The 71861-nt window shown below is 43.0% G+C and overlaps 3 protein-coding genes and 1 long non-coding RNA gene across 7 annotated transcripts in view; 2 read left to right on the top strand and 2 right to left on the bottom strand.

The window, feature by feature from the left end:
- The window catches only part of LOC126988748 (proline-rich protein PRCC-like), a 6434-nt gene extending 3774 nt beyond the window's left edge, over positions 1-2660 (bottom strand). The window contains exon 1 of the mRNA XM_050847120.1: positions 1967-2660. Within this exon, the coding sequence (XP_050703077.1) occupies positions 1967-2407 (441 nt within the window). The 5' untranslated portion in view covers positions 2408-2660. The remainder of the gene's footprint in view (positions 1-1966) is intronic.
- Positions 2661-6108: 3448 nt separating this feature from the next.
- LOC126988747 (phenoloxidase-activating factor 2-like) lies at positions 6109-15781 on the top strand. 2 transcript variants are annotated; one of them, XM_050847118.1, is made up of 9 exons: positions 6109-6247; positions 9002-9925; positions 10133-10302; positions 11057-11216; positions 11757-11865; positions 12409-12569; positions 13359-13622; positions 15087-15177; positions 15338-15781. In XM_050847118.1, the coding sequence occupies exons 1-8, from the start codon at positions 6245-6247 to the stop codon at positions 15174-15176; spliced, it is 1881 nt and encodes a 626-aa protein (XP_050703075.1). In that variant the 5' UTR covers positions 6109-6244; the 3' UTR covers position 15177; positions 15338-15781. The 2 variants fall into 2 exon arrangements, with proteins under 2 accessions (XP_050703075.1, XP_050703076.1); XM_050847119.1 differs by having other exon boundaries at positions 15283-15781.
- A 5896-nt stretch (positions 15782-21677) lies between these two features.
- Positions 21678-62544, bottom strand: LOC126988745 (SIN3-HDAC complex-associated factor-like). Of its 2 annotated transcripts, none has more exons than XM_050847116.1 (6): positions 62468-62544; positions 39570-39666; positions 28238-28391; positions 27395-27516; positions 26768-27028; positions 21678-25589 (listed from the first exon to the last, which is right to left on the bottom strand). In XM_050847116.1, the coding sequence occupies exons 2-6, from the start codon at positions 39641-39643 to the stop codon at positions 25256-25258; spliced, it is 945 nt and encodes a 314-aa protein (XP_050703073.1). In that variant the 5' UTR covers positions 39644-39666; positions 62468-62544; the 3' UTR covers positions 21678-25255. The 2 variants fall into 2 exon arrangements, with proteins under 2 accessions (XP_050703073.1, XP_050703072.1); XM_050847115.1 differs by lacking the exon at positions 62468-62544 and adding an exon at positions 42227-42391.
- On the top strand, positions 39673-42219 carry LOC126988746 (uncharacterized). Of its 2 annotated transcripts, none has more exons than XR_007742512.1 (3): positions 39673-40932; positions 41333-41434; positions 41576-42219. It is a non-coding gene; the product is annotated as an uncharacterized LOC126988746 (long non-coding RNA). The 2 variants fall into 2 exon arrangements; XR_007742511.1 differs by having other exon boundaries at positions 41200-41434.
- Positions 62545-71861: the final 9317 nt, after the last annotated feature.

Here is a 71861-nt window from a genome sequence, read left to right as displayed (position 1 = left end):
TCACCAAGTATTCCTACAAGCATGACTAAGTGTAAAAAAAAATATATATTATGGAAGGTGTCAGTAAAAGCTCATTCATTGTAAAAAGTGACAGTAATGATAAAATACCAAGTGAAAAAAAGTGCGCATGGAGAAGCCAGCAAGCTGAGAGGAGAAAGAAAGGGATGAAGCTTTCTCACACTGCCTCCCCGAGTCTGTGACCCACCACAGCATCACCGCCACCAGTAAGGCAAGTTTTTACCAAAGATATTTACTGGCCATTGTCTCATGATGGTGACTGGGAGCCTGAACAATTGGATGAACACAAAGGGGAGAGGAGGCAGTAGCCCAGCTGGTAAAACATCCAGCCAGTCTGATCGACCAGTTGGTGGCCATACTTAAGTCTGCCGTACAATTTGGAAATAAAAATGCAAAGAGGGCAGATTGCATGAAGAAACAATGAAAAGGGGAAGGAAATATAAATGTCAAAGAACAAAATGTTGAATATTAAATGGTCATTAACAGACTTGGTAGGTAGTTAGTGGAGATCATTCTGGAGAAATACCTTAATTACTCCCCGCACCTGTTTTGAGACTGTTCAATGACATACACGTTCAGTTTTCCTGCCCTCAAAATATCTGATCACACAATTACTGGTTGCAATTCATCTTTTAAAAACACAAGAAAAGTTAACCCTATTTATGTATCTGAATGACTTTTAACGTCAAACATTAACTTTCAGAAAATTACCTATTAATGGCGTTATGTAAAAAATTTAACACCAAAAAGGAAACTGACAATTCAATGTTGCTTGTGCCCAACAATGTATATTAAAAACAGCAGCTAGCAAAGAGTATCTCACATATTTATCATAAACCATTAACGTTAACAAATATAACCAAACCCAACACCACCTAAGGGCAGAGCTTCCCCCAACTTAGACTCCCACAGTGAACCATCTCCACAGGAAAAAATCAGAGACGAATATTACAAGATGTGTCAGAAAAAAAACTCCACAGTGACGGGTGAAAAACTAGATGAATAGGTAAATATGGGCCCCGACTTCCCAAGGGTCCTCCAAGATCATAAGGGGAAGGGGATTAGGCCTTTTTCGTTACTTTTAAATTTTTGCACTTTCATATTATGGTTGAGGGACATGTATATTGCCCCTTATCTATAATATGGAGGCTTAACCTGGTAGCAGCGGGGATCATGTTTCTTAATGGTCCCTCCAAGCGAGAAAAATGAGAAAAAATCACCCCTCACACAAACCATTTCATAATATATATCAAAGCATTTGTGATCAGATTATGCATCATCTACTTTGGGGGGTAAATATCATGGCACAAATTTGGCGCGTCGCTGCTACACGGTAAAGCCACAAATTTGGCTCGTCGCTGCTACACGGTAAAGCCACAAATTTGGCCCATTGCTGCTACACGGTGAAGCCACAAATTTGGCCCGTCGCTGCTACACGGTGAAGCCACAAATTTGGCCCGTCGCTGCTACACGGTGAAGCCACAAATTTGGCCCGTCGCTGCTACACGGTGAAGACACAAATTTGGCCCGTCGCTGCTACACGGTGAAGCCACAAATTTGGCCCGTCGCTGCTACACGGTGAAGCCACAAATTTGGCCCGTCGCTGCTACACGGTGAAGCCACAAATTTGGCCCATCGCTGCTACACGGTAAAGCCACAAATTTGGCCCGTCGCTGCTACACGGTAAAGCCACAAATTTGGCCCGTCGCTGCTACACGGTAAAGCCACAAATTTGGCTCGTCGCTGCTACACGGGTTAAGTTTAATGGTTTACGATAAATATGTGAGATACGCTTTGCTACCCCTAGCCTCTGTTTTTAATATACCTTGATGGGCAGAAGCGACATTAACTATAATATTGAGGCGTAACATCGTATTCTGAAGGCGCGGAGTCAATCTTAACAATTACCAATGAATACCCTTACCAAACCTTAACCAAGACGACTCACCTCCGACAACGACGGAATCAAGATCTTCACTTTCTTCGCCTTCTTCTGCGTCGGCGGCGGCTGGGCGTCAATCTTCGGCGGCCCACCCTCGTTATTATTCTGCTGTTTCTTCAGGTCCTGCGTCACCTTCCACGTCTCCACCGTCGGCACATCCACCACCTCATCCTCCACCTCCTCCCCGGCCGGCAGTAAACTCATAACAGGCACGGGGGCGGGAACGGAGGAAAAGAGGCCACTGGACGGCTTACTCTCCACGGCATAATCATCGTCCTCATCCACAATTGTCTCTACTCCACTGGGCTTAGGGATCACATTTTTCGGAGTGTCTGCCGAGGGCTTTTTTGCGTCTATTTTCTGGGGGGGTTTGTCATTCAGGGTCTCCTCTTCGTCCTCTGAGTCCGTGCCCATATCGCTGTTGTCACTGTACGCCACAAGAGCCATGGTGTTAAGTTAGTCTGTCTGTCTGGGTGAAAACTGGCTTATATATACGATGTTTGGCTTTTCGTTCTTTAATTTCTCAGTGTTTTCTTCTTGGTATCCTTAGTGGTTCTTTAATATCCTTAGGTCTGTGGTATCCTTAAGTTCTGAGTCCGTCGCTCCTTTTAGTGGTTCCTTAATATCCTTAGGTCTGTGGTATCCTTAAGTTCTGAGTCCGTCGCTCCTTTTAGTGGTTCCTTAATATCCTTAGGTCTGTGGTATCCTTAAGTTCTGAGTCCGTCGCTCCTTATAGTGGTTCCTTAATATCCTTAGGTCTGTGGTATCCTTAAGTTCTGAGTCCGTCGCTCCTTATAGTGGTTCCTTAATATCCTTAGGTCTGTGGTATCCTTAAGTTCTGAGTCCGTCGCTCCTTTTAGTGGTTTCGTGGTTCCTTTATATCATTGGTATCCTTAGTGGTTCCTTAATATCCTTAGGTCCATGGTATCCTTAAGTTCTGAGTCCGTCGCTCCTTATAGTGGTTCCTTAATATCCTTAGGTCTGTGGTATCCTTAAGTTCTGAGTCCAATGGTCCTTATAGTGGTTCCTTTGTGTTCTTAGTTCTTTAGTTCCTTGGTATCCTTAGGTCCGTGGAATCCTAGCTCCTTGGTATCCTTAGTGGTTCCTAAATATCCTTCATCCTTCGGTACCCTTGATTTCTTTGGGTCCTTCGTTCCTCAGTGTTCTTATGGTTCCTTAATATTCTTAGTTCCGTGTTCTTTGTTCTTCTGGTTGCTTGAGGTCGTTAATGGCGTGGGCGTGTGGCTCTGGGGTGGTGCTGGGGTGCTGCAGGAGTCCTCACAGCTGACCCGCGCCGTGGTGTTGACGTCCTTGCTCTTGCTCTTGCTGTACAGGTGACCAACGTTGCCAGATTGTCGTACTCAGCCTCTTATTTTTACCAACTTCCACCCCAAAACTGTCTCCTAGGCCCCAATAACTAGATTCATTTATATTTATCTTTAAAATAGTTTATGCCTGATGTTCCTTGGCAATAGGTAGCCGTCAAAAATCCTTAAATACAATGCCCTGAGTACGATAACTGGTGACTCGCTCCGCCCAGTGTTGCCAATACCAAATATGGCGGATGTAATAGCGCTAGACTGAGGTGTGAAATGCGCTAGAAATGCAAATGCGGCTATATAATGGTTATTTTTTGATCACTTGTCCCCTACCATTGTATCTTTTTAGTTTCCTGGTGCTATTTCCACATGTATCCATAGTTGTATAATCTGTACTGCCTGGAGGTTGGGATGGCATGCGCTCCTCCTTTAATTGAATTGTTTTACTTGCAACAATAAACTATCAATCAATCAATCAATCAGATATAAAGGGATCATACACTGCTGAGTCACAACAACATCTCCTCTCATCAACAATTAAGTCTCCTGGGTAGTCTGAGGATCATTAACGCCTCCGTGGTACAGTGGTCAGCGTGGGCAAAATAGAGGTCAAGTTCGTGGATTGGATCGATATATATCAACAAATGACTGCAATCTGAGTTTATGCGAAATTTCATAACTGGTGTTCCCTTATGTAACGGAAACACCCATGCACACACCAGTGACTAACCGGGAAGTCTACCACTAGGACACTTAAACAGTAGGATTGCGTACGACATTATCAGACGCCTTCTCTTCTGACATCAATATATATTCAAAGGTCGAAAAGGAGATCAGTCGGGTTATAATGGGTCGTATTTTAAGACATTTCATCCCCCAAGAACACTAATTTAACAAGGCTTTCGTAGGAGTTGTGGGCATTTCCAGGAGTAGTTCTATGACCCTGGTGGTAGTGTGACCCTTCCTCTGTACCATGAACCTGTAGAAACACTCATTAGAACCCGAATGACCCCCTCTTTGACCTTTACTAATAGCTGGTGTGAGAAGTGAAAGTGTTAATGAGTCTTTTTTTTCACGTTCAAGGCACAGAGGAAGGGTTGAACTATACCCCCAGAGTTACAAAATTACCCATAAGTCAATCAAGAATATCTTCACCCGACCCAAAATTGACCTCGATCTTCTGGGCTCTCGTTCTCTTTTCTTTCATCCTCGTTCTCTTCTCTTTCATTCTCTCTTTCAATCTCGTTCTCTTTTCGTTCATTCCTTCTTTCATTCTCTCTTTCGTTCTCTCTTCTGGGCTCTCGTTCTCTTTTCTTTCATTCTCTCTTTCAATCTCGTTCTTTTTTCTTTCATTTCTTCTTTCATTCTCTGTTTCGTTCTCTCTTCTGGCCTCTCGTTTTCTTTTCTTTCATTCTCTCTTTCATTCTCGTTCTCTTTTCTTTCATTCTCTCTTTCATTCTCGTTCTCTTCTCTTTCATTCTCTCTTTCACTCTCGTTCTCTTTTCTTTCATTCCTTCTTTCATTCTCTCTTTAATCGTTCTCTCTTCTGGGCTCTCGTTCTCTTTTCTTTCATTCTCTCTTTCAATCTCGTTCTCTTTTCTTTCATTTCTTCTTTCATTCTCTCTTTCGTTCTCTCTTCTGGGCTCTCGTTCTCTCTTCTTTCATCCTCGTTCTCTTCTCTTTCATTCTCTCTTTCACTCTCGTTCTCTTTTCTTTCATTTCTTCTTTCATTCTCTCTTTCGTTCTCTCTTCTGGGCTCTCGTTCTCTCTTCTTTCATCCTCGTTCTCTTCTCTTTCATTCTCTCTTTCACTCTCGTTCTCTTTTCGTTCATTTCTTCTTTCATTCTCTCTTCTGGCCTCTCGTTTTCTTTTCTTTCATTCTCTCTTTCATTCTCGTTCTCTTTTCTTTCATTCCTTCTTTCATTCTCTCTTTCGTTCTCTCTTCTGGCCTCGCATTCTCTCCTTTCTCCTTTCTTTCATTCTCTCTTTCATTCTCGTTCTCTTTTCTTTCATTCTCTCTTTCAATCTCGTTCTCTTTTCTTTCATTCCTTCTTTCATTCTCTCTTCTGGGCTCTCGTTCTCTTTTTCTTTCGTTCGGAGCAGAATCTAGAGACTTTTATTTGTCGTTGTTTTCTGTTGTTTACCCTTATAGCTGCTTCCCTTACTGTAAAAAAATAATTACAAGAGCTATAAAACTATCCATGGAAAGGCCCACAGCTCTTACGAAAGCCGTGTTAAATGTGTGTGCTTGGGTGCCGAGGTCCAGTTTGGGGAATTTTCAAAACACTCACGGACGTAGATTTTGACGCCTATGAATTCCCGACATATGTCTGGGAAAATCCAGGAGAATGGCAACTCTAAATAAACTAGGTAAGCACACAAGGAAATGGAGAAGGAGAAGAATTAAGGAGAAGAAGAAGAAGAAGAAAGAAAGAAAAAAAAGGAGAGAAAGAAAAAGGAAAGAAAAAAAGAAAGAAAGAAAGAGAAAAAGAAGAAGAAGAAGAAGAAGAAGAAGAAAAGAGGGAGAAGAAGAAAAAGAGAAGAAGAAAAAGAAAAGAAGGAAAGAAAGAAAAAAGAAAGAAAAATAAACAAATAAAGAGAAAAAGATGAGAAAAAAGAAGAGGAAAAAGAAGGAGAAAAAGAAGAAAACAAGAACAAGATGAACAAATGAAGAAGGAAAAAAGAACAAGTAGAAGAAGAAGAACAACAACAACAACAACAACAACAACCAACCAACCAAGCAGGCAAACAAACAAACAAACAAACAAACAGCATATATTACATTCGTGGAACCAGCATTGCACTGAACACATGATAAATCCCACCCCCCATGACACCGCCCGCTCATTGCTAAACAGTAACCCACGAGAACGAGGCCTCGAGTAAGAACAGAGGACAGTCTCTACGCAGCCTTCACCAACGCCACCAGCACCAGACATTCCCCTCGACGCACTGAGACGCATATATGGTGTGTAATACGCCTCCGTTTGTTATGTTAGTTCATTGACTAGACCTCACTTCGAATATGCAGTGCAGTTTTTGTGCCCGTATTACAGAAAGGATATAGATTCCCTCGAGGCAATACTGAGGGCTAAAATGTGTGTATGTCGGGCTACACTGTGGGTCGTATTATAAGACATTTCGGTGGCCAAGTTCACATATTTGACAAGGCTTTCGTAGGAGTTGTGGGTATTTCCAAGAGTAGTTTTATGACCCTGGTGGTAGTTTGCCTCTTCCTCTGTACCGTGAACCTAAAGAAACACTCATTAGAACCCGACTGACCCACTCTTTAACCTTTAGAAATTGTTAATGTGAGAAGCGATAGTCTTATGATACCGTCCTAATATCTTTCTCTATCCTTGTGAGAGAACCGTCAGTCTTACCACGAGCGTGTTTTGAGAGGCAGCGACTATATTGCGAAGGTTGGTTGAATATATAAGCGTTCAGTCGACATAACTGTTACAATTAAAGAAGGGGAAGGAACACGCTTGCAATACTATAGTTTAATTTACGCATTCAAACGGCCATACTTGTCTTGCCATTAATATGATTGATTGATTGATTGATAGTTTATTGTTGCAGGTAAACAACAAGGGAGAAGGGAGGAACATGCCATCCCAACCCCCAGGCAGGACAGAGTGTGATTATACAACTATTAATACATGTGTAGGGAGCACCCATGTTAACAGCAGCGATTAGCAAAGGTTAACTATTGTATATGCATTGTGAGCGTTTACTCGACATGACACCAATACGCACATACGTCGGAGAAGAGCTTTGCAATATATTAGTTAACAACGTTTTCTAATTGCTTTACCGCCAGCGTGTTTAAAGGTTGAAAGTGACAAAAGTTCAATGCGCTGTATAGGCCTACGTTCAGTCGACACCAGTAGGCACATCAGAGTTGAAAATACGCTTGCAATATTATTCAAATTTACGCATTCAGACATTCTTACTTGTCTTAACATCGGAGTGTTTTTAGAGGCGTCGGCTAGTAAAGGTTGAATAGATTGTTCCCCTCCACTCAGTACGACACCAGCAGGGATAGGCCTATACGGTTGATAATACGCTGATAATATTAGATTACACATTCAAACAGTCCACTCCTAATTTGACACTTCTCCAACCGTATTTAAAATTATCATGGATTTTCTTTCACTTTTCCTTATAGAGTTTTTCTGTGGGGTCTTATTTTCCCGTTTTCTCTTCCTTGTCTGCCAAATTGATGTAAAATAAAATAAAACAGGTACCAGAAAATTATATTACAAATGATTTCCTTGGATTTTCTTTCACTTTTCCTTATAGAGTTTTTCTGCGGGGTCTTATTTTCCCGTATTATTTTCCTTGTCTGCAAATTATTTCCTTGGATTTTCTTTCAATTTTCCTTAATAAGATATATTACAAATGATTTCCTTGGATTTTCTTTCATTTTTCCTTATAAAGTTTTTCTGCGGGGTCTTATTTTCCCGTTTTCTCTCCCTTCTCCTTTGTTATTTTACTAGCAACAATAAACTATCAATCAATCAATCAATCTCTTCCTTGTCTGCCAAATTGATGTAAAAGGAAAAAGAAACAGGTCCCAGAAAGATATATTACAAATGATTTCCTTGGATTTTCTTTCAATTTTCCTTATAGAGTTTTTCTGCGGGGTCTTATTTTCCCGTTTTCTCTCCCTTCTCCTTTGTTGTTTTACTTGCAACAATAAACTATCAATCAATCAATCAGTCTCTTCCTTGTCTGCCAAATTGATGTAAAAAGAAAAAAAAAGGCTCCAGAATGATATATTACAAATGATTTCCTTGGATTTTCTTTCAATTTTCCTTATAGAGTTTTTCTGCGGGGTCTTATTTTCCCGTTTTCTCTCCCTTGTCTGCCTCATCGGGTGTCGAAGATGATGAAAAGAAAGAAACAAAAAAGCATCAGGAAGGACATACGATAAGGGGGTGTACGCGCACTGGTTCCACGCGTTGCCAGATTGTCGTACTCAGAGCCGCGTATTAACCGGTTTCCTGCACCATAAGCACCAATAATCAACCATTTAAATGATAACCATATATGAAGGCAGTTATTTGGGTGATGATAGCGGTTTTTGGGTCGGAAATCGGCAGACATCAGAGGTGGAGTACGACAATCTGGCAACGTTGGAACGCGCTTTCTTTTCCTTCCTCCTTCCTCATGATCCCCCTACCAGGCCACCGTTGCCAGATTATCGTACTCAGAGCATAGTATTTATCGGTTTCTGACGCCTAACTATTGCCAAGAAACATCAGAATCTAAATCTTTTAACGATAAATATAACTCTTTCTATCTCAATCTATATATCTTTCTATCTCAATCTATCTATCTTTCTATATCTGTTTCTATCTCTATCTATCTTTCTATATATCTCTTTCTATCTCAATCTATCTATCTTTCTATCTCAATCTATATATCTTTCTATCTCAATCTATCTATCTTTCTATATCTCTTTCTATCTCAATCTATCTTTCTTTCTGTATCTCTTTCTATCTCAATCTATCTATCTTTCTATCTCAATCTATCTATCTTTCTATATCTCTTTCTATCTCAATCTATCTATCTTTCTATATCTCTTTCTATCTCAATCTATCTATCTTTCTATCTCAATCTATCTATCTTTCTATCTCAATCTATCTTTCTATATCTCTTTCTATCTCAATCTATCTATCTTTCTATCTCAATCTATCTATCTTTCTATCTGCAGACGATGCGTGGAGTGGCGTTCCTTGCCCTGCTATGGATGGCGTGGGCAGGAACAGTCTTGGGGTACTCCTGGGAGACTACGCAGGAGGCGTTTATATATTGCCAATGCGTCCCTTACTATCTCTGCATGGACGGCGTTATCTCCACCGACGGGAGCAACCTCTTCGACGCCCGATCAGCAGAACCATCAGAACCCGTGACTAACGTTGAGCGGTGTCCTGGTTTGATTGACGTTTGTTGCGGAATCCCTCCACCTCCAACGCCTTCCACCACTTCGATACCCACTACTACCACCCCTTACAGTACTCTCCCACCGGTAACACCCCCTCCTACGCTACCCCCTGATACCCCATGTAGTTGTGTGTCCTTCTTCGACTGCCCTCCTGAGCGCCTTGTGAGTGATGGCCTCGGGAACACCTCACTTGAGTTTCTTGGCTTCAGTTACTCACATTCACAGTGTCGTGATTCGTTCTCTCTTTGCTGTGCTGTGGAGCCTACAACCACGCCTACGCCTACACCCACGCCTGCTCCTACACCCACGCCTTATGTTCCGAAGTGTGAGTGTGTCCCGCCATATCTCTGCGACGTGAACGGAGAGCTTATAGTTGACGGTCATGGTTTGCTGGATGTCCGAAAGAGAGTTGGCCACCACGAGACGCCTTCAGGGGAGTGCGCCGTTTCTTATTTCGTCTGTTGTAGCCCACCTGGTACTCCACCTCCTCCTCCAACTCCTCCTCCACCTCCTCCTCCTCCTACGACCACCTCCTCCACCACCACCGCCACCACAATTGACGTTCTCTCAAACTCCACCTACACGAACTACACGATTGAATCTTCTTCCACGGAGCAGCCCACCACCTCCACCACCACCACCACAGAGCCTCCACCAGTTAGCTGTGGTATCAGAAACTCCGACGGGATAGGGGTATGTTACGTGTGTGTGTGTGTGTGTGTGTGTGTGTGTGTGTGTGTGTGTGTGTGTTGCTATTGTTTTGGAGCTACTACTACTACTACTACTACTACTACTACTACTACTACTCCTACTTCACTACAATCACACTAAAAAAAAATAAAAAGCAATGTTACCTTTCTCAAGATTGCCAACCCGTCATTTCCTTCTTCCCTTTTCCAGGCGCGCATCTCGGGGTTCAAGACTGGGGAGAGCCAGTTTGGAGAGTTCCCGTGGGTGGCTGCCGTCGTCACCGAAGACCTCGCCATGGATATGCTCATCTACCGCTTCGTCGGGGGCGGCACCCTTGTCCACCCGCGCGTCGTAGTCACCGCCGCCCACAAGGTGTTGAGGTGAGCTATGGGTCGTATTTTAAAACATTTCGTCGCCCAAGTTCACATATTTGACATGGCTTTCGTAGGAGCTGTAGGCCTTTCCAGGGGTAGTTTTATGACCCTGGTGGTAGTTTGACCCTTCTTCTGTGCCATGAACCTTAAAAACACTCATGAAAAGCAGATTGATCCCCTCTTTGACCTTTAGAAATAGTTGATGTGAGAAGCGATGGTGTCTCAAAATACAGCCCTATGTCTATATACACCAAGTCAAGTCATACGCAGGTTTGTGGGAGGAGACACGGCCGAGGCGTGGTTTATTCGTGACGTTGCTTGGAGCCAAACTAGAGAATGTGGAAACAGGGATTTAGAGAAAACGAGGAAAGGCGGACTAATTTAAATCAATCACTTCAACATGCCCTCCCTCACACCCCACACCGCCGTTTGTAGTCATTGGAATTACAGTCACGCAATAGCACAATAAAAAGACATTATTCCGTCAGTGGCTTGCCTGAACGCGCTGTGAAAGAAGGCGAGAATGCACATCCAGAGTGCACATACGGCCCCAACTTTAGTCACCCCTGAACTGGCGGGTATTTTTTTTTTTGGCTCCAAGTGACGTCATCCCGCTGCTCCGCCCCCAAAACCGCCTCCTGCGCGTACCGGTCGCAGTTTTGAAGCAGACTTGACTTGGTATATATAGACTTAGCTGGGAGCGTTGATAATAGCCCCTGAAGCCATGACAGCACGCATTGCCTATCTATAACCCTTCCAGTGAGAATGAGCGTTCCCTGTTCGTGCGCGTGGGTGAGTGGGACACGCAGAAGCACCAGGAGCCGTACCCACACCAGGACATCGAGGTGGCTAGCATAGTGGTGAACCCGTATTTCCACGGATCGACCCTCGTCAACGATGTGGCTCTTCTTTTCCTGAAGGTGGGTCTATCTATCTTTCCTTTCCCTCCATTTTTTCTTTCATTTCCTCCCTCTCCTTCCCTTTCCTTTTTCCCTTATTTCTCTCCTCTCCTTCTGTTTCCTGCCTCTTCTCTCTCCTTCCCTTTCCTCCCTCTCCTTCCCTTTCCTTTTTCTCTTATTTCTCTCCTTTCCTTCTATTTCCTGCCTCTTCTCTCTCCTTCCCTTTCCTCCCTCTCCTTCCCTTTCCTTTTTCTCTTATTTCTCTCCTCTCCTTCTGTTTCCTGCCTCTTCTCTCTCCTTCCCTTTCCTTTCCCTCCATTTTTTCTTTCCTTTCCTCCTTCTCCTTCCCTTTCCTTTTCTCTTATTTCTCTCCTTTCCTTCTATTTCCTGCCTCTTCTCTCTATTCCTTTTCCTCCCTCCACTTTTTCTTTCCTCCTTCTCCTTCCCTCTCCTCCTCTCTTTCCTTCCCTTTCCTCCTTCTCTCTTCTCTTTCCTCCCTCTTTCTCTCCTCCCTTCCCATTTCCTCTCCTTTACTACTAATACTAATAATATGGTCGTCAGGAGGAGGCGGTACTCGGCCCACATGTCAACACACTCTGCCTGGCGAAGAGTCTGGACGAGGTGGACTCCAGCGCTTGCGTCATTAATGGCTGGGGCGTGTCCTCCTTCGGTACGTGGAGTAGGGTTTTGTTCTCTCTCTCTCTCTCTCTCTCTCTCTCTCTCTCTCTCTCTCTCTCTCTCTCTCTCTCTCTCTCTCTCTCTCTCTCTCTCTCTCTCTCTCTCTCTCTCTCTCTTTCCCTTTTCTTTCTCTCCTGTTTTTTTCCCTTTCCTTTCTCTCCTTTCCTTCTGTTTCCTGCCTCTCCTCTCTCCTTCGATATCCTACTTTTCCTCTTTATCCTTCCCTTTCCTCCTCATTCCCTCTGTTCTCTCCTCCCTCTTTCTCTCTTTCCTTCCCTTCCCTTCCTCTTATCTCCCTCTCCCTCATCTCCTCTTTCCTTCCCTTTCCTCTTTCTGCTCTGTCTCCTTCCTTCCCTTTCCTTCCTATCGTATCCCCACATCGCTACCAACACCCTAAGACCACCAACCCTTCACGCCTTACGCTAAAATCTAAATAAGGTGATCACACTACCCCACATCACCCCACATCACTCCACACCAATCCCCCACACCTCCCTATACCCCTTAGCTTAACAAATTCCGCGTGTCCTTCAAGATACGGGCGAATATCAGACGGTCATGAAAAGCCTTACCCTGCCTTTGGTGCCTCGCCCGAAGTGTGTTAACAGGCTGAGGAGGACTCGACTCGGGGCCTTCTTCCGCCTGCATCCCAGCTTCATCTGCGCCGGCGGGGAGAAGGGAAAGGACGCGTGTAAGGTGAGATAGATAATTGAAAAGATAGATAGACAGACTGACAGAGAGATAGAGAGAGGGATAAACCCCATGTAAGATAAGATAGATAGATAGTTAATAGATATAGATAGATAGATAGACAAATAGAGAAAGAGAAAGAGGATAAACCACATGTAAGGTAAGATAGATAGATAGTTAATAGATATAGATAGATAGACGAATAGAGAAAGAGGATAAACCGCATGTAAGTATAAGAGATAGATAGATAGAGATAGATATAGATGGATAGACGAATAGAGAAAGAGAAAGAGAATAAACTCCATGCAAGTAAGATAGATAGATGGTTAGAGATAGATAGATAAACGAATAGAGAAAGAGAGAAAAGATAACCAAATGCTTAAGGTAAGATAGATAGAGAGATAGATAGGTTAACAGAGAGAGATAGAGAGGGAGATTCCACTCTTTTCCTCCCCTTCACTTTCTTTCCCTGACCTCTGTTTATCATCTCTCTCAGCTCCTCACTCTCCCCCTCTCTTCCTCTTCCATGCATACCCCCTCTCACCCTTTTCCTTCCCCTCCTCTCACTCTTTTCCATTCTCTCTCCCTTCCACCTCCTCTCAATCCTTTCATTCAACTACTCCTATCATATTTACCCTCACTCTTCCTCACTCCCCCTCACACTTCCTTCCCTCCCCTCCAGTACCTACGTCCTCTCCCCTCACCCTTTTCCCTTTCCGTTAACTTTTAAGCTCCCTTCCCTCAATCCCTTTCATCATCTCTCCCTTCCCTTCCTCACACTTCTGATCTCTATAGGGTGACGGAGGCGGGCCACTCTCCTGTCCCAAGAAAGGCGGGGAGGCTGGGCAGCATCTCCTGGTGGGGGTGACCGCGTGGGGGATTGGCTGTGGCGATGACGGATTGCCCGGCGTGTATGTGAATGTGCCTTTCCTTCACGCCTGGATCACCGAGACAATTGAACGCTTCCTCCCCACTACTACCACTACTACCACCACGCCCACTACTACTACTACTACTACTACTACCACTACTGCTTCCACCACCACTGCAATGCCAAAGGTAGATATGTAAGATCTGAATGTGCTGTGAATGACTGTGGATCTAGATATTTGATAATTTACGACACTATATAATATCCACCACTACTACTACTACTACTACTACTACTACTACTACTACTACTTCTACTGCTTCCACCACCACTGCAAGGCCAAAGGTAGATATATAAGACCTGAATGTAGTGTGAATGAGTGTGGATCTAGATATTTGATAAGTCTACGATACTATATAATATCCACCACTACTACTACTACTACTACTACTACTACTACTACTACTACTACTACTGCTTCCACCACCACTGCCATGCCAAAGGTAGCTATATAGGACCTGAATGTGGTGTGAATTAGTGTTGATCCAGATATTTGATACGTCTGCAATGCTAATAATTGGCTATACAACACTACCCTTTCACTATCATCCCCCCCCCACCACCACCACCACTATCACCCCACAACACTACAGACAAGGTACAATTAGTCTCAGAGCGGAGAGATCACCTTGCTAGTGGGAAATGGGGGAAATAAGTGAAATTGTGCACAGGCCGGAGCAATAGGAAAGGACACGGAAATAAGGTTGTAAGCGGAGGAGCCCAACTGGGAGCCTAGGATAAGCGGAGATATCAGCTTTAGAGATAGTGGGAAATGGGGGAAAGAAGAAGTGAAATTGTGTACAGGAGCGATAGACAGGAAACGGAATAGGTTGTAAGCGGAGGAGCCCGACCGGGAGCCTGGGATAAGCGGAGATATCAGCTTTAGAGATAGTGGGAAATAGGGGAAAGATGAAGAAGTGAAATTGTGTACAGGAGCAATAGACAGGAAACGGAATAGGTTGTAAGCGGAGGAGCCCGACCGGGAGCCTAGGATAAGCGGAGATATCAGCTTTAGAGATAGTGGGAAATAGGGGAAAAAAGTGAAATTGTGTACAGGAGCGATTGACAGGAAACGGAAATAGGTTGTAAGCGGAGGAGCCCGACCGGGAGCCTAGGATAAGCGGAGATATCAGCTTTAGAGATAGTGGGAAATAGGGGAAAGATGAAGAAGTGAAATTGTGTACAGGAGCAATAGACAGGAAACGGAATAGATTGTAAGCGGAGGAGCCCGATCAGGAGCCTAGGATAAGCGGAGATATCAGCTTTAGAGATAGTGGGAAATAGGGGAAAGATGAAGTGAAATTGTGTACAGGAGCAACAGACAGGAAACGGAAATAAGGTTGTAAGCATTACGACTATTTTAAAGGGCTCAGCAGCGTTGCCAAATTGTCGTACTCTGAACATTGCATTTATCATATTTAGGCTCCAAGACTGTCGTAACTACACAATTGAATAATGATAGAAGATTAAAGTTAGCGTTAAAACTGTTATTTATTGATGTTTTTAGTGTTTTCTGCTATAGTTATCGGTCAGAAACTCAAGCTCAAGAAATCGACAATTACTGGGATTCTACTGTTTTTTTTTCTTTTCAGGACAAGAAGCACTACCACTGGCCAGGGGCTCGTCATCGTCATGGTTATCGTCGTAAACAAGAAATTCATCGTGCGCAAGATTCGTCGTAAATAAGAAAAACGTCGTAAACAAGAACTTCAACGTGCGCAAGATTCGTCGCAAACAAGAAAAAACGTCGTAAACAAAAAATTCTTCGTGCGCAAGATTCGTCGTAAACAAGAAAAAAAACGTCGTAAACAAGAAATTCATCGTGCGCAAGATTCGTCGTAAACAAGAAAAAAAAACTCGTAAACAAGAAATTCATCGTGCGCAAGATTCGTCGTAAACAAGAAAAAGAACGTCGCAAACAAGAAATTCGTCTTAACAAAGAGATTCGTCGTAAACAAGAAAAACCGTCGTAAACAAGAAATTCGTCTTAACAAAGAGATTCGTCGTAAACAAGAAAAACCGTCGTAAACAAGAGATTCGTCGTAGACAAAAAAAAACGTCGTAAACAAGAAATTCGTCCTAACAAAGAGATTGGTCGTAAACAAGAAAAACCGTCGTAAACAAGAGATTCGTCTGTGAACAAGAAAAATCGTCGTAAACAAGAAATTCGTCCTAACAAAGAGATTCGTCGTAAACAAGAAAAACCGTCGTAAAAAAGAGATTCGTCTGTGAACAAGAAAAACCGTCGTAAACAGGAAATTCGTCGTAAACAAGAAATTCGTCGTAACACAGAGATTCGTCGTATGGTGAGTAATCCGAACAGTTAGTTAAAAAACATTCACCAAAAATCAGATAAACAACTATGATGGAAACTAATACTTGTACAATATACTATAGGTAAAGCCCTGTACTCTTGATACCCTCCTCTTGAAAGTACACATGCCACGCCCTTGTTATGGTGCTGTATTTGACGTGGTGGTGAGAATATTGGTGCTGTATTTGATGTGGTGGTGAGAATATTGGTGCTGTATTTGATGTGGTGGTGAGAATATTGGTGCTGTATTTGATGTGGTGGTGAGAATATTGGTGCTGTATTTGATGTGGTGGTGAGAATATTGGTGCTGTATTTGATGTGGTGGTGAGAATATTGGTGCTGTATTTGATGTGGTGGTGAGAATATTGGTGCTGTATTTGATGTGGTGGTGAGAATATTGGTGCTGTATTTGACGTGGTGGTGAGAATATTGGTGCTGTATTTGATGTGGTGGTGAGAATATTGGTGCTGTATTTGATGTGGTGGTGAGAATATTGGTGCTGTATTTGATGTGGTGGTGACAATATTGGTGCTGTATTTGATGTGGTGGTGACAATATTGGTGCTGTATTTGATGTGGTGGTGAGAATATTGGTGCTGTATTTGATGTGGTGGTGACAATATTGGTGCTGTATTTGATGTGGTGGTGACAATATTGGTGCTGTATTTGATGTGGTGGTGACAATATTGGTGCTGTATTTGATGTGGTGGTGACAATATTGGTGCTGTATTTGATGTGGTGGTGACAATATTGGTGCTGTATTTGATGTGGTGGTGACAATATTGGTGCTGTATTTGATGTGGTGGTGAGAATATTGGCGCTGTATTTGATGTGGTGGTGACAATATTGGTGCTGTATTTGATGTGGTGGTGACAATATTGGTGCTGTATTTGATGTGGTGGTGACAATATTAAAGTGATTTAGTGCGGCAGCTTAAAAACATTTTCTTATTTATCTTGCCAGTAAATAAAACCTTCAGAATTTGACGTCGAGTTCCAGCTCTCTTCTTGGAAACTTCTTTAATGTTGAGTTTTGAACAATGTTTCCTCAAGTCCTGGATTTTGAATGAGGTCACAATCAAAATCATAAATAACTGTACATCAAGCCTACTTTTTTTTTTTTTGAGCACTTGTCTCCTACCATTGTGCCTTTTTCGTTTCATGGCGTTACCTCCACATGTATTATAAGTATAGTTGTACAGTCACATTATATCCTGCCTGGCACAACCGAGAGAGGCCGGATTCGATTCCCAGGCGGAGTGGAAAAATTTGGGCGGCTTTTCCGATACCCTACGCCCCTGTCCACCCAGCAGTGAATGGGTACCAGGTATTAATCGGGGGTTGTGTCCCGTCTCCTGAGATCTGTTCCCTTCTCCTATAATTCCTTCCCCTTCTGTCTATCTCCGGCATTCGGGCCCTGATTCTGATTCTGTTTGATAACGCGCAGGGAGCAGGGAGGGTGCATGACGCGCATATATATTAATGTCCCATGGTGAAGGGTTATCTCCACCACAAGGTTTATTAGGGCATATGCGACGGAGATGCGCACCGAGTCTACGCGCAGCTATAACGTACGCCTCAAACCTTACTTTTACTTTACTTGTGAGAACGGTTAAGTATCTCATTTTTTCCCTATTCCTTGTTGGCTGTTCAGATGGTTGTTACAGCGCAGTACTACTTAAATCATCGAGCCTTCCTACTTCTGCAACTACTACTACTACTACTACTAGCTACGACTACTACTACTACTACAACAACAGCGTTATCTTTTATGTCTTACCTAAAAAAGAGGTGCCGGCGGGTCGTATCACAAGACATTTCGCCGCCCAAGAACACATATTTGACAAGGCTTTCGTAGGAGTTGTGGGCATTTTCAGTAGTAGTTTTATAACCCTGGTGGTAGTTTGACCCTTCCTCTGTACCATGAACCTCAAGAAACACTCATTAGAACCCGACTGACCCCCTCCTTGGCCTTTAGAAATAGATGATATGAGAAGCGAAATTGTCTTATAGTACCAACCCAAGAGAGGAAGGGAAGGAGACTGTATATACTATGACTTAACAAGGGAGATTACTGCCCATACATCATCAGGACAGTGGGATTTGATTGTAGTAGTAGTAGTAGTAGTAGTAGTTATAGGCGCCTTACAGGAGACCTACATACAAGTGGAGCAATCAAACACCATCACAACACACAGCATAGAACACCCTTAACGTTTGGCAGCATAAAAGGAACGAAATCGATTTACAAAGAGAAATTAACACCTTCGACGATTATTGTTCCTGCAAGCACTACATACATACCAAGATACAAAGAGGAAAATCAGGTAACTTCAGCATCTCAAGCCAACGCAAACTGAATGACGGCAGCGAAATATCGAAGGGAAGAGAGAAAAAAAGCATATTACTACATAACGAGAAGTGGAACGAGTAGAGAGAGAAGTTTGGGGCACATATCAGTAGGCAGAGAGGATGATTGTGACGTCAGCAAATATCGGAGGGGAAGAGAAGGGATAGAAAACGTACAACACTACATAACAAGGAGTGTAGAGAATAAGGCATGAGAGTAAGGCGTAGAGAGAGCAGTTTGGGGCGCGTTTAAGTAGGTAGAGAGGTAGATTAAGTGACGTCTGCAAATAACGGAGAGGAGGGAGGGGGTAGAAAACGAGTACCACTACATGAAAGGAAGTGCAGAGAGTAGAGAGTAGAGGGTAGAGACCAGTTTGGGGCACATCTAGCGAGACAACTCTTAAGACACTGACCTCACTTTCTTAATCAGCCCCTCCGTCCGTCAACATATTTTGACCCCAAATCTTGCCGGCGTGAAGATACCTGGTCCCTTCTCTATATCTTGCACTGTACATTCTCAACAAAAAGTTCTCGAACACCTGGGCACAATGGACGTGAAAATGAATCGATCGCGGCTAGTCGTCTCGAAAAGGTTGGTACCCTTGATTGTGATGACGCATCTGAATCCATTACTGTATATGATACGTTTCGATCCTGTGTTGATTTGATAGTCGCAGTAAGTCATGCTCACGTTAGTCTCAGTGGAGACCTCACAAGACCGGGGCAGTCATTATTATCCTCACATTGAAGGCCTCAGTTACCTGCAAACAGCACGGCGGATTGGTGTGTCGATCACTATCAGTCACTGTGGGCCAGCAGATATGTAGAAACAGATACCACTAGTGACACGCCTCGAAGCTCCGAAGCAGACTTAACAGCAGAATCGGCGCAGGCGGTTCATACACTCATTATTAAATCAGTACCTCCCATCCTCATATATCTTACACTTAACTAAGCTGTAGCAGTATGTTGTTTACGTATTAATTTTGGCAGATAATTTAATTTTGCACACTTCTACTGGCAATTATACTCAAACTATCACCTGTTCTACACAGGCGGGAGAGGAGTCTCAAAACTCTTCGTCCGTGTATCTGGGTCTGGATCTTAATGCGCAGGGCACCTGTATAGGTGCATAACACGCATATTTGAGTTGCGTTCTCAGAATGCATGGTATTATGTATCATCTGTTTTTGAGGGGTTATATCATGGCACAAATTTGGCCCGTCGCTGCTACACGATAAAGACACAAACTTGGAAAGGTGTATGTATGGAAGTCTTGAATGAAGGAACGAAAATAACAAATAGGAATGTTGAAGACCGAACTGGGAGAGTTTTAGGAAAGGAAGAGGAAGTGTGGATCAGCAGGAGCCATATTCTCAAACCTGTCGGCGCCCCAGAACACATTTTGACATGCTTTTCGTAGGAGTTTTGGGCATTTCCCGGGGTAGTTTGATGGCCCTGGTGGAAGTTTGACTCTTCTGCCATGCTATGATTGTGAAAAGGCACTCATGCAAACCCGACTGATCTCCTTTTTGACCTTTGGAAATAGTCGATGTGAGAGGTGGAAGCGTCTGAGGATCTTAACACTGAAAACCAAACTTGTAATGTACCAAGAGAAAAAAAAATGATAGGCTTAACATGAAGACAGCCTAAACGCACAAATAAAAAAATGTTGAACAAAGGTCTTACAAGATGTGAGAAAGACATGAGAAAAGAATAAAGAAAGAAGAAAAGATATAAAATGGAAAGAACAAAGAATAAAAAAATGGTTTGCTCAAGATAGGGTTGACATGAAAGAATGTTCTGAAATCACAGAAAAACAAATCTATCGAACACTCGTCACCAAAGATGAAATAACGTAATAACTACAAATATTATGTCATCATGAGTGAGCGATTCCTGTTTGCGAACATTCCCTAATTGTTTCACTGAGCATAAGAACAAAGGAGATAAATTCTGGTATGGCCAGTTCTAAGACGCTTTCGGATAACACAACAAATAGTTTCAAAGACCACAAAGGAGATTGGCCGTATTCTCATGAGTGTGTCATGTTCATGGTGCAGAAGCCTTGTCAAACTATCACTAGGCTCATGAACCTAAACATGGAAATACCAATAACCTCCATGAAATGAATATTGGCCCCAAGTGTCAAACTTTATTGAAGCGCAAGGAAACGATGTAATACGATGACAAGAAACAATGTGATGTGACGGGGTAATTACCAAATCGCAAAAGTTTTATGATCAGATTAGTGAACGTTCTTGAAAAAAAAGGAAACGAAAACTTTACTCACATGTTTTACCTCATGAAGATGAAGAAACTGATTGATTAAAATTGTGTGTGTGTGTGTGTATGTGTGTGTGTCACTTGTCTGTCCACAAAGTGAAATGAGCAGCAGTGTCACCTAAGAGTTATCCAAAATAATTAAAAAAGATAAGGTAAAGTTGGGTGCATTCCCTATAGCTGTGCACCACAGCACCACAGAAACGTCACTTTATTAATGACAGAGATGAACCTCAAGAAAGTGGGGGTAGTGAGCTGTGATTTCAAGATGACCATGAGGAGTAGAGAAAAAGAAAGGAAGGGTTCACTGTGCCCGTGGTTACCATCGATTCCTTTAAACACGACTCTTACGCCCTCACGCCCTAGGAAATACTGAAACTGGAAGGCAAGGGAAAGAGAACGAGATGAAGAAAAAGAAGAAAAAAGTATGGAGGGTCAGTTCAAGAAAACTGTTGGACTAGACAGGGCTCGAGGTTGATGTGATCATAAAGCTGAATTTCCTTAACATCACACATCAATCCCTGGTCCAGAAGCTCCCATAGTGGTGTTCAGGGAATTTGTGGGGTGGGGGGATACTTTAAATATTCTTGATTAACATGCAGCTCTGTAGTTTGTTCTTCCCCATTTTCACTTTGCCTCCTACTCAAGTCTTACATTCACAATCACATTCCATTTTTCATACCCAACACTACATGGTTGCCATCTCAATCCCATTAAAGCACGACTAAGATGTACAATGGTCACAACATTTAGTTCACAGTATTTTTGTGTCCAGAGAATCCCACTTTCAACATTATCTCATCAGTGTTCCTGTAGTTCTGGCTATGGGATATAATGGCAGCCATGTTCATGACACTACCTATTTTGGTCAAAGAATCCTAGTATCCTGACATGATGATTCAGGCAGGAGGAATACTAGTGTTGGTCAGTCAGTCAATCAATTGGGGGCATATGCCAGAGGGGCGCGCCACCTTGTCCACCCTACGACGCCAGGCCTGGGAGTCCCTCCAGGCAGTTTGATATTTACCTTGGCCTCCCGGCACTGGTGCAATTTATGTTCATATATTCTAAAACTTCTCAAGATTGTTTTGAGTAGGAATGCAAATGTCTGACTGCTTGAGTGCTACAAGAAATGGTATACTCCTGGTAACATGGAAAACTATGCACAAGATTAGCCAAAACAAAGCTAAAGGCTAACTAGCTCACTAAATCTATGTATTTGGGTAGAGAAATTAATCATAATAGACAATACTTTATTGTACTGAACTTTCAAAGGATAACTACGTTCACAACTACAGAACATTAAATAAGTGAACAGAGAAATGGACACACGTTTAAGCTTATAAACAAACAAGCTTATATGTGAATCTTTTGTCATTATACAAAACAACTGTTAACAAAGGAGAGAACCTGTTCTCTGACTGTCCTCTGACCACCCATATACACCCACGAGGATCCGGGCGACAATAAAAGCGAAAAACTCACAGCTCTGAGTTCTGGATATCACATGAGCTACAACAGTGACACCTGATTGAATGAGCAAACAGGTTACCCTGGATACACTCATACCACTCCCGACTGCAGCCATTCATTTTACAAATATCAACTACAGTGATCGCCCCGACTCCTCCCAGGTACTTATGAGATGTAGTAGGAAACTTGCTGCAGCTGTTACCCCTAGAAAGTGCTCTAGTCCAAGTACAGGTCTTTTAATATATTACTTTTAAAATACAACCTAATATAGCAATTTGATATACATGTATAAATATCAGCGTGTAAATTAAAGTAGTGTATGTGTGAGCTAAATTGTTTTCATGTATGACAATTGTTGGAAATTTAGCTAAATATATAAATCCATGTTACACATAACCAGATGTACATATATCACAATTTGAAGACCATTTATTCACACACATTTTAAAACAAATGTATTGTGAAGGGAGTATTGGTAACAAAGAGCACTGTCACATGAATTACAGCACTTTGTACAGTTGCAGACTCATTTGTGCCAACGCCACAACGGGGCCGACGCCCGCCCCTCACGCTGACCACATCGCAGCCTCCGAGCCTGGCCCATTTCACCTGCCGGAACTTGACTGGGGCACGTAACGTGAGCCACACCCATTAAAATTACTAGTAAAATACAAAAGCAATAAGTCACTAACAGCTGCAGAAAATAACAAGGGCACCATAACAAGTGTTTTGATGTAGGTCATGTGGTCAGTTTGAGCGGTGGGGGCAATGTCTGCCCTTTGTTAGTGGCATCTGCTATGTGACTTAAGCCTGTCACATTGCAATTTACCCACTTAAGTAGTATACCTGAATTAAATTAGAATAAATAATAATTATCATAAATCAGAAATGCAATGGTCAGTGACACCACTTAAAATAAGTGTCAGGTCCATACCTAATGGAAATATTCTGAGGGATAGTAATAGTATTTATACACATAACAATCTTTGGAATGCAATGCATGTACAATTTTTTTTTTCCAGATTGCATTTTTATAGAAAACATGCTTCTAATGTCACATTATTTTAAAACATTCTTCATATTGAAAATAATCACAGTCTTTGGGAGAGTTTAGGCTCGTAGAGCTAAAAATGTTTTCCAGACTCAGTGCAGTACACTGGAAACTTTACAATAGCTCGCTACTCTTTTAAAAACAATTTCAAAACAACATGCATGAGAAATTTTAGGTCAGTACAACAATAAAATAATGTCATCATTTTATATGTACATAATTTAATTTACAAAAATTTAGTATATACAAAATTAATAAAAAAAAAAAGAAAAAAAAGAGGCTTTCCCTTCAGCAGAAATTCAACAGCATACAACCTGAATTACCAAGAACTCCGATAAATGAGAGCTGTAAGTCTATTCCAATCCTGCACTGAGCGATGTTTCACCTTTGCATTGATTCCTAGAAAGTTTCTCCAAGCAAACACAAGCGCCTGCACCAGCTCGGTGCAAGGCAATATTACCTTCCCGGTAAACTTGTGTCGCCCGGGGATACCTTGCCCATTTACCTCCTAATCACTGCCCAAGATGCCAGAGATTCATATTGCAGCGAGCATCAGGACAGCACCGCTCATGTGTGCTAACAAGCGCATACTGTGGCAATAGAAAAGAAACTAACTTGTACCTTGTAATACTGAGGGCCGTCTGTTCGATTTTTTTTTATTTTTCTTGTTTTTTTATCAAGTCCTTAACATTAAAAATGTTTGAAGACTAGACTCAGGTTTGGGATTAATTCATCTGAATTTGCAATATGGCAGGCAAGTCGGTTACACAGTCATCTGGCTCCACATTAGAAAAAAATATTGTGGAAAAAATGTTGAGCACAACACATTATGCATATGAAAAATTATTAAAAATATTAATATGTAATTACCTAAAAATATTTCACTTTATGCATTATATTAAAAATGGAACCTCTACTTAGTAGAAATTCAACAAAACTTTTCCTAGTTATTGAGTAACAAAAAGATAGATTTTGTACTGCCCTGGCCTTGAAGGGTTTGGGAAGAGACACGGCTCAGCACGTGGCCAAGGGTGAGGGAGGCATCACATGGGCTTTGTGTGTATCAGAGGTAAACAATTCAAAAGTTGCTAATACACAGCATTACACTACAGCTTCTTCATGTCAAAAATGTACAAATTCCACACCTTGATAAATGTCTATTATCTGTATGTGAAAAAGGCCTCAAGCAGACCGGCACAGAAGCAGCCTGTGCCACGCGGACCAACAGGAGATGACCTTCCTGAGTGCGTCCAGCCCAGCCATCACCACCACAGCTGCTAAGGTACTTGTGCTGGAAACATTCATATCACAAGATTTTAACACGCAGGAGAGCAACTACCACTCCCACTAGCTCTCAGTGATGGCAGTACTCAAGGTGGTAAGAAAAGTAAAGGATGCCAAATCCTCTATCATGAGGGGGAAAGTTATGTTGACAAGACAAGAGAGGAGCCAGTGACTGGTGGACTGAGCACATGAGCCCTGTGACCTGAGGACAAGAGGCAGCCGAGCCCACTCCCTGATATGGAGATCCTAGAACCGTCCTGCCGCACCCGCCGTTGCCAGCAGCAGCAGCAGAGCAGCAGCAGCAGCAGCACCACTACCCACAGCACCGGTAACAACACCTCTCACAACCCATACACTGTTCAGTTTATTTTAAAGCTTGCATGGGGTTTGCTTCAAGGCTTCATTTTCCATAGACTGAGCTGGGATTTGACATCCACTGAATGTGTTGCACTGAGTGTTCACGTGATGAAAACTGAATGCAGTACATGATTAAATCTTCTAAATCTGATATATATAAAATCTTTGACGGGTAAAAATAGTAATATAAAATAGTTTTGTATGAATGTACTAACTGATTCAGTCTTCAACGTGGACAACTGGTAAACTGCTTGCAGAGGTGGACGGCTTGATTGGTGCAGCAAGACGAGTATTGCCATGAAACAGATTGTCACAACAAGACTTAAAAAAGATGAGAGGGGCTGCAGCCTAGCTCTGTGCCAAATATACATTTTTTTTTTTAGTTATTTTAAAAATTTACATATCAACCCTGAAAAATACAAGTCTTGGACCCATGGGTAATAAATAAAATTTCGGAACACACTAATATTGATCATTGGAAAATTTACTCTTTTAATTGTTGCATCTAAATAATAATAATAATAATAATAATAATAATAATAATAATAATAATAATAATAATAATAATAGTAATAGTAATAAAAAAGGTACATATCTACCAATAATTAAATAGGTAGTTAGTCATAATTTTGCCAGCTAATAAACACTATAGTTAACTTGCAAGTCCCGTAGTAAGGTGGGGCATGAGGGGGCCTGAGGGGGATCCACCCACGGAAGAATAATAGTCCAACCGATCGTCCAAGGAATCAGAGTCCTGGTAGTCCTCGTCCTCGTTCATGTTGGTCTCAGACATCATTTCCAAGATCTCATCATCATAATAATTGCTGCCGCCATCTGAAGACGAGGCCCGGGGGGTGGAGGCAGGGGTGGGGGCGGGGGACAGCTCCAGTGACTTCATGCGGCAGGAGCAGGGGTGGAAGAACCGAGGGTCAATGAGCACCTCGCCACAGTCCCCTCGGAAGATGATGCCACAGCACACCTTCTCCCTGTAACAGAAAAGCGAGTGTAAGCAGGGTTGGGGACTTAACTATAAAAAGAGTAATTTAGATACTGTAAGATGTCAATTCAACATGACAGGTCCCAAAGACTCGTATCAGGTTTGTGCTAAATTGAAGTGTTATTTCAATTAAATTTACTGACTTAGTATTTTATACTTATTACATATTTGCAAAAAATGTATAAAGAACTGAGCATGTGTCTCTCCTGAACAAAGTGGGGGTGACAAAGCAGAGATTCTCTGAGGACTAGATGCTACCACAAGGAACAGACAGACTACAATGGCCTTGCACTTCTACTGGGGCAGGATCCCAGTCAGGCTGGTGTATCTACTTACATCCAGCTTACTCTACTTTATGCCGGATAATACAACACAGCGCTACAATTGGTGTAAACTGAATGTATGTCTGAGTGCTGGTGAAATATATGCCATCAACAGTGCCAACCAATCAAAATCCTGTCTGAGCCTGCACAAGCCAATCACGTATGAATTTTACAAAAACATTCATCACCATCAACAAGCCACTGGTCTAAGTAAGGACAAAGACTGAACTTTGTCACTATTTCGGGCCTGATATTATGCCACAGCAGGGTTGAATGTATCTCATAAATGGTGAGGTCTGGTAGTATAATAGAGTTGTTGTAAACATTTGCTGGCTGCTGCGTCCACACAATAACAAACTTGCAGTGCAGTTCTCTGACAGCAAACCCGGACTCTTTGACAAAAACTCCACTTGATAGTATTGATGTCAGCAGCACTCTGCACCCTCAACCCATCACTTCAATCAAATGGACTCAAGAAATAAGGTAACACAGGAATCAAACTGCTGAATTACTCCTTCAGCCAAAATTGATGTAGCTGAGCTTAGATCCTCCCTTTAACATTACTCCTTCAGCCGAAATTGATCTGGCTGAGCTAAGGTCCTCCCTTTAATGATTGATTTCTAGTTCTGGTGACTTTATCACTCACATTTTCTGCTTCATGCACCAATCCACCATCCTCATGATATTACCTTCATAACCCTTCACTCCAATGTTTGAATTTCTGCCTGACATCTTCCTTGATGCAGCAGGATATCAATTGGATAGTTTTTGAATATACAAAAATAAATTTTAAAACACCCATTCTTATGTGCACGAAAAAAAAAACCACACAGAGCACACTTACTGTTTCCAGTATGACAGATCCACGAAGCTGCTGAGCTGGAACTGTGAAGGGGCGGAATTCTTCCTCTTTGCAGCCCCTGATAGTATCGTCCGATCCTGTGAGTCTGCATCATCCTCCGAAGGATAGGGGGAGGGGTAGGGGGATGGGGCCAGGGAGCCAGGCACAGACGGGCCAGATCCATCACTTAACCTCTCGTCACCCACAGCAATGTCATCACTCAGGGCTCCGGGGGACCTCTCCCGCCCAACCTTCCTGATGTACCTGGGAACATTATGATCTGTGAGTCAACGGTTTGGGTCATGTCAACCAAACATGCCTCCTGCTCACCAGTCATACTTGCTGGATTTAAGCACAGGCTGACTTTTAACTACATAAATTTACATAAAATAACCTGTCTTAATATTTATCAATTCTTTGTTCATGTATTAGCTGCTATCACTACTAATTAATGTGAAGGACACATAAAAAACTTTGCAAAGGGACTCTCTTAAATATGACAAGTTTATCATATATAAACAACAAGACTAAATAAGTAGGGAACATTAAAACTAAAGGCACAAATCCTTCCCATGTAATATGCGAATAACAATAATGAAATATAAACACAGCAAAGAAACATGTACTGACCTGTGCTTCTTCTTGATCTTTTCCTTCAGTGGCTTATCTGGGTTGTCAATGTTCTTCTTTATTTTCTTACTTTTGAATTTAGTTAATGATTTTGTACCAGGTCCAGCCCGGGCATCCACCACCTGAGGAAACAAGAAAAAAGTTTTGTTTAGTCGGCGCAACATCTGTGGTCATATGCCGGAGAGAGACAGAAGGGGAAGGAATTATAGGAGAAGGGAACAGATCTCAGGAGACGGGACACAACCTCTGATTAATACCTGGTACCCATTCACTGCTGGGTGGAGAGGGGCCTACTGGAAAAGCCACCCAAATTTTTCCACTCCACCCGGGAATTGAACCCGGGCTCTCTCGGTTGTGAGCTGAGTGTGCTAACCACTGCACCACGAAGCCCCACATTTTAACTTTTACTTACATCAACACAACTAAGGTGACTAGCTGTACTGCCAATTTCTAAATAACATAGCCTGTCTAATTATTGCTTTTATGCCTTTTCAAATACCATAACCTTACTCTTGCCAAATTTCAACCTTCTCCTCTTCCATACCCTGTGAAATTCATCCACAATCATCTGCAGCATCCTTTCACTTTCAGCTAACAGCACTAATGCATATATGAAAATACTAATTCCCATAACTGATAAATATTAAAGTATTCCATTACTTTTCTCCACATACAGGACAGTTCTCATCGACTTAAAATTATACCTAGTAAGAAAAGACACAATAATCTACATAGAAAATATCGTAATCCCATTCAGAAGTTCATCAGAAGCTAGCCAATCTAATTCAGGTGAAACTAAGCAAAGGTGTGGCTGGTGTAGTAGACCAAACCATTTACACTTACATGGTGCCAGTTACGATCAGTCCCCTTGGGCAGCTTCTTCCAGCGCTTCACTAAGAGGACACAGGCATTGCAAATTTCCCCAGATCTCCGTTCCTTCAGGTTAAAGCAGTCCATAAAGTCATCTTCATACTTCTTTGAGTCTGTGAAGCGTGAGCTGGGGAGGAAAAAGACAAGAATTAGCCTGATGTCATCCTGGGTTTTAAGTGATAAAAATCCTTAATGCATAAACCAGGGAAACCTAACCTCTTTGGCTGGGCACGCACCATGTTTCTATTTAAAAAATCTGAAAAATATGTACATTTAACCCAGTAGCAGCAATGGGCCAAATTTGTGGCTTTACGGTGTAGCAGCAATGGGCCAAATTTGTGGCTTTACGGTGTAGCAGCAATGGGCCAAATTTGTGGCTTTACCGTGTAGCAGCGACGGGACAAATTTGTGGCTTTACAGTGTAGCAGCGACGGGACAAATTTGTGGCTTTACCGTGTAGCAGTGACGGGCCAAATTTGTGGCTTTACCATGTAGCAGCGACGGGCCAAATTTGTGGCTTTACCGTGTAGCAGTGACGGGCCAAATTTGTGGCTTTACCGTGTAGCAGCAACGGGCCAAATTTGTGGCTTTACAATGTAGTAGCGATGGGCCAAATTTGTGCCATGATTTTAACCCCCCAAAATAGATGATACATAAACTGATCACAAATGCTTTGATGTATATTATGAAATGGTTTGTGTGGGGGGTGATTTTTTCTCATTTTTTCTCCCTTAGAGGGACCATTAAGAATCATGATCCCCGGGTTAATGCATAAGCCAGGGATACCTAACCTCTTTGGCTGGGCACACACCATATTTATATTTAAAAAATCAGATAAATATGTACATTTAAAACGGTATACGGCGTTTTATAACCAATTATTTTATGAACCTTATCAGCGTTGCCAGATTATCACACTCCAAGCATCGGATTTTTCAGTTTCCGGCATCACAACTAATGCGAAAAAATAGAAACACATTAGTAGTCAACCTTTTCGACGGTAACTATTAATCTAGCTATTGGGGTGGAGGAGACAGTTTTGGGGTCAGAAATGTAATAGGCTGAGGACAACAATCTGGCACCGCTGAAGCTTATTGCAGTGCTCCAGTCTGATCATATGCACAGCAGGAGCATCATTAGCTGCCTGCAAGCATAAGTTTGGCAGGATTCCCTTCCACTGCCATCCTCACTGAGTCATGTTGTGAACCCTAAAACTTCTTAACACAATGTATTGCTTGTGCTCCATTCCTGCTCTGTCCAAATATTATCAAATCTATTTCAATGGAGGCCTTCACATCAGCAGCATGAAGTATTCAGTTAAACATATAGAGACGCATGTGTGACCAATGATGTCTTTCAGGATTTGTACAAGTGACTTCAACCACAATGCCCCCCATTAATGCTCCAAGTGGTACCGTTGTTGCTAAGTGGTTGCATGTGCTTGTAAATCTGAACCTAAAATCATAAATCATTAGAAAGGCTGATTGTGGAGAGGGTCTCATGCCCCCACCTTTCTCAACCAACTCAGCTAGGGTTGACTTTCCAAGTGTGAAGTAAACATGCCCACACCCATCCATTTCCCAGCCCTGCCCACGAATATGGAACAGAAACTACGGGATTGTTAATGAGAAGAGTATATACTTAATCCCACAATATTTATCAGTGAAAAGCATATTTTAGGGGTGGGCTTCAATTATATTGCAACATATCATGTTATTCCTATTAAGGAACCACATTAGTATGACAAGGATTACCTAGTGGGTAACAATAATAATAGATGGGGATGAAATTTTTTTCTTTTGTGCTGCAGGTGATTTATCAACTCTGCTGAAGAGTTGACTGGCAAGTGTAAACACAACCATAACCAATATAAAAAAGTAAAGTTAAAGGTTTTCACCAGCCATAAACCAGCCGCTTGTCCTGCATAATATTACAGTGCAAGCCCTCTATAGAATATGTGCAGGCAAAACATTACTCGCACTGCTTCTAATAGAAGTTGAGTGAGTAGGTTGTCAAGGCTTTCTGTCTCCGATACTATACACTTTACACCTTAGATAAACTTCATATTCATGGCGTGAGCTCTTTCAATTTTTTAAACTTAAGTTCCTCCACCCACCAGCTCAGCTCAGCCTTATTTAGGAGGAACAATGCCTTAAAAATGGGGGAATGGAGCAGAATACCTACTATGTAAAATCACTATTTCATGGCACCCCCCCTTGAAGGTTTATTTTCTATATGCCCATTACTAAAGTATGCGATATTATTCACCGATTTCTGTCACTTTTTGAAACCTTAGCAAACATTTGTGAAATTTTCAATAAAATCCTGAGTGGCAACTGTACCCTTGGTTCAGCAACAGGTAGCTCCTCAGCGCTCTCCACGCAGCACCAGTGTCGCAGACACAAACATGCGGAGACTCAGGAAGTTGTTGATTTTTATGGGTGATTTCCCTTGGCATCTGGGAGGTAGCCATGTCCAATGTAGCAAGGTAGACGCTGAATACGACACGAAAGCACAAAAATGCTGGCCGAGCCTTCCTCCTGACACACTTAGGATTTGTGATGGCAAAGGTAAAGGAACAAACACTAGCGTCCCAAGAAGCCAGGAAAATGCCAAAAGCAAAACAGTGCATTCCAGACACTATATACTTTCCTGGCAGCTTTGAGTGTAAAAACTATAAAAGACTCAGAACAATGTCATGGTGGTGCCTCATAACACCCTCCTCAAGAGAAGGGAACAGATGCCATAGTAAATTATGTATATAATAAAAAATAAATAAAATGTTTATGATACTCTGCCCTAAAAGTTTTCTTAATGATTCTGTACCCTAACCTGACCTATTTCACTCATCACAAAAAGTCAAAGCAATGTCTAAAACTCACGAGGCTTATTACTCAACCTTCCTCAGTGGTTCATTCTCAGTAGGTGAAAACCTTGCCCAGACTTTTTTTTGCCTTTGTTCCAAGATATCTTTTTTCCTCAATATTTAATCAGACTTGCATTCATCTTAGCCACATGTGAGACAATCATGTTGAAATGTTTGACAGGCAGTACAATAAATTCTAATAAGTGGATTTCAATTTGATGCATAATTCAGCACAAGGTATTCTCCTCCACCCTCTTCCTCTTTCCTTGACAGAGTGGATTTAGTGAAAACACACACTCCTTCAGATGTTTATCCCCTTAAAACTTGCCGACCTAAAATTTGTACTTGGCTATTACAGCGGACACAGGTATCCCTTTCCACGTTTTATCACTTCTTTGTACAACTGCAAGCCTCTCTAATCATTCACATGGTACCACTTGTCATGCCCCGAGAGCTTATTTTCTATTTCCTCTATTTTCCTACATGACCTCTGCGTGTATCAAACAACACACGAGAAATTAATCAAGACCAGGAGAGGGTATTCGCCGGCTGCCTGGGATGGGATTGAACCCGCGACCAGCGTGACGAGAGAGCCACTCCTTACCAAGTCGGCCAAACAGGTACCCCCTGGCTAAGTGGGTTATGGGAGGCTTGTTCAACAGGCATAGTCGCCGCACTACACTTCCTTCTTCAGATTTCTAAAAACATTTGACATGACGGTGAAACAAACTGCATGGCTAATTGACACAAAGTACGATTGAATAATGCAACAGCAGCGGTAGGATGCAGACTAAGCAAATGTAAACAAACCCGATGCCTGAGGTCCAATATGCGGACCCAAATTTTAACATTCACTCAATTTTGTGAAATATTGTGAAATATTCTATAAAGATTAAAAACTTGGCTTTAAAAGATGTTATGTATGTCTGTTAAGTTGGGTTTTTCAATACTTGACAAACATAAAGATTCGTGATTTTCGGATCATTGGCCAGAAAAAATATGAAATCATTGGGCCTTGGTTATATTGCATACAATATCCATGGAAGTGCAACATATAGAAACATATTGGAAAGTTGGAAAGTTTCGTTTAGTCAGCGCAACATCTGTGGTCAGATGCCAGAGACAGGAGGAGAAGGAATAATAGGAGAAGGGAACAGATCCCAGGAGATGGGACACAACCCCCTATTACTACCTGGTACCCATTCACTGCTGGGTAGACAGGGGCGTAGGGTATCGGAAAAGCCGCCCAAATTTTTCCACTCTGCCCGGGAATCGAACCCAGGCTCTCTCGGTTGTGTGCCGAGTCTGCTAACCACTACACCACGAAGCCCCCACAAACATATTGGATCTGATGGTTTTCTATACACAGTTAAAGTCAAATAATCCGGCATCCAATACACCGGAAATTCTGATGGTTCAGCCGAGGATCAATTTTAGCTTTTTTGTGCAACATTGAAAACAATCTGGAGAAAAATCCAAAACTACCAAAAATATAGGAAAGCAGTGCACCACATCACATTCTGCACCAATGCTGACACTCACAAATTACCGGAAACTGAGAGAACATACTTATGAAGAAAGACTGGAGAAATTGGAACTAACAACACTGGAGAGCAGAAGAGAGAGAGGGGACCTAATAGCATTGTACAGGATACAAAAGGGATTGGAGAAATTGGACAGGGAAGACCCAGTGGTACATGACAGAAGTGACAAGAGGCAATGGTAAGAAATTGAAGAAGAGCGACTGTAGGAGAGACATCAAGAAATAGTTTTCCATACAGAAGCATAACAACATGGAACAGACTTGACGAGGAGACTGTGTGTGCAAAAACGATTCATGAATTTAAAGCCAAACTGGATAATAAGCGTTATGGAGACGGGACAGCACGAGCCTAGTATAGCTCTTTTCCTGTATGTCACAACTAGGTAAATACAAGCCACCCAGTTCATGGCGTGTTGATCCAGTTGGCTGTTCGTCACACTGTCATCTCCCTAATTTGCTTCTTTTTATCTATATTTTTCCACTATAATGGCTCCTGCTACACCACCTTCTACAGGGAAGAGGAGGCATATTACAATCACCACTCCCAGTGCTTGTAAACAAAGGAAACACTTGTGTTTTTGGTATGAGTGGCCAGGGTCACCTCTGCTGCATCTTCTTACATTGTCAATGTCTCATTCAACTATGATTGTTGTTCCCAGGAAACGGTCACCTATAAAAGGTACTGCAGGAATATTGGGAGGCAGTTGTTGATGTGGGATGCCATTTATAGCTATAGCAGCGCGTGGCCTCGGTGGTCATCTCCGTAACATTGGCCCTTGAGCCTGTGGTGGGAGGAAGCCCATTACCCCAGGACACAGGACCAGCATGACATCCAGGTTACCACAGTTTACCTTCCCCAGGTTTCCCCATTTGTCAACCAGCCCAAAAAGGAGGAACAGCTGGGTGAGCTGCACGCCGACTGCCCAGGCCGGGATTCGAACCCGGGCCTGCGGAGTAGAAGCCAGTTACGCTGACCACTAGACCAGAGGCTGTTAGATATAGTGTAAAAGCACGCACAGGTAGTCTGAGTTATGATGTACAGTATACAACTTATGACTAGGCCAATAAAATTAGCAATACTTGGTTAAGTATAGAGTTGACATCAAATATCCTGCCATGGGTAGAGCAGTGGTTTGTTTACTTAGTTCCCGTGCTTGATAAATTTGATGGATCCTGATTTGAGACGTGGAGCAATCCCGGGGCTGGCATCATAGGGTGGCAGAGGCAATGCGTCCCTTCAGCATATGACCCCATCCATTGAATAATGAATTAACTTGACTATTTGACTGTTAAAACTTCAGCAGTCAAGAGGAAGGGCACAGATGTATCATATATATGTTATAACAGTCAGCCTTTCACCATTGCAATTTTCAACAACGTGGATTTCATCAGTGAGATCCAAAAATATATTTAGAGATTTATCTGCTACTTTTAAACATAAATGGGTGGTATTGTCATGGAATGATTATGATTCAATACCAGGGATTTAGATGTACCTTGTTGTGTAACGTACCCGCCGGCATACCAACACCGCGGAAGCCAGTTAAAAGCCAACACTCTCCCTTCCAGTCACTTACAGTGCTTATTTGGCTCACCTTGTTATTGTTCAAATGAGCTGACCAATAAAACATGTGTTGTTCACTCTAAATGAGGCAGACATTTTTTTGTTTGTTTGTTTTCTTGATTTACTGATGCTGTGCACATTACTTCATGAATACAATGTCCTGAACATTAGTTGTAGCATTGCACAGCCTTTTGGGGGCCGCTTGATTACCATCTCATGTGATTACTAACATTATAGTTATGAAAAGAAAATTGTTATTTAATGAAATTTCTTTTTCTGTGTTAACACAGAGGTAATAAAGTGATACTAAAGTAGAAGAGTTATGAATGTATGAACTAATAGTACTTTATTGAGGCTCAAGTATCTGGTTCTCAAAATTTAAATATAATACTGAGAGTCATGAAGTGCACTCACTGCCAAGGCCATTCTCAGACAATGCTTGTGACAGAATGAAGACAGTTGGCAGTGCTGCAGGTCTGGGATGTTTGACCTTTGCACGGCCTGATTAACAGTCACTTGAAGGTCAATATTCAACACATGTTACTGGCTGAGCTGCATAGAGCAATCCCTGGGTCAAGCATGGCTATAATACAACAGGGGGCACCACTGCTACAGCAGTGTAGCATCAAGCATGAAGCTTCCGCCTAATGACGGCACAAGAAACATTCAAGGCAAGTAAAGGCTTGTTTGACTGTTTCAGGAGAGGCCCAGCTGTACAATACTGATCTACAAGGTGTAGTGGCTAGCTGTGACGAAGCAGCAGCCAGGAGCCTCCCAGAAGCATTAGAAAAAAATGTAATTTTCCTTTTTTATGGATTTTTTTCTTGGATCAAGAAGGTAGTCAGGAACCTAACTCCCCCTTGCTATTCATGCCATTCAGTGGAAAAGAAAGGTTACTTATTCAACTCCTTTCTATGGTTTCCTTTACATGCATATGAAAATACTGCTTTGTCTTTCTATCTAACCACAGCTACGGAGAATCAGGCTGTCTTGTATCTGTGTATGACTTTAAGGTATTGGTTCTCAACCCCTTTTCTTGCTCATAACTTAACCTCATCCGAAATAGCCAAAAATACAAATTTAAAAAACTCATACATAGCCAAGCAAGGCTGTTTCAGAGTTAACCAGTGTTTCTTATCAATTCTTGCATAAAAGACTAAGACACCACAAGGGAACTGGAGCAGACCAGGTACATACAAATTTATAAAGATCTGGAATACTGTCTTGTGCAATGGGGCCATGGGGGCAGTGGTTGTAAACAAGGCATGGAACAGAAGAGAATGAGGCGCACTATGCCTGTAAGGAAAGCTGGTTTGGGGCGTATACTTTATGAGTTGTATCTGGTGCACACAAACCTGAACTATTCTTGAATTTGAAAATCTGACTCATCCCTGTGTGTCTATATGATCAAAAAGTAAAGTCGCCCAATGAGCAGCCATGTTTCTCTTGCCCTGTGCCAGTGAGGAGGGTTCAGGATGGATGCGAGACAGGCAACATTTGTTATGAAATGACATAGTCCAGACTCTTGCCATATTCCTTGCTATAAACCAGATCTCCAACCAATTTACATGCTACTGTCAGACTGGTTGATAAATGGCTACCTGGGGAAGGTAACTGTGGCAGGCCATATGTCACACTGGCCCCATGTACCACAGCAATGGGTTGATTTCCACCATAAGCTCACAGGCCAATATGACGGAGATGAGCACTGAGGCCACGCGAAGCTATTGCGTATACTCTGAATTTTACTTTATGTAAAGTTTGGCACCTTCAAAAACAAGCCTGTTTGTCTCAACAATAAGACTTGTTCTGGAACATACACCCCTTCATCAATGATCATCTTCAGCTGATCTGGGAATGTTGATTTTGTTTCAAAGTCAGCTGATGCTGATTCCCAGGTAACCCAAGATTTATTTGAGTTTTTAAGTTGTAAACACTATCATTTTAAATTAATACGTTTCACAAAACTGTGAAACCAACCTTGGCTAACCTGAAATGATTTTCCCTCGGCCTCTCCATGATTTAAGTCCTCATAAAGGATATATGCTTTCTTGCAGATCACATTACTATCTACAAGAATGTCAATTATTTATCACATACCATGTTGCCCAATCACACATTCAAAGCTTTTCTGGGTTAAAAAGTGTTTTCATGAACTAAGTCACTGATTTCACTGGTTTTGGCAACAATAAAACTAGCCCTTATTAGACTTATCACAAATTTAAAGTGATGCAAAATCATTCTTTCCACAGGTGACGTACTACTTTTGAGAGTTTTGACCGAGGCTACTTGCAGATTATGTCTATCCTGAGAAGGCCTTTGACTTGGTGCAGCACGGGGTATTCTGGGGATCCGTGGAATTCCTGCACGGAATCCCAGGATAATTAACCTGTTGACTGGCCTTCACTCTGCAACTGAGAGTGCTGCGAAGTGTGGGGGAGGCATTTTTGGCTTCTTCCCTGTTGATTCAGGAGTGAGACAGGGATGAGTCCTTGCTTCATCACTTTTCAACACTTGCATGGACTGGGTATTGGGCAAAGTTGTTGCAGAGCATCTGATAGCAACACCAAAGTCACTGACTTTGTGTTTGATGAAGATGCTGTACTTTTTGCAAAATTGCTGGAGGTCCTGGTGCTGCATGAGGAGGTGAAGCCTCTGAAACTGAAGGTCTCCTGGGCCAAAACCAAGGTCCAGTCATTTGGGGGGCTTGCTGGATGACACAGTTCAGTCTGTTCATACGTGTGGTGAGGATGTCAAGGTCACAAAAAGTTTCACATAGTACCTTGGTAGTGTAGTGCATAACAATGGTGAGGTCACTCAATGGATTGGCCTGGCCCATGGTGTTATGGACTTGCTCTACACAACTATATGGTGTTGTCAATATCTATGCAGATGGATATAGATTCACGTCTTCAAGTCACTTGTGTTCCCTGTCTTACTGTGTGGCTGTGAGACATGGACACTGAATAGTGACTTGGAGAGGCATGTCAATGCCCTTGGTACCAAGTGCCTTCGCAGAATCAACTGAATTGAGGCTTGTTACCAGCTTAGTTCATGAACGTCAACTCCAGATATACGGGCACGTGGCATGCCTCCCAGACTTTGATCCTGTTCGTTTGTTTCTGTACGAGACAACCCTGGGTGGAGCAGACCAAAGGGACGACCACGTAACTCTTGGCTGGGGCAAGTCACTTGATCCTACCAGTTGGAAAGTTTTGTTTAGTCAGCGCAACATCTGTGGTCATATGCCGGAGATAGACGGAAGGGGAAGGAATTACAGGAGAAGGGAAGAGATTCCAGGAGACGGGACATAACCGCCGATTAATACCAGGTACCCCTTCACTGCTGGGTGGACAGGGGCGTAGGGTATCAGAAAAGCAGCCCAAATTTTTCCACTCCGCCAGGGTATCGAACCCGGGCTCTCTCGGTTGTGAGCCGAGTGTGCTAACCACTGCACCACGAAGCCCCCGATGATCCTACCAGGAGGGACCTGAGATGGAGAGGGTAGATGTATGGGAGCTTGCTCTGGGGTACCATCAGGAGTGGAGGTGACAAGTGAGTGAAGCAACGCACCCCCAGGCGTATGCTCCCCATTAGTTAGTCAGCTTGTTAGTAGCCTATATGCATTTAGGCAAGGTGACACGCCCTCCAAACCTATTACCTGTTTGCTTAGAAGACATTGAAGAAATTAGTGATAGCATAAGAAATGAAGACTGTGATTAACGAAACAAACAACCCTAGATTTTCAGATGACAGTCTTACGAGGTGAGTCACAGGAATAAAGTACAATGTAGGTCTGAAGATGAATGTGAAGAAAACAAAGATAATGTTTAATAATCCCTTGGCAGGACAACAAACAATGAACGAGAACAAAACACGGCAATAGAGGAATAGCCTTCACATAGCTTGGCCATCAGTGGCAACCCAGAAATTCTAGAAGTCAGGTCAGACAGAGGACCTGGTGACTAGATGAGAGCATTTGCCAGAATAGGATGGATTACACTAATGACAGGCACAGGTGAACACTGGGAAAGTTTCTACTGCAGTGCACAAATAATAGCCGAAGATGAAGAAGTAATGCAAATAGTTTGATATTTGCTAATTTATACATATGGTTTAACCCGGTAGCAGCGGGGATCATGTTTCTTAATGGTCCCTCCAAGCGAGAAAAATGAGAAAAAATCACCCCTCACACAAACCATTTCATAATATATATCAAAGCATTTGTGATCAGATTATGCATCATCTATTTTGGGGGGTTTATATCATGGCACAAATTTGGCCCATCGCTGCTACACGGTAAAGCCACAAATTTGGCCCATCGCTGCTACATGGTAAAGCCACAAATTTGGCCCATCGCTGCTACACGGTAAAGCCACAAATTTGGCCCATCGCTGCTACACGGTAAAGCCACAAATTTGGCCCATCGCTGCTACCAGGTTAAATGTCCTTCAGAGATTGATGATAATATATGCCATGGGTGATTGTGTCAATTCATCCTACATCAGTGTCCAAAGTAAGCAATGTATGGCTTTAATAATACAAAACTTTCCTTTGTCCTCTCGGTAAGTTGATGAGGATAATTACCGGTACTTTTCTAAATATACTGCGGCTTGGCCAACAAACATTAATATTACCTTATATACCTGACAACATGCAGTCAGCCAACAAAGCAAGCCAATGCTAAATCTGGTCTAAATCTGCCTGTATTTAGTTTGTTTCTAATAATGTAATGACTAAATGCAAAGTGCAAAGAATCAGTGATCACATATTCAACGTAATATATTTCCACAATACCACATACTCCATATACAAGGCCTTATAACAACAAATAACGGTACGGATTTCTTTTGTATATTCCCTCTTCCCTTGTTTGCTTGTAAAATATATTATATAAATAACTATACTTTCTATTTTGCAATGCCCTCTCTCCCCAATGAAAATTTGGCCAAGTGGATGTATTTACCATTGATAAACTGTCAATTATTATTACAGTGTGTGTGTGTGTGTGTGTGTGTGTGTGTGTGCAACAGAACTAAACATTCATATTAAACACACACACACACACACACACACTATGGCTGGTATAATAAGACACTTTGGCTTCTCATATCAGCCATTTCTAAAGGTCAAAGAGAGGGTTAGTTGTGTTCTAATGAGTGTTTCTTCAGGTTCAAGGTACAGAAGAACTCACACTACCACCAGGGTCATAAAACTACCCCTGGAAATGCCCACAACTCCTACGAAAGCCTTGTCAAATATGTGTTCTTGGGCTGTGATATATCTGGTAATACGACCCTACATGTCTACAAAAACAGATATATCAACTCACCTGCTGGACTTTGCTTTGCAGATGCAGCAGCCTGTGGTTGACCTATATACCTTCGGCTTGTGGAAGGAAAACATCTTGTGTGTGTCTTGAACAGAACCTGGAAAGAAAACTCTCCTTAACACTCCTGCACACCACCAGGTACTCACACACGGGCTATAATAGTAACACAAAGCACAGCACACCTTTAACGTCACTCGAGTTGCCTTTAACCACCAGTACACACTAATATCGCATGACACACTTATATCGGATGAATTTCACCCAGTTGAGCACTGCAGCCACACCCGTCCTGATAACTTATCGCCCAATATCCACAGGCAATTCCACAAACTGTAAGATTCACGTGTTATCACTTAGCACAATCTGGTAATGCCGCAAGGGAACACCACCTGCCACTTTTTTTCTTCACCAGACGCTTCAATGAACACTTTCGAATGCACACACACACTTTAACTTCGGTTTTATGAAGCATTAGTGTAGTTTTCCAATGCCCAGGTGCACTGTCACGCCGATTAGTATGTGGGAACTGACACTTTGTAAAACGTGGCTTAACCCTTCAGCATGAATTCCAGTGCTGGGAAACAAAGACCACTAACGTATGCACAGCACTTTCCTCCTCTTTGTCAAGTTGCATAAACCTTGGACACGCGTGGATCAATATTCAACACATGCTTTTTCACACACGAAGTTGCTGGCAAGGGTAATGTTGCAGGCCTCGACACAAAGAAGTTCCCATGATATAGAATTCGATTTCCAAAGGTCAATAGAGAACATAATGGCTTGGACACACGTGGATTAATATTCAACACATGCTTTTTCACACACGAAGTTGCTGGCAAGGGTAATGTTCCAGGCCTCGACACAAAGAAGTTCCCTTGATATAGAATTCGATTTCCAAAAGGTATATTATCTAAGTACTCTTGCAAACGTAATGGCTTGGACACACGTGGATCAATATTCAACACATGGTTTTTCACACACGAAGTTGCTGGCAGGAGTGATGTGGGAAGTTCAGACACAAAAGAAGTTCCCTCAATATAGAATTAAATTTCCAAAGGTTAATACCCTCTGTACACTCTTGCAAACGTGGATCAATATTCGATGCTTCGCTTTTTTCCACAGTGCTGACAAGCGTTTAATGTTGGAGCTTAGACACAAAGAAGTTCCCTTGATAAAAAGCATTTCCAAAGGTCAGTACCATCTATGTATCCTTGCAAACACAGGTACAGGTGAACGCGAGACCGTGATGGCAGTAATACATCGTTTGACAAGGGTTTTATGTTGAAGCTTAGACACAAAGAAGTTCCCTTAATAAAAAGCATTTCCAAAGGTCAGTATCATGTATGTATCCTTGCAAACACAGGTGAGGGTGTGACCGTGATGGCAGTAATACATCGTTTGACAAGCGTTTACTGTTGGAGCTTAGACACAAAGAAGTTCCCTTGATAAAAAGCATTTCCAAAGGTCAGTATCATCTATGTATCCTTGCAAACACAGGTGAGGGTGTGACCGTGATGGCAGTGATACATCGTTTGACAAGGGGTTTATGTTGGAAGCTGACACAAAGACTTTCCCTTAATAAAAAGCATTTCCAAAGGTCAGTATCATCTATGTATCCTTGCAAACACAGGTGAGGGTGTGACCGTGATGCCAGTAATACATCGTTTGACAAGGGTTTTATGTTGGAAGCTTCGACACAGACTTTCCCTTGATAAAAAGCATTTCCAAAGGTCAGTATCATGTATGTATCCTTGCAAACACAGGTGAGGGTGTGACCGTGATGCCAGTAATACATCGTTTGACAAGGGGTTTATGTTGGAAGCTTAGACACAAAGACTTTCCCTTGATAAAAAGCATTTCCAAAGGTCAGTCTCGTGTATGTATCCTTGCAAACACAGGTACATGTGAACGTGAGGGCGTGATGGCAGTAATACATCGTTTGACAAGGGTTTTATGTTGGAAGCTTCGACACATAGACTTTCCCTTGATAAAAAGCATTTCCAAAGGTCAGTATCATGTATGTATCCTTGCAAACACAGGTACAGGTGAGGCTGTGAAGGCAATAATACATAGTTTCCTTGTCACCACCAGCAGCTTCACTGTATTCTTGTTACATGTTTCCACGGATAAGTCTCCATCAATGTGGTTTTTTTTTAATTTGTATTGCCAGCATCCATGACACCATCGTTTATATCTTGCCCACCACACACAATACAGCGATCAATAAGTCGTTTTTTTATTGAGAGCATCCAGGATACCATCGTTGACATGTTGCCCACCACACACACAACACACCGCTCGTCACTTCACCAAAGCACCATCACTAGAAACACTGTAACAAGCACCTCTCACCGGGCCTTGCATCATCGGCTTTCCCTCACACACCACCACCACCAAAACCCAAGCCAGAAGTAATCAATAAGTCTTTTTAATTGACAATATTCACAACGAGAGCTTCACCACGTTGAGATATTCCCCACCAAACACGTAACACACAGCTCACCACTTCACTGAACCACTATCACAAGAAACACTCCAACACCCAACCATCACCTTTACATAACGAGGAAACACACACACAAGCCACCACCACCACCACCACCACACTCGTTTAATTAACACCACCGTTAACCACACTGCACAGCCCACTCATTTACCTTTCGTTTACATCAATGTGCACTACGCTTGTCACAGGAAAAAAATGCTAAGTTATAATCCAAGCGGGTCCGTACGAACAACCTCCTCTGTGAGCGGGACGGGGCCGACTGGCTGGCTGGCGGAGTGGATGGCTGGCTGGCTGGCGTACAGGGGAAGCCCGACCCCACTCCCCGTGATGCCCCCGCTCTCCCACTCCCTGTGCTTCAGCCCCACGGAGTTATCCCCCTAGAATCCCTCATATACGTTGTCAGTGAGCTTTCAGTGTGATATGGCGGGCTAAATCATCTTAGGACTCCAGTTAGGGTACGTTGGCGCGAGGTTGTCCCTCCCTACGCACTCAGGTGAGGTTCCTAGTTCGTCCCCCTTGCGGTGCCTCCAACCCTCCCACCACAGGATCAGCTGGCTGTGACGTCAGACCAGTGACGTAAAGAGGCATGATCGACGCGTGGCGGGGTCCATCCACCTCCTCCTCCTCCTCCTCTTCCTCCGCCACCAGTCATTTCCAGCTGCCGCCTCTAGTACGGACCACGCGCAGCTATTTTGTATACTCCTAAATCTACCTTAACCTTTAATTGCTAGCTAGACTAAGACGGCGTGTGCTTCAGTGATAACATGGACCCTGCTGTGTTCTGTGTTCGAGGTTTTTGCCATAAATTACAAGCGTCATATATTAGGATTCAAAACACCGCCTCCACACTGCCTCTCCGGCCCACGTCCAGCCCGCCTCCTCCTGCTCCGCCTTCTCCACCTGTACAGAACGTGACGCTTTGCCGTTTGCGTCACCGCCGGCAGAGTGAGCAGTGACGTCATCGTTGGTGGGGCTCGTGGGGGCGTGTTGACGCACTAATATGGTTCGGTCCACTGAGGAACATTCACCATTGTAAATCCTCACCCGTGCGCCCAAAGCCTTGCCAAGGAGTACAGCACATATTCTTATTCAAACGCATTGACATTTCAGTTCACTTGTTTGAAGAGACTCTCGTATACGTTGCAGGGTTTTCAAGGACGGTTTTGTTAGCCTAGTGATAGTTTTAAATGGTCTCGGCAGCTTGAACGGGAGAACTGTCCATGAAAACCCAGTTAATTCTCTCTGCGGCCTTGGGAGAAGGGTGAGGGAGATAAGAGGAAGGAAAGGGAAGGGAAGAGGAGAGGGAAGGAATGATAAAGGGTGAGAGAGATGAGAGACAGGAAAGGGAAAGAAAGAGGGAGGATAGGAAAAAGGGAATGGGGAGAAAAGGGAAGGAAAAAGAGGAAAAGGAGGGAAAGAGAGGAAAAGTAGGATATCGAAGGAGAGAAGAGGCAGAAAATAGGAGAAAGGAAAGGGGTAAAAATAGGAGAAAAAGAAGAGAGAGAGAGAGAGAGAGAGAGAGAGAGAGAGAGAGAGAGAGAGAGAGAGAGAGAGAGAGAGAAAGGGGTCATATATGTACAGCCCTTTCTTACTCCGGATGTGAGGCATTTCTTTCTCGGTACTGACGCGGGTAACTAATGGCAGAAAATAACACAAAGACCTACGTAATCGCTGAATCACATAAACCATCTAATTGTAGTTAGGAATAAATGTCAAGTTGGGGCCATACGCTGTAGCCGCGCGTGGTCAGCAATAAGGACACAGTTGATGGCTTCTATACCGGGAAAAAATAAAAATAAACGCCATCACTGAGGCTACGATCGTGCCCGGCATTTAACAAGGGACGCTATTCTCAAACGCTTCAGACTCTCACATAAACTATTTCCAAAGGCCAAAAAGTAGACCAATCAGGTTCTCATGCGTGTTTTCTTAGGTTCATGGTACAGAAGAAGGGTCAAACTACCATTATAAACCAAATTGGGTAGTCCGGTTTGGCGTTGGCTCCCGCGGGTCCATTTCTCCCCTCTGCTCTACCACACAGTCCCAACACCTATTTTTTCCTCTCATATGTTACCTAAAGCTTGCATATGGGAGGAAGGGATAGATGTTGGGGCTGTGTGGCAGAGCAAAGGGGAGGAAAGGACCCGCGGGAGCCTACGCCAGACCGGCTCAACATTGAAATACTCCTGGAAATGCCCACAACTCCTACGAAAACCGTGTCAATTATAGATGAACTTGGGCGCCTAAATGCTTGAGAATATGACCGGATGCCTGCAGGAAGGAAAGACCATAGATGCCCTAAGAACCGTTCCTATAGAGTGGTCATCCTAATCATCATCATATTTAGTGACCTATTACCCTATTACTATTGTTAGCTGCATTGCAAAGACCTTCCCCAACTGTTTTCCACTATTCTCTGGTGTTAGTGTACTCCATCCTGCTCCGGCTAATGGTCTAACTTCCTCCCCCCACCTGGTAATCTGTCTCCCTTGACTTCTACAATTTCCGATTTGCCACTTTCATTACTTTGGTTATCCACCTGTTATCATTTCTACGCATGAAATAACCTGCCCAAATCCAGTTCTTATTCGTTATAATGTCGTCAACTTTTCTTCGTCCCCTGATCCATGATATTCGCTTCCTGTCTCTCCGCCTCATAACCTGAATTTTGATCTCCATTCCTCTTTATGCGCTTCTAAGCTTTCTTAATCTTTTGTGAGGTGCCAAATATCTGAACATATGTTAAGTTGAAGAGGAAAACATACGTGAGTCGAGAAAGAAAAGTTGATGAAGATGAAAAGGGAAAAAAACATTCGAAAGTTGATAAAGATGAAAAGGAAAAAAAAAAAACATTGGAAAGAAAAGTTGATAAAGATGAAAAGGGAAAAAAACATTGGAAAGAAAAGTTGATAAAGATGGAAAGGAAAACATCCCTGAGTCAAGAAAGCTACGGAAGCCAAGAGAGAAGCATAAAAATACCAGAGCGCTTCAAGGCCGGTAAGGTGACATCCACGAAGGGCAGGAAAAGGGGGAGGGGGGGGGGGGGGGGGGACACGTGCACGGCTGGCAGAGAGGAGAGGTTAGCACGAAGCCATAATGTTAGCTGCACGTGGGGGGCGTCAACACACACACACACACACACACACACACACATACACACATACACACGTTCAAGGTATCATTACAGATTCAACACTATCCTCTCTCTCTCTCTCTCTCTCTCTCTCTCTCTCTCTCTCTCTCTCTGGATATTATTTTTGTTTAGAATGCTTTTGTTTGCGTGTGTGTGTAAATGTGTGTGTGTGTGTGTGTGTGTGAGTGTATGTGTGTTAATGATCTCTTTAAATCCCACTACTACTACTACTACTACTACCACTACTACTACCACCACTACCACTACTACCACTACTACTACTACCACTACTACTACCACCACTACCACTACTACAACTAAGCTAATAATAATGAAAATAGTAACGACTAGTATCACTAATTATGTAATCTAGGTTGTGCCAGAAAATGCTTGGCACACTTCCCTCCCCCTTACACACACACACACACACACACACACACTTTCTTGGCACCTTCACCAGACGCCCAATTTTTCACAATGTATATACCTCCTCAGTCTACATTCGAATAATCACTAAGAGAATGCCAAGACACACCCCATTTAACATCACTCTTACTACCCCCACTATTACTACTACTACAATTTTGTTTTCTACAGGGTAACTCTTGCATTAGGATTTGGGACAGCATATGGGTCAGCTAGATTTGTCTCGTGCAGTGAGGACGCGGAAGAGTTGAAGAGGTGTGGCTATGATAGGGATTGGGTAACTCTTGCATTAGGATTTGGGACAGCATATGGGTCAGCTAGATTTGTCTCGTGTAGTGAGGACGCGGAAGAGTTGAAGAGGTGTGGCTATGATAGGGATAGGGTAACTCTTGCATTAGGATTTGGGACAGCATATGGGTCAGCTAGATTTGTCTCGTGTAGTGAGGACGCGGAAGGGTTGAAGAGGCGTGGCTATGATAAGGATAGGGTAACTCTTGCATTAGGATTTGGGACAGCATATGGGTCAGCTAGATTTGTCTCGTGTGGTGAGGACGCGGAAGAGTTGAAGTGGTGTGGCTATGAGAGGGATAGGGTAATTCTTGCATTAGGATTTGGGACAGCATATGGGTCAGCTGTAAAGGGGAGGAACAACAACAGCAACAAAAACGACCGCTGTCAACCAAAATAAGCGTAGTAATCACACTTCAAGTTCCTGTATTACACTTCGTCTATCTCAGCTGTTTTGTCTTCTCTCTAAAACGTAGAAATGAAGATGCGCGCGTCAAGATGTAAACAAAGAGAGAGATCGCCCTTTCTTCCTCCCTCCTTGGTAGACATCATCACATCTGGCTTCCTCGCTGGGGGGGACGTGTGACGAGAGAGAGAGAGAGAGAGAGAGAGAGAGAGAGAGAGAGAGAGAGAGAGAATGAAAACAATGTAGAGAAGGAAAAAATAACTTGAAAACAGACAAAAAATACATACTTCTAATTGAGAGAGAGAGAGAGAGAGAGAGAGAGAGAGAGAGAGAGAGAGAGAGAGAGAGAGAGAGAGAGAGAGAGAGAGAGAGAGAACAAAGCCATTCATGCATGTTCATTAAGTCGTTCTTATGGCGCGCGCACACACACACACACACACACACACACACACACACGCCATTAGAGGGTCTTAAAGGAATACGTCTAATTTCAATATAATCTTCATAAACAACACCAACAAACACCGGTGATGAGGCAGCGACACACCACCAACACCACCAACACCACCACCACCACCAACAACAACAACAACAACCACCACCAACAACAACATCAGTCTTAAAGGAACATGTCCCTGTAATACTAGAACAAGACGAGGTTGTGTTGGTAACAATGACATAAATAATAGGCGAGGGAAAAGAGGAAGAGGGGAAAAACACATGGGGTCTCAGTGGGAGGGCGCCGTGTGTGTGTGTGTGTGTGTGTGTGTGTGAGAGAGAGAGAGAGAGAGAGAGAGAGGTCTTGAAAGTATGAAGATGCTGGTTAACTCTTGCATTACGATCTTGGGACAGCATATAGGTGCGCTAGATTAGTCTTGTGAAGTGAGGACGCGGAAGGGTTGAAGAGGTGTGGCTATGGTAGGGATAAGGTAACTCTTGCATTAGGATTTGGGACAGCATATGGGTGAGCTAGATTAGTCTTGTGCTATGTGGCTAGAGTGTTGAGCAGTATAAGAGAGGGGTAGGGTAACTCTTGCATTAGGATTTGGGACAGCATATGGGTGAGCTAGATTAGTCTTGTGCTATGTGGCTGTGAGTGTTGAGCAGTATAAGAGAGGGGTAGGGTAACTCTTGCATTAGGATTTGGGACAGCATATGAGTGAGCTAGATTAGTCTTGTGCTATGTGGTTAGAGTGTTGAGCAGTATAAGAGAGGGGTAGGGTAACTCTTGCATTAGGATTTGGGACAGCATATGAGTGAGCTAGATTAGTCTTGTGCTATGTGGTTAGAGTGTTGAGCAGTATAAGAGAGGGGTAGGGTAACTCTTGCATTAGGATTTGGGACAGCATATGGATGAGCTAGATTAGTCTTGTGCTATGTGGCTAGAGTGTTGAGCAGTATAAGAGAGGGGTAGGGTAACTCTTGCATTAGGATTTGGGACAGCATATGGATGAGCTAGATTAGTCTTGTGCTATGTGGCTAGAGTGTTGAGGGGTATAAGAGAGGGGTAGGGTAACTCTTGCATTAGGATTTGGGACAGCATATGGGTGAGCTAGATTAGTCTTGTGCTATGTGGCTGTGAGTGTTGAGGAGTATAAGAGAGGGGTAGGGTAACTCTTGCATTAGGATTTGGGACAGCATATGGATGAGCTAATCTTATGCAGTAAGGACACGGGTGGGGGGGCGTCGAGAGGTGCGGCCATGTGTTGAGCAAGGAAGGAGAGAGGTACAGGGGTGGGTGGGGAGGGTGGATCACAGCTGCCTATTACCAGTTGCGTTAGTGAACCCTGGTAATGGTTTCAGACGCGTGTGTGTGACTCAACAACCGCAACAAGGATTAGCGATCATTTAGAGCACTATGGGTATAATTTGTACTTAAAACTGGTATTACAGACACTTTCGCTTTTCACATCAGCAAATTCTAAAAGTCAAAGAGGGGATAAATCGGGTTCTAATGTTTTTTTTTTAGGTTCACGGTACAGAAGAAGGGTCAAACTACCACTAGGGTCATAAAACTACTCCTGGAAATGCCCACAACTCCTACGAAAGCCTTGTCAAATACGTGTTCTTGGGCGGCGAGATGTCTTATGATACGACCCGTTAACGAGAAGGGTTGATAAATCTACATGATCATCCCTGTAACTTGATGTCTTCTTGTAGGAAATCCGCAGTCAAGGGGTTAAGAGTAATGGTATAATGAAGGAGTAAGTCAAAATCTGATATTATTTACACGACGAAAAGGTTGATACAGTATGTTGGGTGTATGTCTTTATGTGTTTGTTCATCAGCGGGTGGGATGCGCCAAATGCGTGGCCTCAAGCTCAATTTGGATCAGATACTAGAGGCGGCAGGTGAGGCGGAGAGCTGAGAAAGGACTGAAAGGGAGAGGGGGGGGAGAGGAGGAGGCAAGCAGGTGGCCGACAGCTGGGCCTCACCTGGCCAAGAAGATTAGGTCCGTGCACACACACACACACACACACACACACACACACACACACACAGAGAGATGGATAGATTTACTGACCACAACATACAACAAGTTATAAAAAAAACTGTAATCATTCAACATATGGTCCAAAAACTTCGATATAAAAGGATAACACACACACACACACACACACACACACACACACACACACACACACACACACACACACACACACCACACACAGAGATGGATAGATTTACTGACCACAACATACTACAAAAGTTATAAAAAAAACTGTAATCATTCAACATATGGTCCAAAAACTTCGATATAAAAGGATAACACACACACACACACACACACACACACACTCACACGGAGGTTATCTCAGGCAGCGTCGGCGGCACACGCCCGGCTATGTAGGTCAGTGCGTGGTGGCCTCAAACTAATGACACGGTTTCTGTCCTGACTCCCTCCCACTCGTCCCTCGCCAGCTTGGGAGAGTCTGTGCAAATCGACTTCGCAACAAACACCCACCCACCTACCCACCCACACACACACGCCACCATCTTTTACCTCATCAAATTCACTAGTTCCAAACCATTATACATTCCAGTCATTTATCATCGCTATCACCATTTGCTGCATTACCCACCGAGGAGAAATCTCTGTAATGCGCTCGGTCAGGTAGGCAGGCAACACACTATTTCCGGAGATGAAGAAGACGGGGAAGATGATGGCCATGGAACGAAGGTAGGCAGCCAGGGTCAGGTAGGCAGGCAACACACTATTTCCGGAGATGAAGAAGACGGGGAAGATGATGGCCATGGAACGAAGGTAGGCAGCCAGTGTTATTTCCGGACACAAGAACTCGAACCATATCGTCATAGCCTGATATACTTCACCACTGACCGATATCATGAAGAAAAACATAGATAATTCGTCGTTCTTATCAAGCCCAGCACCTGATAACTGAATGTGTGTATCTGTGTCGAGTTGTTTCTATTCATTTATCTATTTATTATGATTTTTATTTTTTTGAGGGCAGAAGGAGAGGGGACATGAAACTAAGGGTTAAATTTCGGCGCCCAAGCACACATATTTGACAAGGCTTTCTATGAGTTTTGGGCATTTCCAGGGGTAGTTTTATGACCCTTCTTCTGTACACGAACCTAAAACAAACACTCATTAGAAGCCGACTGATCTACTAATTGGGGGTTGGAAGCGTATTACAGAACCCAATCACACCTATTTGACAAAGCTTTCTATGAGTTTTGGGCATTTCCAGGGGTAGTTTTATGACCCTTCTGGTATTCTGACCCTTCCTCTGTGCCACGAACCTAAAACAAACACTCATTAGAACCCGACTGATCTGTTAATTGGGGGTTGGAAGCGTATTACAGAACCCAATCACACCTATTTAACAAAGCTTTCTAGGAGTTTTGGGCATTTCCAGGGGTAGTTTTATGACCCTTCTGATAATCAAACCCTTCTTCTGTACACGAACCTAAAACAAACACTCATTAGAAGCCGACTGATCTACTAATTGGGGGTTGGAAGCGTATTACTGAACCCAATCACACCTATTTGACAAAGCTTTCTAGGAGTTTTGGGCATTTCCAGGGGTAGTTTTATGACCCTTCTGTACCACGAACCTAAAACAAACACTCATTAGAACCCGGCTGATCTACTAATGGGCCTTTGAGAGTACTGATGAGGGGGAAAGCGTCTGACAACACCGAGCAGAAACCTATCCAATCCATCCCTTGAGACAGGTTAGGCTCGGCGGGTTAGGGGACAAAGACAGGACAGAAGGGCGCGGGTGGAGGCGAATCTATGTATATCCATAAATGTACAAGGGCGGGGTTGGTGGAGTAGGTTAAAGGTGAGGGAAGGGAAGGGACGAGGAGGTGGGGGAAGCGGAGGGAGGGAGGGAGGAGAGCGGGCAGTGGGCGGGGGAGAAGCAAATGGCGGGAAAAAACGAGGAGGCGGGGGAAGAAGGGACAGACCGGAAGAGAGGCTTAGATTAGGCAGCAAAGGGATTAGAAGAGTCAGTGATTAGGGTTAAGGTAAACGATAGGAAGATGAGGGAAGGGAGGGGCGGAGGGGAGGGGGGAGATGGGAGTGGTCCAGTAACAAAAATCAAAGGTGTGGTGAAGGGCGGGAGTGGGTGAAGGTGGACCGGAGAGAGAGAGAGAGAGAGAGAGAGAGAGAGAGAGAGAGAGAGAGAGAGAGAGAGAGAGAGAGAGAGAGATTTATCCACAAACAGTACCTATAGATATGTGTGTGTGTGTGTGTGTGTGTGTGTGTGTGTGTGTGAGAGAGAGAGAGAGAGAGAGAGAGAGAGAGAGAGAGAGAGAGAGAGAGAGAGAGAGAGAAACTTTATCTACACCGTACAGCAAAAGGGAACGGTGTAAGGGAAGGAGATACCAGGTTAGAGAGAGAGAGAGAGAGAGAGAGAGAGAGAGAGAGAGAGAGAGAGAGAGAGAGAGAGAGAGAGAGAGAGAGAGAGAGAGAAAGCTTTATCTAAACCGTGTACAGCAGGGGATAACGAAGGACAGGCCGGGTTATAGAGATGGCGGTAACAGAGGAGTCGATGGCATGGTGGTATTTCCTGATGCCCAAGACCCAGCAGTACCCAACCCTTCCCCCTGAACCCCCACGCCCTCCATGCATCACACCCACCCCGTACCCTCCCCAGCTACCCCCAGATGCCCACCCTGCCCGTAGTTTCTTTGTTTCCCGGCAACGTGAGCTCAACACCGGCACGGGAAGCGAGGCAGCGAAGGGAGAATTTGGGTGTGTGTTGAAGGACCTGTCTTCTCCTGGCTGGTCCAATGTAGTTACGAAATGTGTATCTCTCTCTCTCTCTCTCTCTCTCTCTCTCTAACCTGGTCTCTCCCTTTTGCTGCACGGTTTAGATAAAGTTCTCTCTCTCTCTCTCTCTCTCTCTCTCTCTCTCTCTCTCTCCTCATTCCGGCTTTTGGGAGGGGACAGAGGGACCAGTGAGGAGAAAGAGAGAGAGGGAGAGAGAGAAAGCATGACAAAGAGAGCGCAGGTTAGGGTACAAAGAGAGAGAGAGAGAGAGAAAGAGAGGTGCCACGCTGTACTGACCTACCTCACAACGTCCTCTCTCTCTCTCTCTCTCTCTCTTGAAAGCTAATAGGAAGGAAAAGTTAGTGAGTTGGTAAAAGCGGAGACAAGAAGGAAAGGAGACAATAATGAGGAAAAGAAGGAGGAAGAAAATTAAAAGAAGACAAATAACAGGAAAAAAATAGGGAAAGGTTAGTGAAGAGGTGAGGCAGGGAGGAAAGAAGACAAGAAAAGAAAACAAGAAAAACAGAGAAGACAAATGGAGAGGAGAAAGACGGAAAGAAAAGCAGGAAAACAGACAAAACAAGGAGGAAAAGACAAATGTTATGACGTCAGGAGGAAGAAAAGAAGACAAGAAGAAGGAAAGAACAGAAGACAAACGGTGAATAAGGAAACAAGACAATGAGAAGAAAAGAAGGAAAGAAGACAAAACAAGAAGAGGAAAAGACAAATGATAAAACGTCAGGAAGAAAAGAAGACAAAACAAGAAAAGAACAGAAGACAAAAATTGAATAGGTAAACAAGACAATGACAAGAAGAAAAGTAGGCAAAACAAGAAAAGGAGGAAAAGACAAATGATATGGTCAGGAAGAAAAGAAGACAAAACAAGAAAAGAACATAAGACAAAAATTGAATAGGTAAACGAGACAATAACAAGAAAGAAGGAAGACAAAACAAGACAATTAAAGAATGCAGACAAATTAGAAGACAATGAAATAAGACAATACTACACAAGGAAGAAAGGAAAAAGAAGAAAACAAGAAAGGAAGGGCAGATTAAAAGGGAAACTATTACAGAGACAAAAACGAGACCTATAAGAAAATTCGACAAAGCACGCGTGAAGAAAGGAGAGGAGAGGTGAGGAAAGGAAGAAGATGGAGGCGTAGAGGAAGAAGGGGAAGGGGGAAGAAAAGGGTTGAGAAGTGGCGGCTTGTTGAATTTTTGTCTTTTATGGTCACAGATTTGGCGGGGTGCTCTCTCTCTCTCTCTCTCTCTCTCTCTCTCTGTGTCATCCTTCCCTGGTCTTCCTTTCTTGTCTTTTGTCTCTCTCTCTCTCTCTCTCTCTCGTCATCCATCCCTTGTCTTCTTTTTCTTCTTCGTTTTCCTTCTTTTCTTCTTTTATCTTGTCTACTTTCCTTCTCTAATAGCAAGCAGCAAAAACAAGGTCATATTTAAACGCCTTGGAGGTCATGTCACGTGTTTGGATGGTGAGGCTGATGGTGGTGGTGATGGTGAAGGTTGAAGGGGTGTGGTTTTGGTGTCAGCTTGCTTCCTCCCCCTCCTCCTCCTCTGTACCTCCACCACTGCCCAGCTGACGCCATTGCTGCTACCCTAATTCACTGGCTTCCGCTCGTCTGCTGCCTGTCTGCTTCGCCTCGCCTTGCCTTGCCTTGCCCGCCCTCCTTGCTACCTTGCTTACCCTAACTTCCTCCTCCTCCTGCTTCTCTTTTCCTCTCTTCTCCCTCTTCTTTGCTTTATCTAGTTTCCTCCTCCTCTTCCTCTTATTCTTCCTTCCTTCTATTCTCTCTTCTTTGTGTTATCTAGTTTCCTCCTCCTCTTCCTCTTTTTCTTCCTTTCCTTCTATTCTCTCTCCTTTGTGTTATCTAGTTTCTTTCCTTGCTTACCTTAACTTCTCCTCCTCTTCCTCTTTTCCTCCTTTTTCTTCCTTCCCTCTATTCTCTCTCTTCTTTGTTTTATTTATCGAGTTTCTTTCCTTTCTCCTCCTCCCCTTCCTCTTTTTTTTAATATAGTTTCTTTCCTTGCTTAACCTAAATTCCTCCTCCTCCTTTATCTCTTCCTCCTCTTCTTAATTCTTCCTTTACTCTTCCTTCTCCTATGTCTGTTTCTTCCATTCCTCTTTTCTCTATGTTCTCTGTTTCATCTCTATCTTCCTAAGTCTTTTTCTTATTCATTGCCTTGTACTAATTCCTCCTTCTCTTCTACTCCAATCTTTCTCCTACTTCTTTGTCCTGTTCATTCGTCTCCTTCCTTCCATCAATCCCTGTAATCTTTCTCTCTTTATCTTTGTTATTTATATTTATTAGTCTTGTCTCTGCTTACCCCAACTTCCTCCTCCTCATCATCATCCTTCTCTGTTTCCTTATCCCGTTTCTTCCTTCCCTCAATTCCAGTACTCTTTGTTTTCTCTCTCCCTCTCTCTCCTTTCTTTATCTTATACCTCCATTGCACAAACTCCCTTCCTATTCCTCCCTCCTCCTCTTCCTTCTCTGTTTCCTTATCCAGTTTCTTCCTTCCCTCAATTCCAGTACTCTTTGTTTTCTCTATTCCTCTCTCTCCTTTCTTTATCTTATACCTTCATTGCACAAACTCCCTTTCTATTCCTCCTCCCCTTCCTTTTCTCTTGTCTTCTCATCCAGTTTCTTCCTCCCCTCAATTCCAGTACTTTGTTTTCTCTCTTCCTTTCTCTCCTTTGTTTTACCTCTCCTCTTACGGCTGTCTTGCATGCCTTCAACTTCTTCCTCTCCTCTTTCTTCCCTCCCTCAATCTCTGTATTCTCTCTGTTTTACCTCTCCCCTTACGACTATCTTGCTTGCCTTTAACTTCTCTCCTCTACTCTTTCTTCCCTCCCTTAATCTCTGTATCCTATTATTTTTTTCTCTCTCCGTTTGCTTGCCTTCAACTTCTCTCTTCTCTCTTCCCTCCTTCAATCTCTGTATCCTCTATTTTACCTTCCCCTCTTTGTCTTGCCTATCATCATCCACTGCTCTGACTCATCCTCAATCCTCTTCTCTCCTCTCGTCCTCTGCACGCTTTCCTCTCCCTCCCTCAATCTTGCCCAAGCCTCCTCCTCCTCCTTCTCCCTTGTTCTCAGTCTTTCTTTGCCCTGACACTGCAATCTTCATGTCTCAACCTACTTCCATAAGCCTCACCATACCTATCTTCATTTCTTAACTTTCAACTGTAGTATATCGTCTTTCACAGTTCAAAATCATCTCCTGTTCTTGATACGATCCTGACACTTGCCATTCTTCTTCTGTTTCCTTATGACCAAGTTCCATAAGCCTCAGTAAATCCCTTCACTCTTGTACTTTCAACTGGATATCGTTTTTCTTTCACAGTCCAAAATCATCTCTTGTTATTTGCTATGATCCTGACAGTTGCCATTCTTCTTCTGTTTCCTTATGACATAGTTCCATAAGCCTCACTATATCCCTTCACTCTTGTACTTTCAACTGGATATCGTTTTTCTTTCACAGTCCAAAATCACCTCCTGTTCTTGCTATGATCCTGACACTTGCCATTCTTCTTGTTTCCTTATGACATAGTTCCATAAGCCTCAGTACATCCCTTCACTCTTGTCCTTTCAACTGGATATCGTCTTTCTTTCACAGTCCAAAATCATCTCTTGTTTTTGTTATGACCCTGAGACTTGCAGATTTCTTCATGCAATACCTTCTGTACCCTCATGATCTAGTTCCATAAGCCTCACTACATCCCTTCATTTCTTATCTTTCAACTGGATATCGTCTTTCTTTCAACATCTATCCAAATACCATCTCTCCTTTTTGCTACAGCCTTGACAACTGTAATAATATACCTCCACATTTATCTCTACTTGACTCCATTTCTCTACTAAATTCAATCTAGTAAGTCTTTCTTTAAAAAAACAACCAAAAAAACATATCTTGCCCTTGCTGTTTCGTCCTTATAATCTAATCCGTCTACACTCACTCCTTCACACAAGTTGGAAAGTTTCGTTTAGTCGGCGCAACATCTGTGGTCATATGCCGGAGAGAGGCAGAAGGGGAAGGAATTATGGGAGAAGGGACAACCCCCGATTAATACCTTGTACCCATTCACTGCTGTCCTCCACATAATCTAAACCTTAATAAATCCACCTAAGACAGCTCTCAACTCCCATTTATCCATCAGCTTCATTGCGTTATCCGTTCCTCTTCAGCGCCGGCCTCTAGTTGACCTACGTGAGCCAAGGTCCCTCGGTCATGGCGGGGAAGGTGGCTGACAGGGAGTGTTGACGAGGCTTGAAAGGTTAGTAAATACTTGTGGATACTTGGAAGTGAAACGCTGCACGGCTGGTAGGGAAGACAATGGTGTTGATGGTGATGATGGTGGTGAAGGGACGAGAACTTTCCTTAGCGGTGGTGATGATGGTGGTGGTGGTTTGGGTGACGTTACTGGCAATGTGGCAACACAGAGAGAGAGAGAGAGAGAGAGAGAGAGAGAGAGAGAGAGAGAGAGCAAGGAGGACCGAAGAATGTCCACGTGCCGGCTATGAGAGAGAGAGAGAGAGAGAGAGAGAGAGAGAGAGAGAGAGAGAGAACAAGGAGGACCAAAGACTGTCCACGTGTCGGCCATGAGAGAGAGAGAGAGAGAGAGAGAGAGAGAGAGAGAGACCACGCCAGCCTACATCCCTATACCCCCTTCCCCCCCTTCGTCCTCGCCTCCTACAGCCATGAAGAGCTGGTTCTCTCCTCCCGCCGCCGGCCTCAGCACTACTGCCCTGACCTGCCTTAAGGATATATTGAACCGTGGACCTGCTGGGGGGAGGGGAGGGGGGGGTTGACCTGCTTGCTGGGGCGTGAGTTTGCATCGGGTTATCACTGTCGAGAGAATGAACTGGAAACGCTATTTTTTTTTTCCCAAGTCGTGTTGTTGGGGATGATGACGTCTGCAGTGCTGGAAACTCCCCTGGCTATTTTCTTTATGCTATCAACTTATTGTCACGGGTGCTGGAAATGGTGACTCTACAGGAATGAGCTGGACACGCTATTCTTTTTTTTCTTTTCTATGTCGTGTTGTTGGGGATGATGACGTCTGCAGTACTGGAAACTCCCCTTGCTATTTTCTTTATGCTATTAACTTATTGTCACGGGTGCTGGAAATGGGGACTCTACTGGAATGAGCTGGACACGCTATTCTTTTTTTTCTTTTTCCATGACGTCTGCAGTGCTGGAAACTCCCCTTGCTATTTTCTTTATGCTATTAACTTATCTTACTAGTTCTGCTATTTCTATCACGGGTGCTGGAAATGGTGACTCGACAGGAATGAACTGGAGACGCTATTCTTTTTTTTCTTTTTCTATGACGTCTGCAGTGCTGGAGACTACCCTCGCTATTTTCTTTATGCTATTAACTCCCCTTGCTAGTTGTGCTATTTCTGTCACGGGTGCTGGAAATGGTGACTCTGCAGGAATGAACTGGAGACGCTATTCTTTTTTTCATTTTCCATGACGTCTGCAGTGCTGGAAACTCCCCTTGCTATTTTCTTTATGCTATTAACTTATCTTACTAGTTCTGCTATTTCTGTCACGGGTGCTGGAAATGGTGACTACAGGAATGAGCTGGACACGCTATTCTTTTTTTTCTTTTTCCAGGACGTCTGCAGTGCTGGAAACTCCCCTTGCTATTTTCTTTATGCTATTAACTTCCCTTGCTAGTTGTGCTATTTCTGTCACGGGTGCTGGAAATGGTGACTCTACTGGAATGAACTGGACACGCTATTCTTTTTTTTCTTTTTCCATGACGTCTGCAGTGCTGGAAACTCCCCTTGCTATTTTCTTTATGCTATTAACTTCCCTTGCTAGTTCTGCTATTTCTGTCACGGGTGCTGGAAATGGTGACTCGACAGGAATGAGCTGGACACGCTATTCTTTTTTTCATTTTCCAGGACGTGTTGTTGGGGATGATGGCGTCTGCAGTGCTGGAAACTCCCCTGGCTATTTCCTGTATGCTATTAACGTATCTTACTAGTTCTGCTATTTGTCACGGGTGCTGGAAATGGTGACTCTACATTGCTCTAATTTCACTAACTTCTTTTGTCTTGCTATATTTATCATGGACAGTGGAAATGGTGACTCTACACAGCTCTCAACTCTCCCTTCTAGTCCTGCTATTTCTCTGTCATGGGTGCTGGAAATGCTGACTCTATACCTCTCTAATTTCACTAACTTCCTTTGTCTTGCTATATATATCATGAACAGCGGAAATGGTGACTCTACACAGCTCTTAACTCTCCCTTCTAGTCCTGCTATTTCTCTGTCATGGGTGCTGGAAATGGTGACTCTACATTGCTCTAATTTCACTAACTTCCTTTGTCTTGCTATATATATCATGAACAGCGGAAATGGTGACTCTACACAGCTCTTAACTCTCCCTTCTAGTCCTGCTATTTCTCTGTCATGGGTGCTGGAAATGCTGACTCTATACCTCTCTAATTTCACTAACTTCCTTTGTCTTGCTATATTTATCATGGACAGTGGAAATGGTGACTCTACACAGCTCTTAACTCTCCCTTCTAGTCCTGGTATTTCTCTGTCATGGGTGCTGGAAATGCTGACGTCCAAATGTATATATCGATAAAAAGCCTGACATGGGTACGGTATTCAAGGGGGTCACGGAATCTAGGTGGGTCGACGTGCTAGGTGCAGAGAGAACCGGGTTGCTCTGGCTGACCTATTTCCAGGAAGGGGGGAGGGAGGCGACGAAGGGGACCGAAAAGCGAAAACTCGTGGGGGACAGAGAGAGCAGGAGAGAAAGAGAGGAGGCGAGGAGGAAGAGAGGAGAGGAGGAGAAAGAGAGGTCTGGTGAGAGAGAGAGAGAGAGAGAGAGAGAGAGAGAGAGAGAGAGAGAGAGAGAGAGAGAGAGAGAGAGAGAGAGAGAGAGAGAGAGAGAATGAAAACATGAAATCAGACAAAAAAGACATACTTCTAATTGTGAGTGAGAGAGAGAGAGAGAGAGAGAGAGAGAGAGAGAGAGAGAGAGAGAGAGAGAGAGAGAGAGAGAGAGAGAGAGAGAGAGAGAGAGAGAGAGAGAATGAAAAAAATTTAGAGAATGAAAAAAAATCAAAAATGACAAAAAATAAATACTTATAATTGAGAGAGAGAGAGAGAGAGAGAGAGAGAGAGAGAGAGAGAGAGAGAGAGAGAGAGAGAAGGAAACTGCTTAAGGGGAAAAAAATATATATATATATATATATATATATATATATATATATATATATATATATATATATATATATATATATATATATATATATATATAAAAATATTATCCTAGAATTTTGAAGCCGTTGAACGATACCAAGAGCTGAAAGCCTCCAATTTCTGATCTTTCTGTCATGAGAGGTGGAATTTTAAAAGTCTACACCACACCAAGCTTCCCTTACCGTCAACCAGCTTTATTTTTTTTAATCCTAAGACGCAACAAGCTTCCCTTACCGTCAACCAGCTTTACATTTTATCCTAAGACGCAACAAGCTTCCCTTACCGTCAACCAGCTTTACATTTTATCCTAAGACGCAACAAGCTTCCCTCACCGTCAACCAGCTTTACTTTTTGTCCTAAGACGCAACAAGCTTCCCTCACCGTCAACCAGCTTTACTTTTTTAATCCTAAGACGCAACAAGCTTCCCTTACCGTCAACCAGCTTTACATTTTATCCTAAGACGCAACAAGCTTCCCTCACCGTCAACCAGCTTTACTTTTTGTCCTAAGACGCAACAAGCTTCCCTCACCGTCAACCAGCTTTACTTTTTTAATCCTAAGACTCAACAAGCTTCCCTAACCGTCAACCAGCTTTACTTTTTATCCTAAGACGCAACAAGCTTCCCTCACCGGCAACCAGCTTTTCTTTTTGTCCTAAGACGCAACAAGCTTCCTCACCGTCAACCAGCTTAACTTTTTATCCTAAGACGCAACAAGCTTCCCTCACCGTCAACCAGCTTAACTTTTTATCCTAAGACGCAACAAGCTTCCCTCACCGTCAACCAGCTTAACTTTTTATCCTAAGACGCAACAAGCTTCCCTCACCGTCAACCAGCTTTACTTTTTGTCCTAAGACGCAACAAGCATCCCTCACCGTCAACCAGCTTAACTTTTTATCCTAAGACGCAACAAGCTTCCCTCACCGTCAACCAGCTTTACTTTTTATCCTAAGACGCAACAAGCTTCCCTTACCGTCAACCAGCTTTACTTTTTATCCTAAGACGCAACAAGCTTCCCTTACCGTCAACCAGCTTTACTTTTTATCCTAAGACGCAACAAGCTTCCCTTACCGTCAACCAGCTTTACTTTTTTAATCCTAAGACGCAACAAGCTTCCCTTACCGTCAACCAGCTTTACTTTTTTAATCCTAAGACGCAACAAGCTTCCCTTATCGTCAACCAGCTTTACTTTTTTAATCCTAAGACGCAACAAGCTTCCCTCACCGTCAACCAGCTTTACTTTTTTAATCCTAAGACTCAACAAGCTTCCCTTACCGTCAACCAGCTTTACATTTTATCCTAAGACGCAACAAGCTTCCCTTACCGTCAACCAGCTTTACTTTTTTAATCCTAAAACGCAACAAGCTTCCCTTATCGTCAACCAGCTTTACTTTTTATCCTAAGACGCAACAAGCTTCCCTTACCACCGGCAATACTTTTTTTACCCTCAAGACATTCTGAGGCCGCTTGACAATACTAAGAGCTCCCTCCTTCCCCCTCACGCACGTTCTTGAGAAACTCTTGTCATGGGAAAGTGGGGCGACGGTGAGATGGTTGAGGGTACGACTGATGCTGTGATGGATGGGATGGGAAGGGATGGGATGACACGTGCGAGGAGGAGGAGGAGGTAGGGTAGAGAGGCAACCCATATTTTTAAACCTTTCAAGGCCCAAGAAAACAACTTTGACAACGCTTTCACGGGTAGTTTGGGCATTTCCAGGGGTAGTTCTTTGACCCTGGTGGTAACACGTGTGAGGAGGAGGAGGAGGTAGGGTAGAGAGGCAACCCATATTTTTAAACCTTTCAAGGCCCCAGAACACAACTTTGACAACGCTTTCACGGGTAGTTTGGGCATTTCCAGGGGTAGTTGTTTGACCCTGGTGGTAGTGTGACAAAGCTTCTGTTACATGAACGTGGAAATAACATTAATCACAACGCTATTAATATACTTTTCGGCCTTTGGAAATAGCTGATGTGAGAGGCGGAAGCGTCTGAAAATACCGGCTAAGTAACAAGTACCCATATGCCAAATCCAGGCAAGTGTATGTGATTAGTATGCCAGGAACGTGTCATGACCAAGAGACAGGTGATTGATGAGGTGCCAGTAAGGGTTGTGACGCTGGGATGCCTGGTGATGTTGACAAACGGAATGGTGAGAATGGGAAGGAAGGTGAAGGGCAAAGAGAGAGGAAAGGAGTGTTGAGGATGAAAAAGAAGGGATAGGAGAAACATAGAAGAGAGTATAGGAATGAGAAGGAAGAAAGAGGAATGTTAATTAAGGAGGAGGGCAGCAAGAGGAAAGAAGTGTTGAGGATGAAAAATAGGGGATAGGAGAAACAGGAGAGTAAAGGGATGGGAAGGAAGAAAAGGGAAAGAGAATGTTGTTAAAGAGGATTGCAGAAAGAGGAAAGGAAGAAGAGGGGACGAGTATTGATGACGAAAAAGAGGAGATAAAGAGAAACAGGAGAGTAAAGGGATGCGAGAGAAGAAAGAGGAAAGGAAGTAGAGGGAAGAGGAGATAGATAAATATAGAAGAGTTTAAAGGGATGAGAATAAAGAAAAGAAGAGGATAGATAATATAAAAGAGAACAGAGATGAGTATACGAAGAAGATAGCGATTGAAGGTAACTTGAAGGGGAGGGTTGGCGGGGAAGGGAAGTAGAGGGGCTTGAGTGTTGTGTTGTGTTGTGTACGGCGTGAGAAAGACCAGCGGTGTTGCGTGGTGAAAGCCAATTGTGGTGCCGCGTGACAGACAGATGGAAAAGGAGAGAAAACACGGTGATAATTGTTTACGCACACACACACACACACACACACACACACACACATACATACACACACACTAGTAAGCAGATATTTTTTGCTGTTGATGTCTAATACAGTACAGGATAGACAGATAGATAGATGAGATAGATAGATAGAGAAGAAAATGAGACAGGAAGAAAAATGAAAAAAAAGGAAAGAAAATAAGGAAAAAAGAAAAAAATGAGAGAAATAGGAAGGAAAATGAAAGAATGAAAGAAAAGAAAAATAGAAAAGTGAGAGAGAGAGAGAGAGAGAGAGAGAGAGAGAGAGAGAGAGAGAGAGAGAGAGAGAGAGAGAGAGAGAAACATGACAACAGGAGGGAAAATAGGCCAGAGCACTTTCCTCTTCGTTTTCACTCAACAATATTTTCCCTTTGTCTTATTTTCCCTTTAACATCAAAATTTACCTTAATAATATTCTTTCCTTGAATCTTTCTTTGTTTTCCTTTGTTTGTCTGATTAAATATCATCCAGACAAATTTTCTCTCATTCTGGTTTAATATATATATAGTAACTCATTCTTTTAACGATTTATCAATATAGTATCATAAAACAAAGAATGCGATCTCTCTCTCTCTCTCTCTCTCTCTCTCTCTCTCTCTCTCTCTCTCTCACCTTGATATTCACTAACGTACAAATGCTACAATTTCACTTAGGTTTAAGAACCCACCACCATAGGACCATAGGATCTGTGTGGTTTGAATATCTATGTAAATCTTCCTTCACCTTGATATTCGCCAGTTGATATGATTCCACTTTAGGTTTAAGGACACTCCACCATAGGACCATGGGATCTGTGTGGTCTGAATATCTATGTAAATCTATGTATATCAACTTAGTGGCTACTTACCAAACTCTTCACTTTCTGCTGTCCTCTGTGTCTCTCCTCTCACGATCTTAAGCCTGCTGCCGGATACCCACTCGGTCCTGGAGGAGACAAAAATAATATTAGAAATGATTATGAAACCCATATAAACGGATGGGATGGATACGAGACAGATAGAAACTTACACTAACGATGCTGAATAGAGCTGGATAAAGGGGTAAGATAGATAGATATGAAAAGAAAGGTATATACTAACGATGCTGAATAAAGCTGGATAGAGAGGGGAAAGATATAGATAGATATGAAAAGAAAGGTATATACTAACGATGCTGAATAAAGCTGGATAGAGAGGGGAAAGATATAGATAGATATGAAAAGAAATGTCTACTAATGAGGTTGAAAATAATATACAGAAATTGAGATGAATAGAAAGATGGAAACGTCACCAATAACGCTAATAGACAGATAGACAGATAGGCAGAAAGGTATATTCATGATACTGACAATGAGATAGACAGAGGTAGAGATAGACGAATTCACATACAGGTATTACAATGATTCTGACACTGAGATAGACAGAGGTAGAGATAGACAGAGACACATACAGGTATAACAATGATTCTGACAATAAGATACACAAAGGTAGAGATTGACAAAGCCAGAAAATGAGATAGAAATAAAATAGTGATATGTAAGTCTGACCTGGGTACGATATTCAAGGAGGTCACGGAAACTAGGCGTCCTAACCTGATGGGTGCAAAGAGAACTGGGTTGCCCCGGCTGCCCTCTTTCCAGGAAGGGTAGGGGAGGGGGCAAGGAAGGGGCCCAAAAGCGAAGGAAACTCGTGGGGGACATAGAGAGGAGGAGAAAGAGAGGAGCCGGGGAGGAAGAGAGGAGAGGAGGAGAAAGAGAGGTCTGGTGAGAGAGAGAGAGAGAGAGAGAGAGAGAGAGAGAGAGAGAGAGAGAGAGAGAGAGAGAGAGAGAGAGAGAGAGGAGGAGACAGAGAGGTCTGATGAGAGAGAGAGAGAGAGAGAGAGAGAGAGAGAGAGAGAGAGAGAGAGAGAGAGAGAGAGAGAGAGAGAGAGAGAGAGAGAGAGAGAGAGAGAGAGAGAGAGAGAGAGAGAGAGAGAATAATTAAAAAAAGAGACGACAGATAGGAGAAACCACGAAGGGACATGAAAACTTGAGAGAAAGAGAAAGAAAAAAAAATATCTTAGCAACTTGATTTAAGGAGTGCGGGTCCGTAAAGAGCAGAGGAGGAGGAGGAGGAGGAGGAGGGCTACGGAAAAGCCGGCAATAGCAGAGTACGAAGAGAGAGAGAGAGAGAGAGAGAGAGAGAGAGAGAGAGAGAGAGAGAGAGAGAGAGAGAGAGAGAGAGAGAGAGAGAGAGAGAGAGAGAGAGAGAGAAGAATAGGGAGGGAGGGAGGAGGTAGGATTGACAGGATAGGAAGAGAGCAGCTTGGAGGACAAAATGGGAAGGAAGAGAGGAAGAGGAGGAAGAAAGGGAAAGGACACACACACACACACACACACACACACACACACACACACACACACACACACACACACAAACTTTCCCTATTTTTTCCCTAGTTGAATTAGTGTTGTTATTTTCAGTGTTACCAAGTGCATTTTTTTTTTTTTTTACGTGAATAAGAAGTCCTGAGAGAGAGAGAGAGAGAGAGAGAGAGAGAGAGAGAGAGAGAGAGAGAGAGAGAGAGAGAGAGAGAGAGAGAGAGAGAGAGAGAGAGAGAGAGAGAAAGAAAGAAGAAAGGAAGGGAAAAAGGGAAAGAATGATAGGAGAGAGAGAGAGAGAGAGAGAGAGAGAGAGAGAGAGAGAGAGAGAGAGAGAGAGAGAGAGAGAGAGAGAGAGAGAGAGAGAGAGAGAGAGAGAATCAATAGTAGGTAAGGGTTGGCACACGCGTTCCCTACCTCTCCCACCTGCTACCACCACCACCATCATCACCACCACCACCAGTATTGCAACCACTAACATTACCATCAAAACCCCAACCATCACCATCACCACCACCACATAACTACCACTATTAATACCACAACCATCATAACAATACCTATTTCCACTCCTACAATAACCACCACCACTACCACCACCACCACCATTGCAACCACTAACATTACCATCAAAACCCCAACCATCACCACCACCACCACCACATAACTACCACTATTAATACCACTACCATCATAACAATACCTATTTCCACTCTTACAACCACCACCACCATTGCAACCACTAACATTACTATCAAAACCCCAACCATCATCACCACCACCACCACAATATAACTACCACTGCAACCATAACAATATCTATTTCCACTATAACAACCACTACTACCACCACCACCACATAACTACCACTATTAATACCACTACCATCATAACAATCACCACCACTATCACTACCACTATTAATACCACTACCATCATAACAATACCTATTTCCACTGTAACAACCATTAATACCACCACCACTACTACTACTGTCATTGCTACTGTAACCACTAACACCATCACAACCACCACCACTACCACTACTACCACTATCTCTGGCATATCTACTACTACGATCCTTATTCTTACTACTACTACTACTACTACTACTACGATCCCTATTCTTACTACTACTACTACTACTACGATCCCTAGTCTTACTACTACTACTACTACTACTACTACGATCCCTATTCTTACTACTACTACTACTACTACGATCCCTATTCTTACTACTACTACTACTACTACTACGATCCCTATTCTTACTACTACTACTACTACGATCCTTATTCTTACTACTACTACTACTACTACGATCCCTATTCTTACTACTACTACTACTACTACTACTACGATCCTTATTCTTACTACTACTACTACTACTACGATCCCTATTCTTACTACTACTACTACTACGATCCTTATTCTTACTACTACTACTACTACTACTACTACTACTACTACTACTACTACTACTACTACTACGATCCCTATTCTTACTACTACTACTACTACTACTACCAATAACTACTACTACCACAAATGATAAATAACAATAATAATAATAATAATAATAATAATACAAGACAAAAATATAGACCCACATCAATTAGTGCAAATGAGTTGATTAAAAAACAAAACACAACAACAAAAACAAAACAAAAACAATGGCGTGTTAGAATCGAAGGGAAAGACAAATGAATGAGAATGAAAATAGAAAGACAAATTAATGAAAAAAATTAATAATTAGTGAAGGGCGGAATGACAGCTGATGCGCAACTAACGAAGGGGATGAGGACGCGTGACCATGATTCCCAAGACACTGTTATCGCCATTATCATTGAGCTCCATTAAAGGGCATCAACGGAGAGTGTAAAACTGAGGTAAAAAAAAAGCGTTATTGAGATCCATTAGAGAGAGAGAGAGAGAGAGAGAGAGAGAGAGAGAGAGAGAGAGAGAGAGAGAGAGAGAGAGAGAGAGAGAGAGAGAGAGAGAGAGAGAGAGAGAGAGAGAGAGAGAGAGAGAGAGAGAGAGAGAGAGAGAGAGAGAGAGAGAGAGAGAGAGAGGGGGGGGACTAAATCAGAACGGAAAAAACGGAAATTGATATAAAACTAACGTAAAAAGTAGACAATTAGAGAGAGAGAGAGAGAGAGAGAGAGAGAGAGAGAGAGAGAGAGAGAGAGACTCAATATGAACGGACAAAAAATAGTAACGCGGAAATTGATATAAAACTAACGTAAAAACTAGACAATTAGAGAGAGAGAGAGAGAGAGAGAGAGAGAGAGAGAGAGAGAGAGAGAGAGAGAGAGGGGGGGGGAGGTAGGCTTGACAGGGTAGGAAGAGAGCGGCTTGGAGGACAAAATGGAGAATATAAAACTGACTTAATAAAGTTCGGTGTGGAAAAAAAAAGAAAAAAAAAAGCGTTACTCTCAAAGGTAAGACGAAGCAAGAGTCACACATCACGGGAGCCACTATAAATTAAATTCGCCCGCGTCACTTACGGGCTGGGGTCTTCTAAGCGGCCCCTCAAGAGATCCTACCGGGGCTATTGGCAACACATAGGTAAATCTGGGAGCATGAGTCTTAGAAAGGTTAAAACAGGTGAGTAAAATGTTTAGTGAATACATAGGAATGGAAGCAAATGGAGACTCATGTAACCGTTTCCTCCTTCTCTCCATCTTTCCCTCCCTCCCTCTCATTCTAATCTTCCTTCGTTCTTTCCCTCTCCTCCTCCTTCTCTTCCTCCTTCTCGTCTTTCATTTCAAACACGCCTCCATACTTTTCTCTGCTTGCTGTCCTGAAGTAGCTTGCGTAAAAATAAGGAAAATAAAAAGATAGTGTGATTACGGCATTATTGCGTATTACAGGAAGTCTGTGATAAGGGCTGCGCGTGAAGGTCATGAGGAGAGTGATATGAAGAGTTGGTAGGATTCTTAAACATTTATAAGAGGGGATTCTCCTTCGTTTGTGGTTCATCTCCCATTCTTGAAGTCGGATTTGCCATGATCCTCCTCCATCTTGCTCAGTCTACTGCTAATCCTTTCTTTATTTCTAACACTCCCAAGTCTTGCAAGTTTTATAAGTGGGAATTGGGTGGTCCATGTTAAGTCTGACACATACACACACACACACACACACACACACACACGACTTTGCGATATCCTCCTCCATTTTGCTGTGTAGTGCTAATTCTTACTTTATTTCTAAGACTTATAAATCTTGCAAGTCTTATAAGTGGGAATTGCCTCGCCTATATTAAGTCTGACACACACACACACACACACGACCTTACAATGATCCTCCTCCATTCTGTTGTCCATTGCTAATCCTTTCTTTATTTCTAACACTTCAAAGTCTATGTTAAGTCTGACACACACAATCTCTCTCTCTCTCTCTCTCTCTCTCTCTCTCACACACACACACACACTGATTTATCTTATCACACTTATCAGCATCCCTGTATCCGCCTTGCCCATCACTTACCACCACCACCACAAACCAGCATTTTTTCCCCCCCTTGAAGTTTACCTGTTAATCCTCTCTTCCAAAATTTCTTGCTTTGAGAGGCCCGTATTTCGCGCGCTTTCGGTTCTTATAACAACTATTTTCAAAGGTTACAAAGGAGATTAGTTGGGTTCTAATGTTTGTTTTTCACGTTCATGGTATAGAAGCCTTGTTAACTATCCCTAGGCTCAGAACTACCCATGGAAATACCTACAACCACTATGAAAGCCTGATCAAATATGAGTGTGGAAGCCCCGCCGATATGCTTGAGAATATTACAAAAGGGAAGGGAAAGAAAGGGTCAGAAGGGGAAGGGAAGGGAAGTATAAGGAAAGGAAGAGAAGGGAAAGGGAAGGGAAAAAGTGAAAAAAAGGGGAAATAGGGGAGGGGAAGGGAAGGGAAAGGAAGAGGAGGGGAAGGGAAAGTAGGGAAAGAAAGGGAAGGGAGGGAAGGGGAAGGAAAGGGACCTCACTAAACTCTCCAACGTATTACAGAAGGGAAGGGAAGGGAAAGGAGGGGAAGGGAAGGAAAAGGAAGGGAAGAGAAGGGAAAAGAATGGAAGAGAAGGTAAAGAGAGGGAAAGTATGGGAAGGGAAAGAAAGGGAAAGTAGATGGGAGGGGAAGGGAAGGAAAGACAAGGGAAGGAAATGGAAAGGAAAGAAAGGGAAGAGGGGAAGGGAAGAAAAGGGAAAGTAGAAGGGAATGGAAAAAAAGGGAAAGGAGGGGAAGGGAATGGAAGGGAGAGGAGGGGAAGGGAAAGGAAGGGAAAAGAGGGGAAGGGAAGAGAAGGGAAAGAGAAGAGAAAGAAAGGGAAAGTAGGAGAAGGGAAGGGAAAGGAGGGGAAGGGAATGGAAGGGAGAGGAGGGGAAGGGAAAGAAAGTGAAAGGAAGGAAAAGTAGGAGAAGGGAAAGAAAGGGAAAGTAAAAGGGAAGGGAAGAGAAGGGAAAAAAAGGGAAAGGAGGGGAAGGGAATGGAAGGGAGAGGAGGGGAAGGGAAAGAAAGAGAAAGTAGGTGAAGGGAAGGGAAGGGAAGGGAAAGGAGGGGAAGGGAATGGAAGGGAGACGAGGGGAAGGGAAAGAAAGGGAAGGACAGGGAAAGGAAAGAACACACGCTTCCTTTAACCCAACCAGTCCTTTAAACTCGCTTCCCAGTCACTTCATTTTCCATTTAATTCAACATCGTCTAAAACCTTATCGCCAACCGTCAAGGCATTTCCAACATTTAAGTTACGGTGATAAAAAAGGTTAGTTGACTTTTTTTATTGTTGATTTATGTTTTATTTATTGCTATTAAGGTCAAGGATTTGTGTGTATGGGGGGCGGGGAGGGGGGGAGGGGGGTCATATGGTACCCTACTTAATATGACGCAATAGTGACAATGGTTTTGGTGATAGTGTTTGTTGTTGACTCTCTCTCTCTCTCTCTCTTAGAAGTATGATTTTTTTATTTTTTTTGTCATTCTCTACATTGTTTACATTATATCCTACAAGCTCTCTCTCTCTCTCTCTCTCTCTCTCTCTCTCTCTCTCTCGAAAAAAAAAAAAGTGTTGGGAAGGTAAATCTGAGAGCATGAAAGTCTCTCTCTCTCTCGAAGCAACAAGTTCGTCCTATCTGGAGCGGATGTGAGGATTAGCATGATACGCACACACGCACACACACACACACACACGCACACACACACACAGTGACACCCGGTAAGAGTAGAGATTTGCAAGCTATCTCATAAGTAAAATCAACCAAAAAATAAAAAATAAAAGGAAGAAAAAAGAAAAGAAAAAAAGACTGAGAAATTACTAAAAAGTGGATATGACTCAACTCAACGTTTTCACTTATACACTTTTCCTGTTCAGTGATTTCAGTAAAGTGTGTAACAGATTTTTTTTTTTGTGAGAGAGAGAGAGAGAGAGAGAGAGAGAGAGAGAGAGAGAGAGAGAGAGAGAGAGAGAGAGAGAGAGAATAATGAGAAAAAGAAAAGAAAATGCGAAAGGAAGAAAAGGAAACGAAATAAGGAAAAGAAAAAGTGAAAAAAAAAGAAATAAAAATGAAAGACAAGACGAGAAAGGAGAAAAAAAATAAAAAGAAAAGGAAAAAAGAAGAGAGAGAGAGAGAGAGAGAGAGAGAGAGAGAGAGAGAGAGAGAGAGAGAGAGAGAGAGAGAGAGAGAGAGAGAGAATGGAAAGAAAAATGAAAGAAAATAAGGAAAAAAGAAAAAAAGTTGGTGAAATAGGAAGAAAAATGAAAGAATGAAAGAAAAGAGAAAAAAGGAGAGAGAGAGAGAGAGAGAGAGAGAGAGAGAGAGAGAGAGAGAGAGAGAGAGAGAGAGAGACCATACAACATCATCCGGAAAACAAGACTTAAAATAAAATCAATCTCAATTTAATCGGGTTCAGCCACGCCTAACACACTCATCCACGGGGGAGCAGGAAGTTAAGCCCCAGGTGGATGATAACGGGGTATGGGTGACCTCAGTATGATCACGTGACCTCTCCGCCTCCCTCTCCCCAGACGCGGGTCACACCTCCTCCCAAGGGACAGCGGGAGAGCCTCAAACCGACCAGATTAAGAGGATTAGCAAGGTAAATATGTGGTATGGGTTTCTGAGTCGATAAGGAAAACACACACACACACACACACACACACACACACACACACACACACACACACACACACACACACACACACACACACAGGCACGCACTCTATAGCTTTTAATCGCTGTCCAGGTCCGCCTCCTCTTCCTCCTCTGTTCTGGGTAATCACACACTTCAGTAATACCCCGCCCGGTCACGCCTCCTCTCAGCGACACCAAGTTATGTTATGTAGCGAGTTGTTGTGCCTGGCGTGTCGTGGTACCGGCGTGTGTGTGTGTGTGTGTGTGTGTGTGTGTGTGTGTGTGTGTGCCATCCGTCAGCTTCACGTATACTCCATGTTTTGTGTCTGTCTCTCTCTACCATCTCTTCACCCATCTTTGTCTCCTTTTATATTTTTTGAAGGATTCTCTCTCTCTCTCTCTCTCTCTCTCTCTCCCCACACAAACACGTGTTCACCCTGTGCTTCACTGATGATCATGGAGAGAGAGAGAGAGAGAGAGAGAGAGAGAGAGAGAGAGAGAGAGAGAGAGAGAGAGAGAGAGAGAGAGAGAGAGAGAGAGAGAGAGAGAGCAATACATACTTAACAGACACGCAAATATAAATATAAGAACGAAAGAGAGAAAGAGAAAAAAAAAAAGACGGTGCTACACAAGGCACAAGTGGGCCTAGTGCCCCACCTGACGGACCTGAGGGCTACCTGGAGGAGGTCTGAGCGCAGCACGAGAACGGTGCTGAGCAACGCCTCCCTCTTGGAAGTGCCTTTTCCATCGCAGCGGTGGTGTGGTGGAACAACCTCACTGCTGATGTGGATGTGACACAACTGTCCACTCAGCAGATGAAGGTTGCGTCCCACAGGTGGCTACTCCTACACCCACCGTAAATATGTATATATATAATTGTATAATATATTGTATAATATAATCGGCAGAAGCTTTTAAATAGCTCCCCAACGGTCTAGACAAATAATACTGCAATTTAATAATGTACTGAACACGTTTAAATAAAAAAAAAAAAAAAAAAAAGAGAGAGAGAGAGAGAGAGAGAGAGAGAGAGAGAGAGAGAAATACATAATTAAGAACGATACGCAAATGTAAATATACGAACGAAAAACGTGAATCCTCTCAAGACAAATGGCTAGAGAACGTACGGTCCGATCCTTGATTTGAACTTGTCCCTGAAGCAGTAACAGGGAAAAAAAGTTTCGTTCAGTCGGCGCAACATGTGGTCATATGCCGGAGAGGGAGGGACAGGAGGAGAAGGAATTATAGAAGGGAACAGACCCCAGGAGACGGGACACAACCCCCGATTAATACCTGGTACCCATTCACTGCAGGGTTGACAGGGGCGTAGGGAGCAGCAACAGGGAGCCCACAGGAGGAGGAGAAGGTAGGGAGGGAGGGAGGGTGTTACATGAAGGTGGAAAGGAAAGATTTGAAAAGCAACACGTAGGTCATATCCCTCGAGGCGGAAAGTCCAGGAGCAAGGGGAGCTAACGGGAAAGGAGACAAACAAGTGCTCTCTCTCTCTCTCTCTCTCTCTCTCTCTCTCTTTTCTTCCTTTTTTTTTCCTTTTTTTTTTTCATTTTCTTCCTATTTCACCAACTTTTTTCCTTATTTTCTTTCATTTTTCTTTCAATTTCTCTCTCTCTCTCTCTCTCTCTCTCTCTCTCTCTCTCTCTCTCTCAGGTCATTTGGTTGCATTTTTGATACGTAAAGGTTTCATGCCGACTGCGTGGCGCCAAGAGAGGTCAATTTAGATTAGTAGTAAGGTCAGGGGAGGTCAGGTCATCTTTATCTTTCACACA

The sequence above is a fragment of the Eriocheir sinensis genome, chromosome 70, assembly GCF_024679095.1.
Source record: "Eriocheir sinensis breed Jianghai 21 chromosome 70, ASM2467909v1, whole genome shotgun sequence".
Lineage (NCBI taxonomy): Eukaryota > Metazoa > Arthropoda > Malacostraca > Decapoda > Varunidae > Eriocheir > Eriocheir sinensis.
The sequence above is the reverse complement of the archived record's forward strand: the minus strand, read 5'-3'. Positions and strand labels throughout refer to the sequence as shown.

Bases quoted from the DNA above. Each gene is read 5' to 3' on its own strand.
- LOC126988745 (XM_050847116.1), bottom strand. From the start codon at position 39,643: ATGTTTTCCTTCCACAAGCCGAAGGTATATAGGTCAACCACAGGCTGC. The intron at 27,029-27,394 runs GTCAGTACATGT...TAATGTTCCCAG, and splicing joins AAGATCAAGAAGAAGCACAG to GTACATCAGGAAGGTTGGGC. The intron at 25,590-26,767 runs GTAAGTGTGCTC...TTTCTGTTACAG, and splicing joins GATCTGTCATACTGGAAACA to GGAGAAGGTGTGCTGTGGCA.
- LOC126988747 (XM_050847118.1), top strand. The intron at 9,926-10,132 runs GTATGTTACGTG...TCCCTTTTCCAG, and splicing joins GAAACTCCGACGGGATAGGG to GCGCGCATCTCGGGGTTCAA. The intron at 12,570-13,358 runs GTGAGATAGATA...TGATCTCTATAG, and splicing joins AGGGAAAGGACGCGTGTAAG to GGTGACGGAGGCGGGCCACT.